Source organism: Salvelinus fontinalis, chromosome 3, assembly GCF_029448725.1.
Source record: "Salvelinus fontinalis isolate EN_2023a chromosome 3, ASM2944872v1, whole genome shotgun sequence".
In the NCBI taxonomy this organism is placed as follows: domain Eukaryota; kingdom Metazoa; phylum Chordata; class Actinopteri; order Salmoniformes; family Salmonidae; genus Salvelinus; species Salvelinus fontinalis.
The window spans coordinates 39606519-39678607 of NC_074667.1; the positions used below are offsets into that span (position 1 = coordinate 39606519).

A 72089-nucleotide genomic window follows, 5' to 3' on the forward strand; every position below is an offset into this window, starting at 1 on the left:
GAGACAACCAAAGGTGTTGTGCTGGAGATTGTAAGACAGGAGCACTGTGCTGTATCTGAACAGGTGCTTATATTACTTTTGAATGGGTCCAATGGGCCCTGGATATCAGCTGAGATCTGGCCGGCTACAATCACTGCGTGAATGGGGGTGTTCTTTACAGCTCAAAAACACTGTCCTCTGCGCCTATTTCCCCTGGTCCACTTCAATATAGGGCACTTTTGTCTTATGACTTTGCCTTTTTGATACAGTCATAGATTTAGAAGGGAATAGCTGACCTGACAGGCGTTATATATTTTAAAAATGTTGATACAAAAAAAAACATGTATCATCACATACACCTGACCATCAAAACCCCACCATGATACATATAACAACCAAATAGACCGCTGATTGATTCTAAAACAGTGTAGTGTGAAGGTTAGTAAGATGAGCCTCCAATTATTGATAGACAATAACAGAGATCAGGGCTGAATTTACATTTTATTTTGAGTATATTGATGCATTTGTCATTGTGTTTTGCTACTGAGTTACTTATCAAGTACAATGCTAAAGTAATATTTCACCTGAACGAAGTAACCTGTGGCGGTTGTGAAAATATGCGATGACCCAATTTCTTTCTTCAGATTGCAATATTTACTTGTTTATTTGTTTGTTCATATGACCAAAGGATTTATAGTGAAATATGACAGAGAGAAAGGAGAGAGAGAGAGAGAGACATAGAGAGAGAGAGAGAGAGAGAGAGAGAGAGAGAGAGAGAGCGAGAGAGAGAGAGAGAGAGAGAGCGACAGAGAGAGAGAGCGAGAGAGAGAGCGACAGAGAGAGACAGAGAGAGAGAGCGACAGAGAGAGAGAGAGACAGAGAGAGACAGAGAGAGAGAGAGAGGGAGAGAGTGTGAATGCACTTGACCCTTCTGGCAGTCGCTGTGGTTGATGCTTGCATAAGACTGAAGGTCAGACATAAGCGCTGACTGCAGTTTTCCCTGTTCTGCAGCACTCAGAGTGAAGGGTCAAAGGTTGAAGGGTGATCTGATAGGGATGTACACGATGAGCTTTGTTCTACTGGTAAGGAACACAGTGTCTCATTTAGATAGGTACACAATGATCTCTGTTCTACTGGTACGGAACACAGTATCTCCTTTGGAGAACTGAGGTAGCCCAAAAATAACTTTATCTTCTTCTGGCTGCAAGCCCGAGGCCGGCCACAATATGACAACAGCCACTTCAAGTGCAGGGCGCGATATTCAAAATATATTTTTTAGAAATATTTAACTTTCACACATTAACAAGTCCAATACAGCAAATGAAAGGTACACATCTTGTAAATCCAGCCAACATGTCCGATTTTTTAAATGTTTTACAGCGAAAACAGCACGTATATTTATGTTAGCTCACCACCAAATACAAAAAAGGACAGACATTTTTCACAGCACAGGTAGCATGCACAAAGCCAACCTAACTAACCAAGAACCAACCAAACTAACCAACAAATAACTTTATCAGATGACAGTCTTATAACATGTTATTCAATAAATCTATGTTTTGTTTGAAAAATTTGCATATTTCAGGTATAAATCATAGTTTACATTGCAGCTACAATCAGAAATTGCACCGAAAGCAGACAGAATAATTACAGACACCAACGTCAAATACCTAAATACTCATCATAAAACATTTCTGAAAAATACATAGTGTACAGCAAATGAAAGACAAGCATCTTGTGAATCCAGCCAATATTTCCGATTTCTTAAGTGTTTTACAGCGAAAACACAATATAGCGTTATATTAGCTTACCACAATAGCCAGAAACACAAGCCATTCCCCAGTAGCAAAAGTTAGCGATCGTAACAAACCAGCAAAAGATATATAATTTTTGACTAACCTTGATAAGCTTCATCAGATGACAGTCCTATAACATCAGGTTATACATACACTTATGTTTTGTTCGAAAATGTGCATATTTAGAGCTCAAATCAGTGGTTATACATTGTGCTAACGTAGCATCTTTTTCCCACAACGTCCGGATATTTTTCTGACACTTTTTCTGACACACATATTCTGACCAAATAACTATTCATAAACATAACTAAAAAATACATGTTGTATAGGAAATGATAGATACACTAGTTCTTAATGCAATCGCCGTGTTAGAATTCTAAAAATAACTTCATTACGACATCCAGCTTAGTTATAGCGAGAGAGTACCCAAAATCTGGGCGCAAACGACTAGTACAACATGTTCGACAGATATATGAAAGAGCATCATAAAATGGGTCCTACTTTTGATGATCTTTCATCAGAATGTTGTACAAGGGGTCCTTTGTCGGGAACAATCGTTGTTTGGATTTTGAACGGCCTTTTTCCCTCTCGATTTAGCAAGCACACTTGCCAAGTGGCGCGAATCTCTCCATCGTCAACAAACTCAGAGAACGGAACACGGCAAAACTCCCCCAAAAATTTCAATAATCTGATTAAACTATATTGAAAAAACATACTTTACTATGATATTGTCACATGTATCAAACAAAATCAAAGCCGGAGATATTAGTCGTCCATAACGACAGCTTATCAGAAGGCAAATCCAGGTCCCTTGACGCGCTCTCCAGAAAACAGGAAACTGGTGACATGTCATACAAAGAGCATTTATTCGAGCCCAGATCAAGTTACACACTCCATTTCTTCTCTCACTGCTTGTCGACATCTAGTGGAAGACATATGAAGTGCATCTAAACAACTAAATATCAAGGACTTTAATAGGCAGGCCCTAGAAGAGAGCATCGATTTCAGATTTTCCACTTCCTGTCAGGAAGTTTGCTGCAAAAGGAGTTCTGTTTTACTCACAGATATAATTCAAACGGTTTTAGAAACTAGAGAGTGTTTTCTATCCAATAGTAATAATAATATGCATATTGTACGAGCAAGAATTGAGTACGAGGCCGTTTGAAATGGGCACCTTTTATCCGGCTTCTCAATACTGCCCCTGCAGCCCAAACAGGTTATAACACCTACAGTATAACACAATATATCCAAAGAAAACACACCATCACACTTTATATTATAATATTTTCATTCTTTATCTTTCTCATACACACATACACATTTTACACAATCTAACATTCACATAATTCACAATAAAAAGCCAATACATGTACTGTATTCACTTTGAACCCTTAACATGGCCCATGCCCACCTCTCTGACCTCTGACGGGCCCTTTGTTCACGAGCTCTTTGATTTCTTCCTACTTCCTGAAAGAAAGTGTTCACATTTACCTGGTGCCTTTTGAAAGAAAATGTTCACACACACACCCTTTTATATGGTGACCAATTGTGGTTACCGCTATGTGGAATCAATTAGCAATCATGTATCATACATGTAGTTTAGATGTTTACACTTTACAAACACACATTTAATTTCTGTATTTTTTTTTGTACCTTTATTTAACTAGGCAACTCAGTTAAGAACAAATTCTTATACATAATGAAGGCCTACCAAACGCCTCCACGACAAGAGAGACACCACAACACTTCATAAAGAGAGAACTAAGACAACAACATAGCATGGCAGCAACACATGACAACACAGCATGGTAGCAACACCACATGACAACAACATGGTAGCAACACAACATGGAAGCAGCACAACGTCACGCCTGCTCCCACTTCCTCTCTCTGGCGCTGGAGGGCACTTCATTACGCACACCTGTCGCCATCATTACACTCATCAGCGTTCATTGGACTCACCTGGACTCCTTTACTTTGTTGATTGCCCCTTTATATCTGTCTGCTCCTCAGTTTGTTCCCTGTGTCAACATCGACGTCGTTACGTTTTGCCCTGTCCAGACGCTGTTCTTATTTGTTTCTTGTCTATTATCCATTAAATGTTCATTCCCTGTACTTGCTTCCTTACAGAATGCTGACGCATCAGGGAGTTCTTGTTTTTTGTTTTTGGTGGTGACGTCAGGTCCTGGTGCCACCGCCGATGGAACCAGGGGTGTCTCAGCTGGCTCGTCGGGCTTCCACGCCTTAGCTGGCTCGAGAGGTTTCCTTGCCTCAGTTGGCTCGGCAGGCTCCCATCCCACGTCACGCCTCAGCCGGATTGTCGGGCTCCCACGCCTCAGCCGGCTCGTTGGGCTCCCACGCCTCAGCCGGCTCGTCGGGCTTCTATGCCTCAGCCGGCTAGTCCAACGCCATGCCTCAGCCGGCCCGGCAGGCTCGCCCAGGTGGGATGCAGGGTGGTGCCCCTAGAGGGGGGGGTACTGTCACGCCTGCTCCCGCTTCCCCTCTCTGCCCTTCATTACGCACACCTGTCACCATCATTACATGCATCAGCGCTCATTGGACTCACCTGGACTCCTTTACTTTGTTGATTGCCCCTCTATATCGGTCTGCTCCTCAGTTTGTTCCCCATGTCAGCATTAATGTTGTTACTTTTTCCCCTGTCCAGACACTGTCCCTGTTTGTTTTCTTGTCTATTATCCATTAAATGTTCACTCCCTGTACTTGCTTCTCATCTCCCAGTGTCGGTCCTTACACAACATGGTAGCAGCACAAAACATGGTACAAACATCTTGTGACAGGTATACAGAGATGACCAGTTTACAGAGGAGTATCGAGTGCAGTGACGTGTCCTGTAAGGAGCATTGGTGGCAAATCTGATGGCCGAATGGTAAAGAACATCCAGCCGCTCGAGAGCCCCCTTACCTGCCGATCTATAAATCACATCGCATGGGTAGGATGGTCATATGAATCAGTGTTAGTTTGGCATCTGGGGTGAAAGAGGAGCGATTACAATAGAGGAAACCAATAGATTTAACCTTAGCCTGCAGCTCTGATATGTGCTGAGAGATATAGTATATATAGTAGACAAACCAGTTTAAAATCTATAGTTTTACCAAACGGTTAAGTGATTAACCATTCAGCGCAGTTGGATTAAGTGATGGTCAATTGTATTTAAACAAATGAGAAGAGAATCATAGGAAAAGTTTTGTGAGCGTTGCATTGTGAAAGGCAATTACTTTATATGAAAGATATTTCTAGATGAAACACTGATTAGGTTTGGTGAAAAGTTCCTTTGTGATTAGGTGTGTTGTACTAAGTCAATTGAAAATGTGTTTAAAGTTGTGAAAAAACTGCCTTTTTGATTATCTGTTTTGAGTTTTGTATTAAGAGTTGTGAAATTTTACCAAAAACTTGTGAAAATAGTACCAAAGCGATAAAAAAACCTGTAAAATAACCCTTTCTTTGAAAAAAGGATGAAAAAGGTTATAGGTAGAAGAAGCCTTTGCCTTACAAAGAACCCTCATCTCCCCAAAAAGTTTTTTCAGATAAAAACAGTTATTGGTAGAACCTTATCACTCCGTAAAGAACCCCTTTGGAACCCTTTTTTTCTAAGGGTGTAGAACTGTACCATAACTAGACTCTGCTAGGTAACAACACACACCATGCATTTGAACTAATCACAACTTTCTTATTAAAGCTCCAATCAGCGTAGCTGCCCTTGACTGCCACTTACCCACTGCTTATGGCTTTGATGGATGTGTGTTTAAAGAGGTGGACAACAGAGAAAGGGAGGCAGATGGCAGGGAACTGTTGTGTCTAATGAAGTCCGGGCCATCGTCATTGACCATGTGGTAAACAGAGGCCTTACCATGGTAGAGGCTGCCAGATTAGTTCACCCCAATCTGAAAAGATCAACTGTCAATTCCATCATGAGAACATTTCGGCAAGAAAACCGGTAAGCCTGCATTATGCTTTACCATTATATTTACAGTAAATTACATGTTGTAATGCATGTAAATTCACAAAACATGTTACAGTATTATCTATTGACAGTATACTCAGTTCTACCCTTAGAATTGACAGAAGACCCCTTGGTGGTGGCCATGGCCGTGTGCTGACCGACCAGCAGGAGTGGAAATGGTGAGGGCCAGGAATGACATGCGGCTGTCCGAAATAAAGCACGCCATTGAGGAGAACAATGACACCTTTGTCAATGTGTCATCCATCAGCCTACCAACAATCGCCTGCCTTTTGAAGAGGCACCAGGTATCTCTGAAACACATTTACCTGGTGCCTTTAGAGAGAAACAACGAACGAGTGAAACAACTGCGGGCCGAGTATGTTCAGATACAGCACTGTATACTGTATTACTGTTACTATTTGATACAAATGCTAATTCACAGTATCACATTGGAATTATACTGTAAAAATAACTAACCAAAATATATTTTAGAGGGTGATGGTGCTTGCTGCTGCTGTGAACCATCACAAGTATATCTTTGTTGAAGAAGCGGGATTCAACCTGGCCAAAACTCGGCACTGTGGGTGGAACCTTATCGGCCAACGGGTGACCATCCAAGTGCCTTGACAACTTAGGAAAACATCTCCATGTGCGCAGCTATCTCTGAAGATGGTGTGGTAGGACGTAGGCTATTACTTGGATCCTACAACGTTGCACACCTCATTGTGTTTCTCAATTAAATTGAGCAAGGTGTCAAGGTGAAGAGGTCACCTATGTCATTGTGTGGTACCATTCAGCCAAAAGAGCATTAGTGATGTCAGGCACTGAACCATGAAAAACAGCCCCAGACCATTATTCCTCCTCCACCAAACTTTACAGTTGGCACTATGCATGCAGGCAGGTAGTGTTCTCCTGGCATCCGCCAAACCCAGATTCGTCCATCAGACTGCCAGATGGTGAAGTGTGATTGATCACTCCAGAGAACGCGTTTCCACTGCTCCACGGTCCAATTGCGGCAAGCTTTACACCACTCCAGCCGACACTTGGCATTGTGTATGGTGATCTTAGGCTTGTGTGTGGCTGTTTGGCCATGGAAACCCATTTCATGAAGCTCTCAACAAACAGTTATTGTGTTAACGTAGCTTCCAGAGGCAGTTTGGAACAGAGGCAGTTAGTGTTTAAATCGAGGACAGACGATTTTTACGTGCTATATGCTTCAGCACTCGGTGGTCCTGTTCTGTGAGCTTGTGTGGTCTACCACTTCGCGGCTGAGCCGTTGTTGCTCCCATATGTTTCCACTTCACAATAACAGAACTTACATTTGACCGGAGCAATTCTAGTAGGGCAGAATTTTGACGAATTTGACTTGTTGGAAATGTGGCATCCTATGACAGTGCCACGTTAATTGTCACTGAGCTCTTCAGTAAGGCCATTTTACTGACAATGTTTGTCTATGGAGATTGCATGGCTGTGTGCTCCATTTTATATAACTGTCAGCAATGGGTGTGGCTGAAATAGCCGAATCCACTAATTTGATGAGATTAAAAAGATAGGTGTGAGAATATTTTAAACTGTACCTACATGGCAATATTTGTACATGTATCTGGTATTCCCATAATAATTGTATAAATAGTACTGACATAGTCGATATCTTTGCCATTATGTATTTCTTTCAAATGAGTATTGTCTGTGATTTTATTGAGTAGAGAGTAGGAGAATAGAGTCTGAGTGAACCAGCAGTGTATTGTATGGTACACAACAAATTGGCCAGTGTTACCTAGTGTACATTTTTAAGTATAACATTTCTAGTGTTGACTCAGGTAAATCACTATCTCAGGTATAAATAGTCCAATAAACACTCAGTTGTGTGAAATATCCCAAGTGTTGGTGTTAATAACCAGAATTGAGTGTGATTGTGTAATTTTGACACTGTGTAGAGTAAAACACTCAAAACCATGCCCGTCATTATCGTATTTCCCAGCATGCTCTATTGCAGATTGATTTTCAGAATTGTTTGTTTCAATATCTGTTTTGCCTCTACATTAATTCCTATGCTACACAAAGATGAATAACATACATTTTTTCTAAACTAATCCACTCTGTTAGTAGTCGGATTTATTGCGCCCGTTACTGAAATGGCTGTTCCAGTTTAGATGATTTAGGCATTTTCGATCATCTCTCTTCCCTGCCTGGCAGTCCTTCTGAAAGCAGGTTGCAGGTGATTCAAAATTCAAATATCCTCACTCTGACTGGATTCTGATAGGAATTATACATTATATAGAAATGAATTTATTGATGTCAACAACAACAAAAAATCATGTTTATTCTTTTACAGACTCCTTAACACATACTTTTAAATTATATTATGTGAGCTAAACAGAAAATAAATATATATATACACTGAGTGCATAAAACATTAGGAACACCTTCCTAATATTGAGTTGCACCCCCTTTAGCCCATTCTGACCTATGTTGACTCTGATGCTTCCCACAGTTGTGTCAAGTTGTCTGGATGTCCTTTGGGTAGTGGACCATTCTTGATACAAATGGGAAACTGTTGAGTGTTAAAAACCCAGGAGTTTGCCGTTCTTGACACACTCAAACTGTTGCGCCCAGCACCTACTATCATACCCCGTTCAAAGGTACTTAAATCTTTTATCTTGCCCATTCATCCTCTGAATGGCACACATACACAATCCATGTCTCAATTGTCTCAAGGCTTAAAAATAATTTTTAAGCTGTCTCCTCCCATTCATCTACACTGATTGAAGTGGATTTATCAAGTGACATCAAAAAGGGATCAGAGCGTTCACCTGGTCAGTCTATGCCATGGAAAGAGCAAGTATTCCTAATGTTTTGTACACTCAGCGAATATAAATACATTTTACTCAAAGTATAATTTTTTTAAATGTTACTGTCCCCACTACAATTGTATATATTTTTAAAACATGTAAATTTGGTGGTTTCAAAACCTCTCATTGGCCAATACATAGGATCAGCAATCCAGGGTTTATATTCATCATTGGTCCAGACCCAACGCTCTCGTGTGTTTCAGAGGCCTCATTTGACCTGCACCTCTGAATGGACCGTTCTATTCCACAATCTAACAATAGTATTGCATGCACACCAAATACATGAACACAGCTCAAGTTGTAGTGTTTCAATGTTGCATTCTTTCCTCTTTGCTGAATGTTGTTTCATAACCTTATTCAATGCCAAAAGTATGAATTGTCTTGATACAGAGTGAAGGATAGACTGATCAAAAGAAGGACAGGACAGGGCTCAAAAGAAAGACAGGACAGGGCTCAAAAGAAGGATAGGACAGGGCTCAAAAGAAGGATAGGACAGGGCTCAGAAGAAGGATAGGACAGGGCTCAAAAGAAGGATAGGACAGGGCTCAGAAGAAGGATAGGACAGGGCTCAAAAGAAGGACAGGACAGGGCTCAAAAGAAGGACAGGACAGGGCTCAAAAGAAGGACAGGACAGGGCTCAAAAGAAGGATAGGACAGGGCTCAAAAGAAGGACAGGACAGGGCTCAAAAGAAGGATAGGACAGGGCTCAAAAGAAGGACAGGACAGGGTTCAAAAGAAGGATATGACAGGGCTCAAAAGAAGGATAGGACAGGGCTCAAAAGAAGGATAGGACAGGGCTCAAAAGAAGGACAGGACAGGGCTCAAAATAAGGATAGGACAGGGCTCAAAAGAAGGATAGGACAGGGCTCAAAAGAAGGATAGGACAGGGCTCAAGGATAGGACAGGGCTCAAAAGAAGGATAGGACAGGGCTCAAAAGAAGGATAGGACAGGGCTCAAAAGAAGGATAGGACAGGGCTCAAAATAAGGATAGGACAGGGCTCAAGGATAGGACAGGGCTCAAAAGAAGGACAGGACAGGGCTCAAAATAAGGATAGGACAGGGCTCAAAAGAAGGACAGGACAGGGCTCAAAAGAAGGATAGGACAGGGCTCAAAAGAAGGATAGGACAGGGCTCAAAAGAAGGACAGGACAGGGCTCAAAAGAAGGATAGGACAGGGCTCAAAAGAAGGATAGGACAGGGCTCAAGGATAGGACAGGGCTCAAAAGAAGGATAGGACAGGGCTCAAAAGAAGGATAGGACAGGGCTCAAAATAAGGATAGGACAGGGCTCAAAAGATGGACAGGACAGGGCTCAAAAGAAGGACAGGACAGTGCTCAAAAGAAGGACAGGACAGGGCTCAAAGAAGGACAGGACAGGGCTCAAAAGAAGGACAGGACAGGGCTCAAAAGAAGGACAGGACAGGGCTCAAAATCCTCAGATGAATATAATACAACAAATGTTTTGTTTGAATCAGTGATGTTACACATGCACTACTCTTTATTGCAGCAGCCCTGTATGAGTATCTGTGGCTTTATATAAATAACACAGACAGAACTGGAGGGGTTGGGGGAGCTGTCTTTCTCTAGTTTTGTGTGCGTAATCTGGAATAATCTGGATTAAGACTGTGGACGGGACAGCAGTACTGAGGCACTGTGTTTAATGCAGCTGGGTTATGCTGTTGCTTCATCTACAGTATAACACCACAGACAGTAAATGGTATAGAGATACTGCTGACGTTCCCAGGTTAAGTGGGTGTGATACTCATTAGATTTAACCTGAGCCACAATAGTACAGGTCAGAACACAGGCCCTGAGCCTTTCTGAGGAATGAAGAATAAATGTCTCTACAGTAATTGTGTGACGATGTGGTGTTATGGGCTACTGTTCTGGACAATTGAGCAAAGTTTATAGAGTTTTGCATAGCTATATATGCTGTGTATAGATTTGGTATAATGTGTTCAGAGAATAATGAACCATTTCATGTTTGTGAGTGAGTGGATGAGTGGATGCAAAGAGCGGATATTGGAGGTAGTAGAGTGAGTTATCCATTGCTGTACTGCATACAGTAACCGCATGGTGGAGAGAGGGACTTTCTGCTCTGTGAGTGAGTCATATTGTGGTTCTCTACTCTGCCTGACTGGACAATATGTCTTTAAATGGCACACCCACAGTATCTCCAGTCAGTGATTAAGTGAACCTCTTGTCTGCGTCATGGCCCACTACAGGTCAGAGAACAGCTTCCTTTCCCACACCTTAGCAGCTCAGCTACGTGTGTGTAAGTAAGAGAGTGTTTGAGAGGTGGGTGGTGTAGGTATTTAAATGTAGTTTCCTGCAAATTACACAACGGCTGAGGTTGTAAGTGGCAACGAACACTATGGTGATGTCATTATTGATTTGTGAGAGTAATTGTCAATGAGACACACAATGACAAAATCCCACTGAGTGATGTCATTTACACCCAGTAAAATGTGCAGCAATTTTCTGTTATGTTTTGTCAAATTGTGTTCTGGTTTTCTGTTTTCTGTCAGGTGCGCTGTGTTGTAAGACATCTTTTAAATGTTTTGTTGTGTTAGACCTCGTCTTTTGTTGTGATAACTGCTATTATCAGATAGCCATGTTTACTACACTGTTAGCCATTTTTGTAATTTTATCAGTAACTTACTGTATTAATCAACAGTATGATACTGTTTACAGTAGATACAGACAGCAGGGGTCCAAATGCTACAGGCAGGCTACAGGTAGGGCCAACCAATCATAGAGCAGCAAACCTTGTGAAGATGTCAGTACACACAATAAACTACAGCGGCCTATCAGCCGTCATAACCGCTCAGGAATGGGACGTGTTCTGTCCCAGAACGTGTTCTGTCCCAGAACAACAGCAAAGGACCTTGTGAAGATGCTGGAGGAAACAGGTACAAAAGTATCTACCGGTATATACGAGTAAAACGAGTCCTATATCGCCAAAATCTCAAAGGCCGCTCAGCAAGGAAGAAGCCACTGCTCCAAAACCGCAATAAAAAAAGCCAGACTACGGTTTGCAACTGCACATGGACAAGATTGTATTTTTTGGAGAAATGCCCTCTGGTCTGATGAAACAAAAATGGAACTGTTTGGCCATAATGACCATAGTTATGTTTGGTGGAAAAAGGGGGATGCTTGCAAGCCGAAGAACACTATCCCAACCGTGAAGCACAGGGGTGGTTGCATCATGTTGTGGGGGTTCTTTGCTGCAGGAGGGACTGGTGCACTTATTAGATGGCATCATGAGGTAGGAAAATTATGTGGATATATTGAAGCAACATCTCAAGACATCAGTCAGGAAGTTAAAGCTTGGTCGCAAATGGGTCTTCCAAATGGACAATGACCCCAAGCATGCTTCCAAAGTTGTGGCAAAATGGCTTAAGGACAACAAAGTCAAGGTATTGGAGTGGCCATCAAAAAGCTCTGACCTCGATCCTATAAAAAATTTGTGGGCAGAACTGAAAAAGCATGTGAGAGCAAGGAGGCCTACAAACCTGACTAGGTTACACCAGCTCTGTCAGGAGGAATGGGCCAAAATTCACCCAATTTATTGTGGGAAGCTTGTGGAAGGCTACCCGAAATGTTTGACCCAAGTTAAACAATTTAATGGCAATGCTACCAAATACTAATTGAGTGTATGTAAACTTCTGACCCGCTGGGAATGTGATGAAAGAAATCAAAGCTGAAATAAATTATTCTCTCTACTATTATTCTGACTTTTTACATTCTTAAAATAAGTGGTGATCCTAACTGACCTAAGACAGGGAATTGTTACTAGGATTAAATGTCAGGAATTGTGAAAAACTGAGTATAAATGTATTTGGCTAAGGTGTATGTAAACTTCCGACTTCAACTGTATATAGAACAAACACATCACGACAAGAGAGACACCACAACACTACATAAAGAGAGAACTTAGACAGCATCATATCATGGCAGCAACACATGAAAACACAGCATGGTAGCAACATAACATGGCAGCAGCAGAACATCGTAGCAGCACAAGACATGGCACAAACATTATTGGGCACAGACAACAGCACAGGGCAAGAAGGCAGAGACAACAATACATCACGCAAAGCAACCATAGCTGTCAGTAAAAGTGTCCATGATTTCATCGGATATGAGTAGACAGATATTGGAATACATAAAAGAGAAAGATGTTTGACCCAGCATCAGAGGATATTACATCACAGGGAGAGAAAGAGAGAGAGAAAAATAGAACAGAGAGAAAGATGGAGAATAGAGTCAGAGACACCATCAGAGAGAGAGAGAGAGAGAGAGGGAGGGAGGGAAAGAGAGAAAAGGAAAATATAGAAAGACGGGTAGAAGAAAGAGAGAGATATCTGAGTAGTCATGTCCTGGGCTGTTTGATTGTTCCTGGTGTGTTCCAGCGAGCCAGCAGACAGACAGGAAACAAGAGGAAGAGGATAAGACAGCAGAGTAGAGAAGAGAGGAGTGACTCACTCTGCTCAGTCCTGTGGTTGTGGCGGTCTTGTGATTACTGCTCCCATTGCTCTCTCTCTCTCTCTCACTCACACACACACACTCACACACATTGTTACTGTCTGTTTTTATAGATTCTTTCTTCTGGTGAAGACACAGCATGGTGTGGTGCGCATGCATGCGTGCGTGCGTGCCTGCATGCGTACCTGCCTGCCTGCATGCGTACATACGTGTGAGCGAGCATGCGTGTGTCACACCCTGATCTGTTTCAACTGTCTTTGTGCTTGTCTCCACCCCCCTATAGGTGTCACCCATTTCCCCCATTATTCCCAATGTATTTATACCTGTGCTCTCTGTTTGTCTGTTGCCAGTTTGTTTTGTTCGTCAAACCTACCAGCGGTTTCCCCCTTGCTCCTGTCTGTTTCTAGTTCCTGTTTTCTAGCTTTCCCGGTTTTGACCATTCTACCTGCGCTGAGCCTGCCTGCCATTCTGCACCTTGTCACACCACCCTGGATTATTGACCTCTGCCTGCCCTGCCCAGCCAGGAGCCTGCCGTTCTGTACCTTACGGACTCTGATCTGGATAACTTACCTCTGCCTTCCCTTGACTTGTCGTTTTGCCTGCCCCCTGTTCTAGTAATAAACTTTTGTTACTTCGACACAGTCTGCATCTGGGACTTCTCCTGAAATGTGATAGCATGTGTGCTTTCATACGAGCATATCTGCGTGACTGTGTTTGTATCTGTGTATGAAGTGAAGTACCCCATGCTCACACTATCTAACCTTCACTGCACCTGTCCCTACCACAACCCCTCAACGCCTTGCCTTCACTTCCTCTCTCAGTTTCTCTGACAACTGTATCATATTAACCCCCACTTTCACTTCCTGGTTTAAGCAGTGGCTGTCTTACAACAAACAAGAACAGGCCAAAGAAACCAGTCCTGCCAGGAAGACATGAAGGTAGATTAAAAAAACATCAGTACAGATAAAATGTATATGTAAAAAAAATCATATTTATTGTAGTCCAATGTTTTATTCTGGTTTTGAAAATATTATTTAATCACCACTATCAGGAAGAGTGATATTATTATTTTTAACCTTTATATAACTAGGCAAGTCAGTTAAGAACAAATTCTTATTTACAATGACGGTCTAAATTGGCCAAACCCGGACGATGCTGGGCCAATTGTGCGCCACCCTATGGGACTCTCAATAATGGCCGGTTGTGATACAGCCTGGATTCAAACCAGGGTGTCTGTAGTGACACCTCTAACACTGAGATGCAGTGCTTTAGACCGCTTCGCCGCTCGGGAGAACAATGCCATATGTTCAGATAACAGATGATTTATTGATCGATTAAATCATTCCTTCAGGCATCAGTCTCACTTCAGAATCCAAATCGGATGTAATATATTTCTTGTCACTGGTTGGTTTTGTGACGCTAGTCTGATTTCCAATAGGGAACACTGTAAACAGAAAGAGGTGCACATTTCTTCACCCAGCACCGTTACTGAGCTGGCAAGCTAAAGTTAGCTAGTGAGTCACAGAAATGTACGTTCAGTCTGTTAATTATGTCAGTCCGATTGGACTTATCCTACTCAAATCAACATGGCTCAAAATAGTTTTTTTCGTTTTTGACATCGACATTCTTGCTGGATAGATACTTTGATAGCTAACATGCTAGCTAATCTAACATTCATAATCACAGTGGTTATAGAGGGTGAACTAGTTCAGCACCTCAGGAGTAAATGCCAGTTGGCTCTTCATAACTGAGCGTTTAGAGGTTGAGGCAGCAGGTCCGGTAGAGAGAGACTGGATCAAACCGCAGGTCTGGGACAAGGTAGCACTTCCGGTGAGTCCTGAGCAGGTCAGGGTTCCATAGCTGCAGACAGAAACAGACTGGATCAGCAGCACGACCAGGTGAACTAGGGACAGGGATAGCCAGGAGTCATCAGGCCAGTAAGTCCTGGTCCTAGGCCTCAGGTCCTGCACCCTTTATTTAATTGTTGTAGACTAAGCCCTAGAGGTTTTGTAACGTCACATGATTTAGCGTACTTGTCAATCCAGATCTGAATATTTGATATCCGTTTTACTGTACACTGTTTTTTTTCTCCTAAGCTAATCACTGAATGTCCTACCACAAGGACGTGGCCAGGTTGACACACTTATGAGCCACAATAACACAGATCACACACACCACAGATTGCGAGGGCAAGTACAATGATCAGTTGGGAAATTTAAGTCTGCTGCATGGTTGCCCCACATACACACACACTTAATTTAGGTTAGTGTGTAGTCAAGGCTTTATCGTTAAAATAATATAGTATCTATCTTTCAGATCTGTCAACCAGGCTCGGTGGGTGACAGGTAACCGTGTTTCCACAAAGCTGTTCCAGGCCTGGAGTGGCACGCTGGAACTTCCAGAGGCTTGTAGACCTGAAGCAGTGTGATGTTGTCCCGGTAATTATCACACACACGTATACACACTCACTCTGTTTTGTTGTATAATTATTGTCAGTTAAGAAAATGATGCCTCTCTTTTAGATCTGCCACCCCCAGCAGTCCAGCAGTCCTCTGCTGTGGTATTTAATTTACTGGCTGCACCGGTTCCTACTACACTGGCCGTGAAGGAAGAATCTTTTGAGGATTCCCAGATGGATACAGGTCATTTAGAATTATATTACATACACATATGCTCACTCACACCAACAGATGTGCACACAAACATGTTGCTGAACTGTATACTTACTGTCACGTTGTGCATCTCTCTTTCAGATCTGCCATGCACTCCACCACTGCCCCAGACAGCCTCACCCAGAAGTGCATGCACCGGGCCTATCACAACTGACAAAGCAGAGATGGGTGGCTGACAAGGAAAAATAAAGCACAACATGCACACACACTCTCTCTCTGTCACACACACACACACATTATCCCCAATGTAAATACATTTTAATTATTTTATTTTAGGATTGGAGTTATCTACGCCTACATATCCATTATCAATAGCTACGTAATTACTCTATCCAATCAAAGTGTGATTGATAATATTGTAAGAGTATTGCTTAATTTGTAGTTTGAGGAAATTCTGTGTGCTTTTTTCTGAGTTGAAAAACATGCCTCCCTCTCACTTTCACACACACACACACACACACACACACACACACACACACACACACACACACACACACACACACACACACACACACACACACACACACACACACACACACACACACACACACACACACACACAATGTAAATACATTGTTTATTTTATGTATGCTCCATTTTATTTGATGATTGTGTGCAATAAAGTACATTCACAGTTAAAGCAACAGTTTGGTTGATTGGATATTTCTCTGATTAAAATAAATAAATGACCAAAAGGAAGTTGGCAGACCTGCAACCAACCCTCTGGGAGTGTGTGCAGGTTTTGTCATCTGGAGCTGACACGGCCCCAACAGCCCTCACATATGTATAGGGTTCCCATGAGTGGCAGGCAAATATGTTTGTTTGCTAAATAATTTTTTATGTACCAAGGCCATTCCCTGGCTACCCACCCACATCGCTCAGGCTAAACTGACTTTTGTTCTCCACAATGAATGTATGTCAAATTCAGGATGAGTCATCAGGCAACCAAGGCCAAGGAATGGCGAAAGAGATGACCTGGAGGGAGTTCCAGACCTCAGCTTTTTATGAAGCAGAAAACCACAGATGGTTGGCTAACAACAACAAAAAATGACACACACACACACACACACACACACACACACACACACACACACACACACACACACACACACACACACACACACACACACACACATTGTAATTACTTGTTTATTTTATATGTATGCTCCATTTTATTTTTTGCGTTGGAGATATTTAGGCCTACAGATTGTGTTATCCATTTCCCACAACAGACATATGCAGTTGTGCTTACTCAGTTGGTGGAGAGGTCATGGTTAGGAGAAATGGTGGCTGACTTCTCCCTCACTCTAGCCCCCCCCCCCCCCCCCCATACCCATAAAAGTATGTGAATATGTAAATACATTGTAATAACTTGTTTATTTTATGTATGTTCCATTTTATTTGAGGAAAATGTCTGCAATAAAGTACAATCACATAAAGCGATGTCTTTGGTTTATTGGATATTTCTCCAAATAAAATGTGTGACCAAAAGGAAGTCGGCAGCCCTGCAACCCTCTGGGATTGTGCAGGTTTTGTCATCTGGAGCTGAAACATGGGGAGATGGGGAGAGAGAGGAAGAGTGCAGTTTAAAGGTTTATCATTAATAACTGACACAATTCTATAATGAATTCATATTAAAATAATAATACATAATAGAGTGACCAATAGTTACTGTATTGTGATTGTTTAGTGTTTTAATTATTCAACAAGTAGCGCCCCAAGATGGGATCCAACTGTGTCTCAAAAGCAGTATAAAAGGTCAAATAAGGTCACTAAAATTTCTGTTACAAGTCTGGCTCCCGCGGGTCAGGAGCAGGTGCTTACGCCAATCCGCCATCCCTATCCATAATGCCCTAGCAAAACCGAAACATACTAGAATGTAACAGCTCTCTCTGTTGCCCCTAGTGGCCGTTTTCCACGTCATCTCCCGACGTCCTCAAACATGGATGCACGTCTAACCTGGCTGATTATGTCACCACTCTGAACAAACAATGCTTTTGTTTAAGGTAGACACAAATACATGTGGCATGTATTTGTGCATATTTTTGCATTTACGTTCAAATGCCTGCAGAAGTTAAAGTGTTGCCCCTTTCGTATCTTGTGAGGCATGTCCCAACATATACCTGGTAATACAATGGTCAATAAATATGCGTGTCAATACAATGTTCAGTTCAATTAGCCGTAGCATGATATCAATATATTGCACAATACTACATACTCACCCAGATCCATCTTGATATTGGGAAACTACAAGCCGTTAAAATAAATGGGTCATTCTCTGACTAAAATATCCTGTCACATTTGAACATAACAAGTAATTCAAAGAAATCATCACACAACTGTTTGTATCATTTGGTGTTTGTACCTACTCCACATTTCACAACTACATACGCATTTCCACATTTCACATATTCCTATTTCGCAACTGTTTGATCCACAATATTACATTACAGACCCAGTCTGCCTCCTGCTGGATATATTTAGTACTATTTGACAGCATAATCCCTTTGCATTGTAGAGTGATGGGGACACCTGCTGGTGACAGAAAACATGTGGCCTGCTGTACTTGATTGATTTGATTCCTATAAAGGCGTCCTTTTGCCTACCACCTGAAAAAGTTCTTGCATATACTATTTTCTACATTGCAGAATAATAGTGAAGACATCAAAACTATGAGATAACACAAATGGAATCATGTAGTAACCAAAAAAGTGTTAAACAAATCAAAATATATTTTATATTTGAGATTCTTTAAAGTAGCCACCCTTTGCCTTGATGACAGCTTTGCACACTCTTGGAATTCTCTCAACCAGCTTCATGAGGTAGTCACCTGGAATGCATTTCAATTAACAGGTGTACCTTCTTAAAAGTTAATTTGTGGAATTTCATTCCTTTTAAATGCGAAATGCATTTAAAAGGAATGAAATTCCACAAATTAACTTTTAATTTTAATTTCAGCCAATCAGGTGTGTTGTTACAAGGTGGGGGGTTATACAGAAGCCCTATTTGGCAAAAGACCAAGTCCATATTATGGCAAGAACAGCTCAAAAAAGCAAAGAGAAACAACAGTCCATCATTACTTTAAGACATGAAGGTGAGTCAATATGGAATATTTCAAGAACTTTGAAAGTTGCTTCAAGTGCAGTCGCAAAAACCATCAAGCGCTATGATGAAACTGACTCTCATGAAGACCGCCACAGGAATTGAAGACCCAGAGTTACCTCTGCTGCAGAGGATAAGTTCATTAGAGTTACCAGCCTTAGATTGCAGCCCAGATAAATGCTTCACAGAGTTCAAGTAACAGACACATCTCAACATCAACTGTTCAGAGGAGACTGTGTGAATCAGGCCTTCATGGTTGAATTGCTGCAAAGAAACCACTACTAAAGGACACCAATAAGAAGAGACTTGCTTGGGCCAAAAAACACAGACAAGGACCCACCCCTTCAATGAGTAGGCGTTCTAAAACTTTTGACCGGTAGTGTATTATGACGACATATTTTGACGTTGTAGCTCGTTTTGGTCTTCGGCAAAGGTTTCTTTGGATGTGCTCCCTCAGAACAACAGATCTATACATGCTTTATTTCAATGGGATATTGTGTCTATTCCTTATGTCACAACTTACTGGAATACATTTGTCAATAATATCTGCTGGAAAAAAGTCTGGTTATTCAAAACACAAATACCTGCTTGTTAACAAGGTCAAAGATGTCTCTTTCAGAATGATCCATAAGTATTACCCTGCGAATCATTACCTGAAGAAACTCAAAAAAGATATTAACATTAACTGTACTTTTTGTGTTGAGCATCCAGAAACAGTTTTGCATTTATTTTGGCATTGTCTACATGTAAAGAAATTATGGCAAGATATTCATAGTTTTATAATTGTTAATATTCTTGATGACTTTTGATTTTTATGGGAGAATGTGCTGCTCAGTTTCCTTAAATATAATAAGGATAAAGAAAAACAATTTAACCTCATCAATCTAATTGTGCTAATGGCAAAATGTAATATTCATAAATGTAAATTCACAAATGAATAAAAAAACACTCCTCCGTGTTTTCTATAAGGAATTCGAACAGTACGTTAAGAACATTCTACATTCTTCTATTAAGAAAGCTTTTAAAACAATTTATATGTGTGTATCTTTTAGGGACTTTGTATAATCTGTAGTTTGTTGTACCCCCTAGCATATGTTATCATTGTCTGTTTGTATACTTCTTGTATGTATACTGTTTTTTCTGTATATTTTATTTTAAAAATAATACGATTTATTCGAATGTTCCTGCACACATTTTTCCTGAGGCAAGCCGAAGTTCGGTAGCCGAAGTCTACACCCCTTCGTTGGTGATTGGTCAAAAGTTGGAATTCTTCAATTAAGTGTTTGTTGCACTGAGCTCACTAGCTTGTGGTCACAGATAGAACAAGAACATTGAGCTAACTAACAATGGATTAGTCACAGATAGAACAATGAGACAGATATTTCACCAGATGTATAACACCAGATGTATAAATGTGAAGCATCCTCTTAGCGTTTCCACTCACTACCAGATATGGAAGAGAGAGGAAGCCCACTGGCCGGCAGTGGGAGAAGATAGAACAAGATGGATTTTGGCCGACATTCTGCACATTTTCTCAATAGTTTTTTGTTCCAAAACAAGAATCTGTTATGAACAGAGTGGACTAAGTTTTGTAGACATTACACTTTGCAAAAATTCACATTGTTTAAAAGGAGTGTCAAGGCAAAATGAGTTATTGCACACATGCATTTTAAAGAGGAGGCGTTCTCTAACAGAAATATGCAGATGTATGCTAGAACGCGCCAAAAGGATCTCGCTAGCTCATGCTTGGCCCTGCCCACCTTCTTGCTGGTGGGCTATGACTCATTTGTTCCCATTGTTCTTGTTATTCTTTACATTTGTGATGGCGGATCGCAACCAACTGAAAGGTGCACACAGCGCCACCTACTGTACTGGAAAGTGAGGCTCGTTATTCATCTATATATCTTATCTAGCCCTGTGTTTCCACCAACTGTTCTGGAGTGTGAATTCATTACACTTTGAGACACAAAAAAGGAAGGGGAAAAGGGAAGAAAAATTGCCCTACCAACTAACCCTACACCCATTAAAACCTCACCAGTATTCCACTACATGGCCCTGATCTTAGACCAGACCGGCAGCCTGGGAGGACAGGACTCTATCGTTCTAACAAACTACAAATACCTAGGTGTCTGGTTAGACTGTAAACTCTCCTTCCAGACTCACATTAAGCATCTCCAATCCAAAATTAAATCTAGAATCGGCTTCCTATTTCGCAACAAAGCCTCCTTCACTCATGCTCCCAAACATACCCTCGTAGAACTGACTATCCTACCGATCCTTGACTTCGCCGATGTCATTTACAAGATAGCCTCTAACACGCTACTCAGCAAATTGGATGTAGTCTATCACAGTGCCATCCGTTTTGTCACCAAAGCTCCATATACTACCCACCACTGCGACCTGTATGCTCTCGTTGGCTGACCCTCACTACATATTCGTCGCCAAACCCACTGGCTCCAGGTCATCTATAAGTCTATGCTAGGTAAAACCCCGCCTTATCTCGGCTCACTGGTCACCATAGCAACACCCACCCGTAGCACGCGCTCCAGCAGGTATATTTCACTGGTCACTCTCAAAGCCAACACTTTCTTTGGCTGCCTTTCCTTCCAGTTCTCTGCTGCCAATGACTGGAGCGGATTGCAAAAATCACTGAAGCTGAAGTCTTATGACTCCCTCACTAACTTTAAGCATCAGCTGTCAGAGCAGCTTACCGATTACTGTACCTGTACACAGTCAATCTGTAAATAGCACACCCAACTACCTCATCCCCATATTGTTACTTATCCTCTTGCTATTTTTGCACCCTAGTATCTCTACTTGCACATCATCATCTGCACATCTATCACTCCAGTGTTAATGCTAAATTGTAATGATTTCGCCTCCATGGCCTATTTATTGCCTTACCTCCTTACTCATCTACATTTTACAGATTTTTCTATTGTGTTATTGACTGTAAGTTTGTTTATCCCATGGTTAACTCTGTGTTGTTGTTTTTGTAGCACTGCTTTGCTTTATCTTGGCCAGGTCACAGTTGTAAATGAGAACATGTTCTCAACTGGCCTACCTGGTTAAATAAAGGTGGGGGGGAAAATTGAAAAAAATATGTACTGCTGTAATAATGAGGATGGAAGAGTGGTTCTGTTGCCTGTTGGTGACTTTGATGACTACTCTGAGGCTCTCAGAAAAGCAACCCCCCAGCTGATTGTTGCCAGACAAAACAAATTTGCTGAAGTACACTCGAATGAACAGACCCGTTTAATTCCCCATAACTGAGTGCTTCATTGAAATACAGTGGGCTTGTTCGGCATTGCAGCCGATAGTGCAGGCAAATGCCGAGTGACTGATCTTGCAGCATAAATAACTATTCATTATTATTTGTAGATCAGTCAGTCAGTCACAATTTACCCATGATACATTATGTTTTTGATCCTCTCGAACACGGCTAGTGATTGGGCTTCTTCGACATTGCAGAGGACAGTGCAGGAGACTGCCGATTGACTGACTGATCTACAAATAACTTTGCATCATAAATAACTACTCATTATGATTTGTAGATCAGTCAGTCAGTCAGTCAGAATTTACCCATGATACATTAAGGTTTTGATACTCTTGCACCAGGCCATTGGGCTCGTTTGACTGGTAAGGCAAAAGCAACCGACTGTAGATGAAAGTCGAGGAGTGAAGCCGGGGGAGATGCATCTGCGACAGCCGAAAGTCAGACACTGATGTGGTTTTCCAACAGTTAGGCTCGGTGCAACATCAAATCAACTTTGACTTGTCACATGCGCTGAATACAACAGGTGTAGACCTTACTGTGAAATGCTTACTTACAAGCCCTTAACCAACAATGCAGTTTCAAGAAAAATAAGAGTTAAGAAAATATGTACGCAATAAACTAAAGTAAAAAAATTAACACAATAAAATAACAATAACGAGGCTATATACAGAGGGTACTGATACCGAATCAATGTGCGGGGGTAGAAGATAGTAGTGGTAATTGAGGTTATATGTATATGTTGGTAGGTGTAAAGTGACTATGAATAGATAATAAACAGCAAGTAGCAGCAGTGTAAAAAAAAGCGCGGGTCAATGCAAATAGTCTGGGTAGCCATTTGATGAACTGTTCAGCAGTCTTATGGCTTGGGGGTTAAAAGCTGTTAAGGGAGCCTTATGGACCTAGATTTGGCGCTCCGGTACTGCTTGCCATGCGGTATTAAAGAGAACAGTCTATGACTAGGGTGGCTGAAGTCTGACAATTTTTAGGTCCTTCCTCTGACACCGCCTGGTAAAGAGGTCCTGGATGGTAGGAAGCTTGGCCCCAGTGATGTACTGGGCTGTACGCACTACCCCCTGTAGCGCCTTGAGGTCGGTTGCCGAGCAGTTGCCATGCCAGCCGGTGATGCAACCAGTCAGGATGCTGTCGATGGTGCAGCTGTAGAACTTTTTAGGGATCTGAGGCAGTGTTCCCATTGTTTATACAAGTTTTTCTTTATTATGTCAAAATAAACATGTCGCCAACCCCCATATAACACAATCATAAACTGAAAATATACATGTGTAAATTGTACAATCAATTGGTGAGAAAGACTGTATACATACATGAAATAACCTGCCCAGGGACTGCGGTTGAAAATTAGCCGGCTGGCTAAAACCAGCACTTTTACTGAAACGTTGATTAATGTGCACTGTCCCTGTAAAAATAAACTCAAACTCAAACTCAAACTCAACTCAAAGGCAAAGTTGGTTCCACGGTTCACACTCTAATGATCGGTTGACAATAGAACCTCCCACAATGCAGGTAATGGCTGCAGGATGAAGTTAGTGAAGATCAACTGCAGAAACTGGCAGTCGACTGCAGTCAAAACTTGATGACCTTTGATCACATTATTTTTGTAAAGCTCGTGCAGTGGACATGTAGTTGCAAGTCGAAAAAAATGTAGCCCCATAATGCAGCACGGTTTGAATGGGTTATGTGCCCATTCGCTTACATTTGTTTGCAGGAAGTAATCTCTTTATTGTTTAATGCCAACAGCGTGTCAATGTTTGTATTTTATGTCTCTTCGTCATAATAAGAATCTATCAAAGTCATCACATTTTTCATGGAGACAGTGGGGTTATGAAAAAGCTGACCGACACACATCTAGCCATATGCATTGAGGGCCAGTACAGTGCTACAATGACCTGGGCAGACAGAAGAAAAATATTGACCCTACCGCATAGTTTTCAGTTTACTTTTAACTCTAGAAACTAAAGATACACCCACTTTCTGTTGAACTGACGTGTTGAAGCGCCTGTGTAGTGGTGACGTGTCTCTAAAGTGCTTTCTTTCCAAGCGCAGAGCTTTTCGCCCGTAGTCAGAACGAAAACTGGAGAGACCCACTGTCTGATCCACAGGGACCATACACTAAGAACGTAACGCTTGGGACATCAACATGGGCAGTGAGTATCCCCTAGAATGAAGTAGCTAGTTAGCTAAAGGACGATTTCACATAAACAGGAAACATTTGAATCAGATACAAGCAATGAGATTTTTCTATGATTGGATCTATTTATGGAGGCCATTTTCATTGTAACGTTAGCTAGCAAGCATTTAGCTAGCTAACATTTAGTTTGACGACGAGTACTCCGTGTGTAAAACATATTTTGAACTCCTGTCTTCAACAACAATGACTGCAATGAAATGGTTAGCTTTGTTATTTGTCAATAAACGAACGTTTATACTAACGTTAACTAGCTAAATAAGGTTAACTAATTTAGCTCGCTAACGTTAGCTGTCAGTGTCAGTTGATAACTAGTTAACTAGCTACTTGCTAACATTACATTAGCTAGCTAGCTAACAGCTGTACATATTTGTTAGTTACTTCGTATTATTAAATGCACAGTCAGCTACATTGATAACTATTTGATATCTACCATTGTTACATGATTATTGATATCTCAGAGCTCGGTAACTTTGCAGGTTTATCTTGCAGGGGTTATGCTAACATAGCTAGCTAAACTTGAAGCAGACAACCAGACTAGTGATGACGACGCACAGCTAACAGTCAGTGTTTGCCACATAAGTAACTCCATATCATAAGCAGCAAATGCTAACTGAAACCCTTTAGCTGGTATGCAAAATGTTTAATTTAACTATTTTGTGTAATACGATCTGTTTTTATAGTGAATTCGCTCATATCCAAAGATTCAAACCTCTAGTTATGCATGTATCGCTATGCCACGTCCCCCTATAAATAGGTTCACTGCCCTTGATTTATGTTTATTATGGGGAACCAATAACATCCCTCCCTTTGTCTGTTTTTTAGTCAAATTCCTGGAGGTAATAAAGCCCTTCTGCGCTGTATTACCTGAAATCCAGAAACCCGAAAGAAAGGTACAGTATTTACTACATGATGACAAGAATCGTTTTACTTTCAACTTTATAAACCTCTGTATGTGTTATGTTGTTAATGCTGTCATTTTGCTTTCATGTATCGCTGTAATTGTTGTGTTCAACAGATCCAGTTCAGAGAGAAGGTACTATGGACAGCCATCACTCTCTTCATTTTCCTTGTGTGCTGCCAGGTAAATATCTGCATTTTTGTTCACACAATATTTTCTAGCATGTTAAACGAGTAGAATTAAATAAATAAAAACCCTCACACCTGAATGTCTGTCACATCTATCCTCCAGATTCCCCTGTTTGGCATCATGTCGTCAGACTCTGCAGATCCCTTCTACTGGATGAGAGTGATTCTGGCCTCCAACAGAGGTAGGTTGTTGTCACTATTGCAATGTAGAGACATCAAATTAGAGTAACAGGTAAATAAATGAATGGCTCTGTGAATTGATAAGTCAATCAAGGGACATATAAACGAATTAGTAACTGAGTGTGGGAATTGATAGTGTTGAGTTGATCAATTGGAGTGATAACTTTATCTCCGACTTGAATGTGTGAATGGTGTTATTTTTGAATGAATGGCTGAACATCTCTATGGCTCTGCTCTCCTGTTAACGTCCCCTGGGTCTCTCCATCAAGGTACACTGATGGAGCTGGGTATCTCTCCGATCGTCACCTCAGGCCTCATCATGCAGCTCCTGGCTGGGGCTAAGATTATCGAGGTGGGAGACACCCCCAAAGACAGGGCCCTCTTCAATGGAGCACAGAAATGTAAGACCACAAGCCCCACTTCCTGTTCCTAGTTTGAGTATCTTTGACTTGATTCTGTCAAGCACGAGCATTACTGTGAATGAAGCCATAGATTCTTTAACCCCTTGCCATCTCCTACAGTGTTTGGTATGATCATCACCATTGGTCAGGCCATCGTGTATGTGATGACTGGCATGTATGGAGACCCCTCCGATATGGGCGCTGGGATCTGTCTTCTCATCATCATCCAGGTGGGCCCTCCTCACCACCCCTCCGAGTCATATTATTATCCCTTATCCTAAAATAGAGCAAGGTTCACATCATATTCTTGAATCAATCCAACTCTCTCAGATTACTTCATGGAATGTAGGAAGAATAGGTATATTTAAAGGAAGTCAAATAGGGCTCCAGTGTGAGTGGTTTGTCTCTGTCTTTCTAACCCATCTGTCTCCCCCTCTAGCTGTTTGTGGCCGGTCTGATCGTGCTGCTGCTGGATGAGCTGCTGCAGAAGGGTTATGGTCTGGGTTCTGGTATCTCTTTGTTCATCGCCACCAACATCTGTGAGACCATCGTCTGGAAGGCCTTTAGCCCCACCACCGTCAACACTGGCAGAGGTATGGAGCATTGAAACTGATGTGCCATGTCTGGGTGTACATTTAGGACAGACTTACTCATTTCCAAGTAGTAATTTCACATAAGACCAACTAGGACTCCTATAGATCCAGACTTGGCCTTGAAACCTCCCAGGAGTATGGCCAGGTGGTCTCTAGATGTGAGGCTGATGTTTGAGTATCTTGTCTTGTGTTTAGGCACAGAGTTTGAGGGGGCTATCATTGCTCTCTTCCACCTGCTGGCCACGCGGACAGACAAGGTGCGCGCCCTGAGAGAGGCCTTCTACCGCCAGAACCTGCCCAACCTCATGAACCTCCTCGCCACTGTCTTCGTCTTTGGTGTAGTCATATACTTCCAGGTCAGTAACGCTCTTTCTTCATTGTCTGTCCTAAAAACCAGTTAAAAGAGTTGAACACATTTGTTATTGTCAGATAATTGGTCACTCAAAAAACAACACAATGTGGTAGTTTTTTTCTTCACCTTTTTAGTCATGTCCATTTAGACTTTATAAATGTATACTGTATCTCACCATGTCCGTCTCTTCCTCCCATCTCTCCACAGGGCTTCAGGGTGGATCTGCCCATCAAGTCTGCCCGTTACCGTGGCCAGTACAACACTTATCCCATCAAGCTCTTCTACACCTCCAACATTCCAATCATCCTCCAGTCTGCCCTCGTGTCCAACCTGTACGTGATCTCTCAGATGCTCTCCACACGATTCAGTGGTAACTTCCTGGTTAACCTGCTGGGCACCTGGTCAGTAAGTACACACCATTTTTTTATTTTATCCCTGATCTACCATGTCTGAACTCTAAACTCAATTTAACTACATTTGTCATGTTTGACACATATCCAGCAGCACAGACTATATGAAATGACCAGACGTGTGTGTTTGTAGGACACGTCGTCAGGTGGTCCAGCCCGTGCCTACCCAGTGGGTGGGCTCTGTTACTACTTCTCTCCCCCGGAGTCGTTTGGCTCGGTCCTAGATGACCCCATCCATGCTGCCATCTACATCTGCTTCATGCTGGGCTCCTGTGCCTTTTTCTCCAAGACCTGGATCGAGGTGTCCGGCTCATCTGCCAAAGATGTAAGTCCTGCTACCACATGTGCTGTACATTTGTTAGACTATGTATTCATCAACTAATTTGATTTAATTCAAATTACTCAAGGGCTTTTGTGGGCAGCGTGTGTCAGAGGACCTGTACATGTTATGTAAACATAGTGTGTTTTGTCACCCAGGTGGCTAAGCAGCTAAAGGAGCAACAGATGGTTATGAGGGGACACAGAGAGACCTCCATGGTCCATGAACTCAACAGGTGAACAATCTCAGCCATCTCTCTAACATTTAGCCATAACAATCCACATCATCATAGCTTTACCAGGGTTTAATATTACACTATTCCAAACTTTCTTCAGGTAATGATTGGTGCACTACTACTCTGTGTGTTCCAGGTACATCCCCACAGCAGCTGCCTTTGGTGGTCTCTGTATCGGCGGCCTTTCTGTCATGGCGGACTTCCTGGGTGCTATTGGCTCGGGAACGGGTATCCTGCTGGCCGTCACCATCATCTACCAGTACTTTGAGATCTTTGTCAAGGAGCAGAGTGAAATGGGCAGCATGGGAGCCCTGCTCTTCTAGACAGACACCTGGCTGCCAACACCTGTGACGAAACGACCCTCTTAATGCACATGGACAGATCAGACCAAGTCCCACCAAATCTCCATCTATTATTATTATTCCCATAATTTATGTCCATTTAGATTTTTTAAAATCTGCATAATTAATCTGTGTCATTTCCCGAGGGCTTTCTGGCATCTCCCCCTGACATGGCCTATAGAAGGTTCAGCTCGAACAGAATGGTTTGTGTAGCAAAGTGGTGGGACTGACTACATCCTGACATTCACAACCCTTGGCCTGCTCCCCCTTTTAGTCATAACACATAGATCAATCGCTCAACTCAGTTTGCCTGATGCCTGGGACTGGTTAGCGTCCTCAGTCATCATCTGAAGAGTTTCATATCTGTATAAAATGGTCTGATCCACGGGGGGGGGGGTTCCTTTTCAGACTGAGAGAAGAGCCCCGTGGCTCATGTACGCAGTCATGTGTACTACACTGGGATGAGGGCTGTCCCTCTATTACTGGACTTCTTTCATACAACCCAACACAGTATACATAGGAACACTTTGTTTTTCTGCTTAATTTCCATCATCTCTATTACCTGGAGGATATAGATGAGTATGAGTGTACAGTATACCTTCATAGCTGGGCTCCATGGTACAATCTTTATCTGGGGTGTTGACCTGATGGCCACTCATTTCACTGAGTAGCAAAGGAAGTTTTGGACCAGGCTCAGAACTATTCAGAACATAGCCATGTTTGTCTGCCAGGCGTGACTGTTTTAAAGCAGGTATCCAATATAGGATCAGGTAGAGTGTAGGGCTCTGTGTGGTCCAGCTTTGTCAAAAACAAATGTGTTTAATGTGAAAGTGTGCAGCAGTGGAAGAGTTTATCAAGTGAACCACTCAGCAGAAGGTCCTTAATGTTGAAACTGGGCGTGCGTTTAGGGAGAGGTAATCGTATATATGCCACGTTCATACCTGTTGCCCACTTTGTTGGGTAAGATTGGGTGAGGAAAGATTTTTTTGGTGTTTTTGTCTGCTTTGAGCATGACTATTAAAAACACTTTCACATGTCATGGATTTTGGTTTTCTGTATATATGCCATGCATTGAATCCATCAACAGTGTAAAATACGTTTTTTTAATATGTAAAAAAATTAAATAATAGTATGCTGTCAGAACAAATGTATTCCGGGAAAAAAAGATCTTTCTTAATAAAAACTCATTTTAGGGAAAAGTAGTTTTTTCTTTGTAAAGATTACACTAACAACTTGAATTATTGTCTGGATAAATCCATCACAACACACTTAGAGCAAAGTAGCTTTGTGTCACATGATGAAAATAACTTTCCAATATCTAGAAGTGTAAACTCATGGTCTACGGTGTAAACCAACTTGCTTTAATGTATCTAGCTACTGTCCCTTAAAGCCGATTTATGCTTGGTGTTGAGGCTCTGCATGGAGGTGTAACCGATGTGAAATTGGCTAGCTTGTTAGCGGGGTGCGCGCTAATAGCGTTTCAATCGGTTGACGTCACTCGCTCTGAGATCTTCCTTGCTCTGCAAGGGCCGCGCCTTTTGTGGACGGATGGGTAACGATGCGTCTAGGGTGGCTGTTGTCTGTGTGCAGAGGGTCCCTGTTTCGATCCCAGGTAGGGGCGAGGAGAGGAACGGGAGCAAAACTGTTACAGAGGGTGTGATGCAATTGCTGAGCTTGCGGAGGCCAAATCGAGCGTACACCTCCCAAATATTTTAAAGAGGGCTCTATAGCTCCGCATTGACATGATTGGTTGACGTTAGGTGGAGGCGGAAGGCCTGTATAAACACAAACCCACTTCCTTAACAACAGCTCTGCTCCACGAAACGCATGAAGTATGAATGCCCTGACTTCTGCAGAGGCCGTATGACAGCATTTCAAGTCACACCTGTACATTAAAGCCGATTTATGCTTGATATGGCCATGTGGCCCGAAGACTGTATGGAGAGTTGTGTACCGAATCGCCGTGCGCCTCCCAAATGTTTTAACAATGCGGATGGCTCCGTATAGCTCTGCATTGACAAGATTGGTTGACAATTTATGGTCATTAAAAGCCAATGTATGGTCATTCAAGCATCGAATTGGCCATACAGTATTTACTGCAATGTGGCCTCTACATAAGTCAGGGCATTCATACTTCTTGCACTTCGAGAAGCAGAGTTTAAGGAAGTGTGTTTGTGTTTATACATGACGCACTGCCCCCACCTACCTTCAACCAATCATGTCAGTGCGGAGCTATATGGAGCCCTACACATTGTTACAACATTTGGGAGGCGCACCGTGATGTGGTAGAGCTTGATTTGGCCTCCGTTAACTGGACCAGATTACATCAAGCATAAATCGGCCTTAGTCAAACGCGTATGTTAACTCCGTATTAACGTTGAGGTTTACAGTTTTAGCGGACTTTTCTTAGCGGATTTACAATCATCGCGAATTGAATTATGGGGCGTTTCAGGCCCGACGTGAACATAATTGTACACTCGCAAACTCCATTAGAAACGAGGGCTCAGGGGCTTAAATTGCAAACTTTCCTTGCTTGGCTAATCATTTGGACCGACGACAAATATGGCTGCGGCGATTCCCCAAGGGCATATGACGAGGGTGTGTCTTTTAAGTGTTTGGACTGCAACCTAAGTATTTGACAGTTCCATAAGAATTTATGTCAGGAACTAAGAGGGGCAGCTAAAATGGGTCCTTCGTTCTTACGTCCTCAGATGCACTGACACAAAAAACGTGGGTTATGTGAACGATGAAGTAGTTGTGAAACAGCTAGCTAGCTAGCTATACAATACCAAATTATTATCTTTTTGTAATTGATAAAGTAGTATAACATCAGTCGGGAAACTCGGCACCGTAGGGACACCTTGAAGGGCACAACACGTCAGTAGACACCACACACCGAAGAAATGTCCTCAGTCAAGGAGGAAGGTAACGTTACATGCTGTGTGAATGAATGACCGCTTCTCTTCAAACTGGTTAGATGCAGTAGCTAGCTAGCTAACGTTGCTCGATCATTGTATTTTATAATTATGATTCTACGTAGAACGAGGCATTGTTTGTCTCCAATGCTTGTAGAACCAGGTTCAGCCAGAGATAGATTTGGAAAATCTATGTCGCTGATTTCAGGCATGGTGTGTTTCAGTACAAGTAGACGGACTGCTGTCGGTGTGATAACTTATGAATGGGTGATAATGCAACTACGGGCACTTCTATGTCCTCGGGTCAATTTTGGGGATTTTATAAAAAATAAAACAAATATTTGTATGTTACGTTCACACTGTAATCACCCCATACCCTTTTAAACGCCTCTCTATCAAGTCTTTTAGCTACTTTTCAGATGCATTTTATACCTCAATTTAACTATTTTGCCCTTGTCCCTGACCCAGGCTTTTAAACTAATATGTTTTTCTATGAGAACATTAATAATTACACATTTATATAATGTTATGTAATACAGAGTCAATTAAATAAAATCTATATCAATATTTGTGAGAATGCCCTTTATATTGTTTTTTTGACACCTTTTACACCTTTGGAAGTGGTGTCATTTCCACCATTAAGGACAAAATACCTCTTAATAAAGTTTTCAATAGAATGTTAATTTAGTTACCATGGAAACATATTGTGACACTGAAGCACATGGCTGCAGTGGACAGTTGTTCCAGATGTGATGTCCAGAAGTTTAAGAAAAATCGAGGTAAATATTGCTTGTGTAGAGAATATTTTAATTGTCAGTCATTTCCAAACAGGCTATAATTTCTTTAATTTGTGGTAGAACTTTTGAAAAAAAAGTATATTTTTATGTATTTAGTATAAACTATATGCTAGCTGTAATACTAACCAAAGCATGCTGAGCAGTCTGTCAAATTTTTTCAGAAACTGTAGAAGTGTAATTTCCATCAGTCATTTCCATCACAAACTTAAGTGTGGTGGAAATGACACATCAGTTATCTTGTTTTTACATTACTTGTTTTTTTCTTTAGGCTTATTTAATCATGTTTTAAATTAATTGAATCTAGAAAATGCTCCAAGGTGTGCACAATTTGAAAACTAAGTAGTGTTTGTCTTTATTCTTAAAAGATGCCACATAAAACAGCACAGAGGTCACAGACCATATAGAAACAAAATAAATAAAAATCCTATACGATACCAGGAAAATCTACCAAAAGTCAGGGAGAGATACTGGAAGAAAAGGGAGAAGTGAAATCTATCTCTGAGCTTACAAAGCAAGAACAAAGAAACAAGAGAAGGCAATGGAAATGCAACCAACAGAATAGAAGACAGACTTTAAAGAGAACAGTTGCAATGGAGACCTACTTATCAGGCAACATACCACCTCAGTCACCAGATGACTTGCAGCCAGAACATGAGGCTAACATACCTGCCCCTAACTTGCCTGCCGCTGATGCAGACCCTGATACCCCTTCCTCGTCGTCTTGTAACAGGAATGAGAAGTCGAATACTTGCTGGAAGGAAAAAGGTTGGAAGAGGTCGATCAAAAGCATACAGAGACCTTAGTATGACAAACATCAAACTTGATAATGCTTTACGGAAAGCTGAGAAACCTTTTTTTGTATATGATCGACTGATGAACCAAATGGAGAGACAAGATTCCCCAAAGACAAAACAGCAAATGAAGGGACCGCTGAAGAACTTGAGAAGGATTTTATTGTTTCAAAATGCCATCATTGCAGAGTTAAAACAAAAGTATTAAAAAATGTCAGGTGCCAAGGACAAACAAGTTGCTTCAAAAACGCTAAAGCAATGAGGGCAAATGAAAACAGACCATCAAGTCTTCATTACTCCAGGAAAAATCAGTGTAACAGAATTAGCACTGCCACAGAAGAGAAAATGACTAGATTCTGTGAACGTGGTGACAACAGCAGAGCAACAACAGGGAAAAAGGACCCACTAACGAGGAACAAGAAGAAAAAGCAGAAGCGCTTCTTGAATGGCACAATTCAGAACCTTTATCAGAAGTTTGAGGGAATATTCAGAAATTCAAATTTCCTACTGTGAAATCTGGAAAAGATGTCCTTTTTGGGTTGTCAAGCCAGCAGTCCAGGATAGGGACACATGTCTCTGAAAAACCCACGCCAACATCCAGTTCATGGCGGACAAACTACAGGATCACAAAGTGATCAGCTGCAGCAACATTGAGAAAGTTATTGAGTCTTTGTGCTGAGAGAACCCGAAGAAAGAGTGCATGTATGGAGAGTGCTCCCTTTGTCAAGCAAAAGAGCTTGAAACATCTGATTTTGATGCTGGTGAGCAGACATGGTGGTTTGAGTGGAAAAACAGAGGGACACATGGGAGAAGTTCACGGTACATTTGACAGTAAAATAAAAGGTATGTGGCACACTGTAGATTCTATTGGAGGACTTCTCCAAAGGATTGAAAGAGAAGTTGGGGAAACACGTGTACAACATTCCACACCAATACTCCAAACGGAGAGAATTAAGAGAATCTGGGGAAAGAGGAGATCATTGTGCATATTGACTTTGCAGAGAACTACCTGTGAAAATGGCCAATGAGAGATGACATCATATGGTACAGACCACAGCATGTGCATGGACTTGTCCCTGAGCCCCATCCAGGGTCCAAAAGGCACATGGAGCTGGATGCCTTGGTCTGGGAGGAACTTAGCTCTCTTTCTAAGCCTTAGATACACTTGGAAACTCCCTATACATTACATACAAAGCAGGGAATAAAATCATACATTAAATAAAACATGTGTAGCTCTCAATGAACTCTTCCCTCTATATGTGCTAGAATTTATATTTGTAGCATCTAAGTGTAGTCAAGGACAACACATTGTTCTCATGTTGAAAAGGTGCTAATTCCAATGTTTTGAATCTTACTTTGTCTTATATTAATGAAACGTGTAACAATGGTTGTTCAAATTATTTGCAGTAAAATATTGTTTTCATACATTGTAAAAAAAAAAATATATATATATATATATATTTTTTTTTTAATGTCATTTCCACCACACCTTGTCATTTCCATCACAACCCATATTTTTGAGGTAAATTAGTATATTATGTATAATTTACATACATTTTATTTGTTTTAGATATGGAAATCATATGGTTATCATAATCCCACACAAAGGTTGGGTGGAAATATCTTATTTTTCATGATAATTTTCAGCTGTCACCAAGGCAAGTTTATACATTCAGGCGTCATGTTGAATTATTCATATTAGGAAAACCTTAATCACTTAAAATAATATTCAATACAAGTTCATGTACAAATGTATTAGAAATCCGTTAAAGATCAATTATATGATTTCATTTTCAACTAAAATGTATGTTTAATGAAGGGATGGAAATTACATTTGTCTGGGGGAAAATTACAAAAATATATGCATTCCTGAATAGTATGATCGCAGCCATTATCAGATATAGTTTCTAGACAAATCAAAGACAAGTACAATACTGGTAATATGGTGTTTGAATAAGTTTTAATTTCTGAAAGTTTGCACAGCCAAAGTGCCCGAAGTTGCAGAATAACCTGAAATATAAATTGGCTGGCCATTAATTTACATCACATTTGACTATGTATAAGTAAATAGTATTTGATTGGACATATTAGGGTTGACTAACTCCAGTCCATAATCCTCTTCATGCCACTTGAGTCAGCGGAGACTATTCTCACTGATATCGGCCTGTCCTCTCCACACCAGGTAAGGACCGTGTCATCTTTGTGACTAAGGAGGACCATGAAACACCGAGCAACGCTGAGCTGGTGGAGGAGGATCCTGATGACCCCTATGAAGAACGAGGTGAGTAGAGAGGAGTAGTGCTTCTCAATTAGATTCCATTGAGCCCAGATTAGCTCAATTGCTAACTAGATTGACATGAGGACATGCCCCATGCCTTACATGTTTTCATGGGTTTGTTGTGACATTGGCCAGACTTGCTGCCCTCTGTGATAACCAGTAACCTAATAGAGTTGCACTCCTTTCTGGTATAATTAGTATCTGTTTCCCTTTTTCTTTGTCTCCTCCCAAGGTCTGATCCTGCCCAATGGGGAGATCAACTGGAACTGCCCCTGTCTGGGAGGGATGGCCAGCGGTCCCTGTGGAGCATCGTTTAAGGAGGCCTTCTCCTGTTTCCACTACAGCAAGGAGGAGGTGAAGGGCTCAGAGTGCCTGGAGCAATTCAGGGGCATGCAGGAGTGTATGCAGAGATACCCAGAACTCTACCCCCAGGAGGACGACAAGGAGACCCAGGGAGGGCCATCTGAAATAGATCCCTCCAAACAAGACTCTGCCCCTGAACCAACCGCTACCCCTACACTTGCAGCCCCTGTACAAGACTCTAGCACTTCCACTGCCCCTGCTGACACCCCACCACCCTCAAACAGCTCAGACTGAGCACGATTCACAACAAGCCCTTTCTATGGATGTGTTAAGGTGATCCTTTTTGTATCAATTATTTAAACTGATAAATGAACGTGTTGACTATTCCCCCCCCCCCACTCTAACCCAGATCAGGTTTTGCTCATAGAATAAAAGAGACTTGTAGAGGGAGAAGGGTAAGAAAAAAGATGGGATAACTTGACTCTAGGTGTGTGTATATTTATCTCTTTTTGCTCCTTCAGGAAAAAAATAAGACCATGTGCTGTGCTATCCTTTGCCATTACTCATGTTCTGTTTTTGTATTGATTGTTCTCTTTACTATAAAGTCCATTAGTAATTGCTTTTTGTATTTTAAAAATGTAATTTCTACTTTTTCTTTATTTTTCCATTTGTCTTATATATTTAATTCACACCTGGTTTTTCATTTTTATTTTCCAATTTTTTCAGATTCTGTGGGTGCCTTGCAAAAGTATTCAGACCCCTTGGACTTCCTCACATTTTGTTGTCTTACAAAGTGAGATTAAAATTGATTTAATTCTCTTTTTTTTTGTCAACAAATCTACAAAAAAGACTGTCAGTGAAAGAAAAAAGTTGAATAGAAATGAAATAACTAAAATATAGTCGTTGCATAAGTATTCATCTCCATGAGTCAATACATGTTAGAAACACCTTTGGCAGTGATAACAGCTGTGAGTCTTCTTGGGTAAGTCTATAAGAGCTTTACACACCTGGAATGTGCAATATTTGCCCATTTTACTATTTTAAAATTCTTCAAGCTCTGTCAAGATGTTGGGGATCATGGCTAGATTTTCGAGCAGAAATAAAAAGTCTTGCCATAGATTTAAGCAGATTTAAGTCAAAACTAACTTGGCCACTCAGGAACATTCACTGTCGTCTTGGTAGAGTTGGCCTTGTGTTGTAGGTTATTTTCCTGCTGAAAGGTGAAGACCTCTCCTAGTCTCTGGTGTAAAGCAGACTGAAGCAGGTTTTCCTCTAGTTTGTTGCCTGTGCTTAGCTCCATGCCCTTAATTTTTATCCAGAAAAACACATTCCATGATGCAGCCACCACAATGCTTGAAAAGAAAGGCAGTTACTCATGTGTTATGTTGGGGTCAAATCCAACACAAGGCTTTGCATTTGGGCCATGAAGTGTATTCCTTTGCTGTTTTTTTAGTCATTCAAAGATCATGTAACTTATTATGTGATTTGTTAAACTAAATGTTACTCCTGAACTAATTTAGGCTTGAATGTATTAATCCACTTTATATTTCAGATTATTTTGTTTTAATTGTTGACAAAAAATGACAAATCCATTTTAATCCCTCTTTGTAAGACAAAATGTGAAAAAATCCAATGAGTCAGAATACTTTTGTAAGGTACTCTATGTATTGTTTATGGATAGCTGAAAGCTTAAAAATATATATGAAATGGGAACGCAATAGAAGCTACAGTGCCTTCAGAAAGTATTCAAACCCCTTCACCTTTTCCACATTTTGTTGTGTTACAGCCTGAATTTAAAATGGATACAATTTCAATTTTGTGTCACTGGCCTCCACACAATACTCCATATTGGTAAAGTGGAATTATGTTTTTCAATATTTTTACAAATTAATGGATAATGAAAATCTGAAATATCTTGAGTCAATAAGTATGCAACCCCTTTGTTATGGCAAGCTTAAATAAGTTCAGGAGTACACATTTGTTTAACAAGTCACGAGTTGCATGGACTCACTCTATGTGCAATAATAATGTTTAACATGATTTTTGAATGACTACCTCTGTACCCCACACATACAATGAATTATCTGTTAATTATATGTGTGGGGTTGAGCAGTGAATTTCAAACACATTCAACCAAAAAGACCAGGGAGGTTTTACAATGCCTCGTGAAGAAAGGCACCTCTTGCTAGATAGGTTAAAAAAAAACAGACATTGAATTTCCCTTTGAGCATGGTGAAGTTAATTATTTTATTTTTATTTTATTTCACCTTTATTTAACCAGGTAGGCAAATTGAGAACACGTTCTCATTTACAATTGCGACCTGGCCAAGATAAAGCAAAGCAGTTCGACACATACAACAACACATAGTTACACATGGAGTAAAACAAACATACAGTCAATAATACAGTGAAAATAAGTCTATATACAATATGAGCAAGTGAGGTGAGATAAGGGAGGTGAAGGCAAACAAAATATATATATAAATAAATAAATATAAAAAGGCCATGGTGGCGAAGTAAATACAATATAGCAAGTTAAAAAAATAACACTGGAATGGTTGGTTTGCAGTGGAAGAAGGTGCAAAGTAGAGATAGAAATAATGGGGTGCAAAGGAGCAAAATAAATAAATACAGTAGGTAAAGAGGTAGTTGTTTGGGCTAAATTATAGATGGGCTATGTACAGGTGCAGTAATCTATGAGCTGCTCTGACAGCTGGTGCTTAAAGCTAGTGAGGGAGATAAGTGTTTCCAGTTTCAGAGATTTTTGTAGTTCGTTCCAGTCATTGGCAGCAGAGAACTGGAAGGAGAGGCGGCCAAAGGAAGAATTGGTTTTGGGGGTGACCAGAGAGATATACCTGCTGGAGCGCGTGCTACGGGTGGGCGTTGCTATGGTGACCAGCGAGCTGAGATAAGGGGGGACTTTACCTAGCAGGGTCTTGTAGATGACCTGGAGCCAGTGGGTTTGGCGACGAGTGTGAAGCGAGGGCCAGCCAACGAGAGCGTACAGGTCGCAGTGGTGGGTAGTATATGGGGCTTTGGTGACAAAACGGATGGCACTGTGATAGACTGCATCCAATTTATTGAGTAGGATTTTGGAGGCTATTTTGTAAATGACATCACCGAAGTCGAGGATTGGTAGGATGGTCAGTTTTACAAGGGTATGTTTGGCAGCATGAGTGAAGAATGCTTTGTTGCGGAATAGGAAGCCGATTCTAGATTTAACTTTGGATTGGAGATGCTTGATGTGAGTCTGGAAGGAGAGTTTACAGTCTAACCAGACACCTAGGTATTTGTAGTTGTCCACATATTCTAAGTCAGAGCCGTCCAGAGTAGTGATGCTGGACAGGCGGGCAGGTGCAGGCAGCGATCGGTTGAAGAGCATGCATTTAGTTTTACTTGTATTTAAGAGCAATTGGAGGCCACGGAAGGAGAGTTGTATGGCATTGAAGCTCGCCTGGAGGGTTGTTAACACAGTGTCAAGAGAAGGGCCAGAAGTATACAGAATAGTGTCGTCTGCGTAGAGGTGGATCAGAGACTCACCAGCAGCAAGAGCGACATCATTGATGTATACAGAGAAGAGAGTCGGTCCAAGAATTGAACCCTGTGGCACCCCCATAGAGACTGCCAGAGGTCCGGACAACAGACCCTCCGATTTGACACACTGAACTCGATCAGAGAAGTAGTTGGTGAACCAGGCGAGGCAATCATTAGAGAAACCAAGGCTGTCGAGTCTGCCGATGAGGATGTGGTGATTGACAGAGTCAAAAGCCTTGGCCAGGTCAATGAATATGGCTGCACAGTACTGTTTCCTATCGATAGCGGTTAAGATATCGTTTATGACCTTGAGCGTGGCTGAGGTGCACCCATGACCAGCTCTGAAACCAGATTGCATAGCGGAGAAGGTATGGTGGGATTCGAGATGGTCGGTAATCTGTTTGTTGACTTGGCTTTCGAAGACCTTAGAAAGGCAGGGTAGGATAGATATAGGTCTGTAGCAGTTTGGGTCTAGAGTGTCTCCCCCTTTGAAGAGGGGGATAACCGCAGCTGCTTTCCAATCTTTGGGAATCTCAGACGACACGAAAGAGAGGTTGAAAAGGCTGGTAATAGGGGTGGCAACAATTTCAGCAGATAGTTTTAGAAAGAAAGGGTCCAGATTATCTAGCACGGCTGATTTGTAAGGGTCCAGATTTTGCAGCTCTTTCAGAACATCAGCTGACTGTATTTGGGAGAAAGAGAAATGGGGAAGGCTTGGGCGAGTAGCAGAGGGGAGGGCAGTGCTGTTGACCGGGGTAGGGGTAGCCAGGTGGAAAGCATGGCCAGCCGTAGAAAAATGCTTATTGAAATTCTCAATTATAATGGATTTGTCGGTGGTGACAGTATTTCCTATCTTCAGTGCAGTTGGAAGCTGGGAGGAGGTGTTCTTATTCTCCATGGACTTTACAGTGTCCCAGAACCTTTTTGAGTTTGTGTTGCAGGAAGCAAATTTCTGCTTGAAAAAGCTAGCCTTGGCTTTTCTAACTGCCTGTGTATACTGGTTTCTAGCTTCCCTGAAAAGTTGCATATCACGGGGGCTGTTCGATGCTAATGCAGAACGCCATAGGATGTTTTTCTGTTGGTTAAGGGCAGTCAGGTCAGGAGAGAACCAAGGGCTATATCTGTTCCTGGTTCTAAATTTCTTGAATGGGGCATGCTTATTCAAGATGGTGAGGAAGGCATTTAAAAAAAATATCCAGGCATCCTCTACTGACGGGATGAGATCAATATCCTTCCAGGATACCTCGGCCAGGTCGATTAGAAAGGCCTGCTCGCTGAAGTGTTTCAGGGAGCGTTTGAGTGACTCAGTGATGAGTGGAGGTCGTTTGATCGCTGACCCATTACGGATACAGGCAATGAGGCAGTGATCGCTGAGATCTTGGTTGAAAACAGCAGAGGTGTATTTGGAGGGCAAGTTGGTTAGGATGATGTCTATGAGAGTACCCGTGTTTACGGAATTGGGGTGATACCTGGTAGGTTCATTGATAATTTGTGTGAGATTGAGGGCATCAAGCTTAGATTGTAGGATGGCTGGGGTGTTAAGCATGTTCCAATTTAGGTCGCCTAGCAGCACAAGCTCTGAAGATAGATGGGGGGCAATCAGTTCACATATGGTGTCCAGAGCACAGCTGGGGGCAGAGGGTGGTCAATAGCAGGCGGCAACAGTGAGAGACTTGTTTTTAGAGAGATGGATTTTTAAAAGTAGGAGTTCAAATTGTTTCGGAACAGACCTGGATAGTAAAACAGAACTCTGCAGGCAATCCTTGCAGTAGATTGCAACACCGCCCCCTTTGGCCGTTCTATCTTGTCTGAAAATCTTGTAGTTAGGGATGAAAATGTCAGAATTTTTGGTGGTCTTCCTAAGCCAGGATTCAGACACGGCTAAAACATCTGGGTTGGCAGAGTGTGCTAAAGCAGTGAACAAAACAAACTTAGGGAGGAGGCTTCTAATGTTAACATGCATGAAACCAAGGCTATTACGGTTACAGAAGTCATCAAAAGAGAGCGCCTGGGGAATAGGAGTGGAGCTAGGTACTGCAGGGCCTGGATTCACCTCTACATCACCAGAGGAACAGAGGAGGAGTAGGATAAGGGTACGGCTAAAAGCTATGAGAATTGGTCGTTTGGAACGTCTAGAACAGAGAGTAAAAGGAAGTTTCTGGGGGCGATAAAATAGCTTCAAGGAATAATGTACAGACAAACGTATGGTAGGATGTGAATACAGTGGAGGTAAACCTAGGTAATGGGTGATGATGAGAGAGATATAGTCTCTAGAAACATCATTGAAACCAGGTGATGTCATCGCATATGTGGGTGGTGGAACTGAGAGGTTGGATATATAGTGAGCAGGGCTAGAGGCTCTACAGTGAAATAAGCCAATAAACACTAACCAGAACAGCAATGGACAAGGCATATTTACATTAAGGAGAGGCATGCTTAATCGAGTGATCATAAGGGTCCAGTGCGTAGAGGTTGGTTGGGGGCACGGCGATCCAGACAGCTGGCCGGGTAGCTGGCTATCGGTAGCAAGATAACATAGGATGGAGGTCTGTTTTTATTTTTTTTTTTTTTGTCACCTCGTTCGTTTCCGTCGGTAGATTAGTGGGGTTCCGTGTGGTAGAGGGGATCGATTCAATTGGCAAAATAGATATAGTGCCCCAGGAAAAAAGAAAAAAAAATTGTCCGGTATATTTATTTAGATAGCAGCCGATAAGACAGCTAATAATTAGCAGATGGGTATTCAGAAACGTCGCAATGGAAAAGCCTGTTGAAACCACCTCGGACAATTACGTCGGCAGACCAGTCGTGATGGATCGGCGGGGCTCCGTGTCGGCAATAAAGGGTCCAGTCCAATTGGCAAAAGAGGTATTGTAGCCCAATAATTCGCTGGTAGGCCTCTTCGGCTAGCCGGCAGATGGGCCTAGCTCGAGGCTAGCTCAAGGCTAACTGGTGCTTGTTTCGGGACAGAGGTATTAGCCAGTAGTAGCCACCTGGTTGTAGCTAGCTAGCGACGATGATCCGGTGTAATTGTCCAGAGCTTGCGTCAGGAATCCGGTGATGTGGTAGAGAAAAAGCAGTCCTATATTCTCTGGGTTGATATCGCGCCTGCAGACTGGCAGGTATTTGCCCGAGCTGAAGCTGGCTGGTGTCCGATGGTGTACTTTGGATGGTGTATCAATACAGCCAGTCACAACAAATATACAGGCGTCCTTCCTAACTTAGTTGCCGGAGAGGAAGGAAACTGCTCGGAGGAAACTGAGGACATATCAACAACATTGTAGTTACTCTACAACACTAACTTAATGGACAGTGAAAAGAAGGAAGTCTGTAAAGAATACAACATTTCTAAAACATGCAACAAGACATGAAAATAATACTGCAAAAAACTGCCAAAGCAATTAAGTTGGTCCTGAATACAAAGTGTTATGTTTGGGGAAATCCAATATAACAAATTACTGAGTACCACTCTCCAATTGTTTGAGCAATAATGGTGGTTGCATAATGTTTTAGGCATGCTTGTAATCATTAAGGACTGGAGAGTTTTTCAGGATAAAAAAGAAACAGGATGGAGCTAAGCACAGGGAAAATCTGGTTCAGTCTGCTTTCCACCAGAGACTGGGAGATGTATTCACCTTTCAGCAGGACAATATCCTAAAACACAAGGCGACATCTTCGCTGGAGTTGCTTACCAAGAAGATAGTGAAGGTTCCTGAGTGGGCTAGTTACTTTTTTGACTTAAATCTACACTGAACAAAAATATAAACACAACATGTAAAGTGTTGGTCCCATGTTTCATGAGCTGAAATAAAATATCCCAGAAATTGTCCATACGTACAAAAAGCTTATTTCTCTCAAATTGTCTGCACAAATCAGTTTACGTCCCTGTTAGTGAGCATTTATCTTTTGCCAAAATAATCCATCCACTTGACAGGTGTGGCATATCAAGAAGCTGATTAAACAGCATGATCATTACACAGGTGCGCCTTGTGCTGGGGACAATAAAATACCACTTTAAAATGTCAATTTTGTCACAACACAATGCCTCAGCTGTCCCATGTTTTGAGTGAGCATGCAATTGGCATGCTGACTGCAGGAATGTCCACCAGAGCTGTTGCCAGAGAATTGAATGTTAATTTCTCTACCATAAGCCTCCTTATGGCAGTACGTCCAACCGGCCTCACAGACCACGTGTATGGTGTGTGGGCGAGCAGTTTGCTGATGTCAACGTTGTGTACAGAGTGCCGCAAGGTGACGGTGGGGTAAGCATAAGCTGCAGGCAACAAACACATTTGCATTTTATCAATGTCAATTTGAATGCACAGAGATACCACTGTGAAATCCTGAAGCCCATTGTCATGCCATTAATCTGCCACAATCACCTCATGTTTCAGCATGATAATGCATGCCCCCATGTCACAAAGATCTTTACACAATTGCTGGAAGCTGAACATTTTCCAGTTCTTCCATGGCCTGCCTACTCACCAGACATGTCACCCATTGAGCATGTTTGGGATGCTCTGGATTGACGTCTATGACAGCTTGTTCGAGTTCCCGCCAATATCCAGTAACTTTGCAGGAGTGGGACAACATTCCACAGGTCACAATCAACAGCCTGATAAACTCAATGCGAAGGATATGTGTCGCGCTGCATGAGGCTTATGGTGGTCACATCAGATACTGACTGGTTTCTGATCCACACCCCTACCTTTTTTTAAGGTATATGTGACCAACAGATGCACATCTGTATTCCCAGTCATGTGAACTCCATAGATTAGGGCCTAATTAATGTACACTGCTCAACAAAAATAAAGGGAACACTAAAATAACACATCCTAGATCTGAATGAATGAAATATTCTTATTAAATACTTTTTTCTTTACATAGTTGAATGTGCTGACAACAAAATCACAGAAAAATTATCAATGGAAATCAAATTTATCAACCCATGGAGGTCTGGATTTGGAGTCACACTCAAAATTAAAGTGGAAAACCACACTGCAGGCTGATCCAACTTTGATGTAATGTCCTTAAAACAAGTCAAAATGAGGCTCAGTAGTGTGTGTGGCCTCCACGTGCCTGTATGACCTCCCTACAACGCCTGGGCATACTCCTGATGAGGTGGCGGATGGTCTCCTGAGGGATCTCCTCCCGGACCTGGACTAAAGCATCCGCCAACTCCTGGACAGTCTGTGGTGCAACGTGGCGTTGGTGGATGGAGTGAGACATGATGTCCCAGATGTGCTCAATTGGATTCAGGTCTGGGGAACGGGCGGGCCAGTCCATAGCATCAATGCCTTCCTCTTGCAGGAACTGCTGACACACTCCAGCCACATGAGGTCTAGCATTGTCTTGCATTACGAGGAACCCAGGGCCAACCGCACCAGCATATGGTCTCACAAGGGGTCTGAGGATCTCATCTCGGTACCTAATGGCAGTCAGGCTACCTCTGGCGAGCACATGGAGGGCTGTGCGGCCCCCCAAAGAAATGCCACCCCACACCATGACTGACCCACCGCCAAACCGGTCATGCTGGAGGATGTTGCAGGTAGCAGAACGTTCTCCACGGCGTCTCCAGACTCTGTCACATGTGCTCAGTGTGAACCTGCTTTCATCTGTGAAGAGCACAGGGCGCCAGTGGCGAATTTGCCAATCTTGGTGTTCTCTGGCAAATGCCAAACGTCCTGCACGGTGTTGGGCTGTAAGCACAACCCCCACCTGTGGACGTCGGGCCCTCATACCACCCTCATGGAGTCTGTTTCTGACCGTTTGAGCAGACACATGCACATTTGTGGCCTGCTGGAGGTCATTTTGCAGGGCTCTGGCAGTGCTCCTCCTGCTCCTCCTTGCACAAAGGCGGAGGTAGCGGTCCTGCTGCTGGGTTGTTGCCCTCCTACGGCCTCCTCCACGTCTCCTGATGTACTGGCCTGTCTCCTGGTAGCGCCTCCATGCTCTGGACACTACGCTGACAGACACAGCAAACCTTCTTGCCACAGCTCGCATTGATGTGCCATCCTGGATGAGCTGCACTACCTGAGCCACTTGTGTGGGTTGTAGACTCCGTCTCATGCTACCACTAGAGTGAAAGCACCGCCAGCATTCAAAAGTGACCAAAACATCAGCCAGGAAGCATAGGAACTGAGAAGTGGTCTGGGGTCACCACCTGCAGAACCATTCCTTTATTGGGGGTGTCTTGCTAATTGCCTATAATTTCCACCTGTTGTCTATTCCATTTGCACAACAGCATGTGAAATTTATTGTCAATCAGTGTTGCTTCCTAGGTGGACAGTTTGATTTCACAGAAGTGTGATTGACTTGGAGTTACATTGTGTTGTTTAAGTGTTCCCTTTATTTTTTTGAGCAGTGTATTTCAAATGACTGACTTCCTTATATTGCGTTTATATTTTTGTTCAGTATACTTGAAGATCTACGGCAAGACCTGAAAATGGTTGTCTAGCAATGATCAACAACCAATTTGACAGAGCTTGAAGAATTTTAAAATAACAAATTGACAAATGTTGCACAATCCAGGTGTGGAAAGCTCTTAGAGGCTTACCCAGAAAGACTCAAAACTGTAATCACTGCCAATGGTGCTTCTACAAAGTATTACATTGGGGTTGAATGCTTACGTAAATTACATTTTTTTATTTTATTTTCAATAGATGTGCAAACATTTCTAAAAACATTTTCACTTTGTCATTATTTTGAAATCAGGCTGTAACACAACAAAATGTGGAATAAGCCAAGAGGTATGAATACTTTCTGAAGGCACTGTCAAATACAGGACAGTCTAAGTGGCCTATTGGTAACTTCTGCTATTGAACCCCAGAGATGTAAGACTTTTGTTTGATTCAGTTCATATCACATTTACATCAGTGGAGGCTCTTCAGAGGAGGAAGGGGAGGACCATCCTGAATTTCATTTTTTTTAAATTGTGAAACATTAAAAAAGTAGTACTTTTTAGAAAAAAACTATATTAAATATAATCACATCACCAGATAATTAATTAAAACACACTGTTTTGCAATGAAGGTCTACAGTAGCCTTAACAGCACTCTGTAGGGTAGCACCGTGGTGTAACCAGAGGACAGCTATCCCCCCCCACCTCTGGGTACATTGACTTCAACAAAACGGCTTGTGGTTCTCACCCCCTTTCCATAGACGTACACAGTAATTATAGTAACTAACACAGATGTCCTCCAACCTATCAGAGCTCTTGTAGCATGAACTGACATGTTGTCCACCCAGAGGGTTGGGGCTAATAAACAACACTTTGGAGTAGGATTTTGTAACGGGGAAGTGAAGTCTTTCTACAGTCGTGAAGAACGAGGGTGGGAAAAGAGGGCGGTGGAGAGGACGAAGGGACGTTGTGTGAACAGTTAGAAATAGCGGACAAACAAACAATCAAACTTTACTCGATGTGGCGGCGGTTCGGCTGTCACGTTCCTGACCTATTTCTGTTAGTTTGTTGTATGTGTTAGTTGGTCAGGACGTGAGTTTGGGTGGGCATTCTATGTTTTCTGTTTCTATGTTGGTTTATGGGTTGCCTGGTATGGCTCTTAATTAGAGGCAGGTGTTTGGCGTTCCTCTAATTGAGAGTCATATTTAGGTAGGTTGTTTCACAGTGTTCGTTGTGGGTGGTTGTCTCCTGTGTCAGTGTTTGTCGCACCATACGGGACTGTTCGGTTTGTTTTGTACATCATCATTTTGTGTAGTCTATTTTTCCCTGTTCGTGTGTTCTTCGTGTTTATGTGAGTTCGTCGTCCAGGTCTGTCTACACCGTTTGTTGTTTTGTTAGTTTATAGTCGAGTTCGTGTTTTCTTTAAATAAATTATGTGTTCACAACCCGCTGCGCCTTGGTTCCATCACTACTCCTCCTTTTCGGTTGAAGAGGAGGAGGACCACCGTTACAGAACCACCCACCAATCCGGAATCAAGCAGCGAGGAAATCGGAGGAAGGGACAGCGCAAGAAGGAGGAATGGACTTGGGAGGATGTTTTGGACGGGAAAGGTTGCTACACATGGGAGGAGATCCTGGCTGGAAGGGATCGCCTCCCATGGGAACAGCTGGAGGCACTGAGGAGAGCAGAGGCAACCGGAGAAGGGAACCGGAGTTATGAGGGGACACTTCTAGCACGGAAGCCCGAAAAGCCCGTGAGTACCACCCAAAAATGTCTTGGGGGGGGGGTGGCTAAGAGGTAGTGGGCCAAGGGCAGGTAGGAGACCTGCGCCCACTTCCCAGGCTAACCGTGGAGAGCGGGAGTACGGTTAGACGCTGTGTTACGCAGTAGAGCGCACGGTGTCTCCTGTACGGGTGCATAGCCCAGTGCGGGTTATTCCACCTCCCCGCACTGGTAGGGCTAGATTGAGCATTGAGCCATGTGCCATGAAGCCGGCTCTACATATCTGGCCACCAGTACGTCTCCTTGGGCCGGCTTACATGGCACCAGCCTTATGCATGGTGTCCCCGGTTCGCCTACATAGCCCGGTGCGGGTTATTCCACCTGCATTCAACCAGGTAAGGTTGGGCAGGCTCAGTGCTCAAGGGAGCCAATACGCCTGCACGGTCCGGTATTTCCGGCGCTACCTCCCCCCCCCAGCCCAGTACCACCAGTGCCTACACCACGCACCAGGCTTCCAGTGCGTTTTCAGAGCCCTGTTCCTCCTCCACGCACTCTCTCTATGGTGCGTGTCTCCAGTCCGGTGCCTCCAGTTCCGGCACCACGCACTAAGCCACCTGTGCGTCTCCGGAGCCCTGTTCACACTGTTCCTTCTCCCCGTACTCGTCCTGAGGTGCGTGCACTCAGCCCGGTGCCACCAGTGCCGGTACCACGCACCAGGCATATAGTACGTTTTGAGAGTCCAGTGTGCCCTGTCCCTGCTCCCCGCACTAGGCTTGAAGTGCGTGTCTCCAGTCCGGTGCCTCCAGTTCCGGCACCACGCACCAGGCCTACAGTGCGTCTCAGCCGGCCAGAGTCTGCCGTCTGCCCAACGGCGCCTGAATTGTCCGTCTCCCCAGCGCCGTCTGAGCCATCCGTCTCCCCAGCGCCGTCTGAGCCATCCGTCTCCCCAGCGCCGTCTGAGCCATCCGTCTCCCCAGCGCCGTCTGAGCCATCCGTCTCCCCAGCGCCGTCTGAGCCATCCGTCTCTCCAGCGCCGTCTGAGCCATCCGTCTGTCCCGAGCCATTAGAGCCGCCCGTCTGTCCCGAGCCGTTAGTCAGTCAGGAGCCGCTAGAGCCATTCGTCAGTCAGGATCTGCCAGAGCCGCCAACCAGACAGGATCTGCCAGAGCCGCCAACCAGACAGGATCTGCCAGAGCCGCCAACCAGACAGGATCTGCCAGAGCCGCCAACCAGACAGGATCTGCCAGAGCCGCCAACCAGACAGGATCTGCCAGAGCCGCCAACCAGACAGGATCTGCCAGAGCCGTCAGTGAGCCATGAGCGTCCAGAGCCGTCAGCCAGCCATGAGCGTCCAGAGCCGTCAGCCAGCCATGAGCGTCCAGAGCCGTCAGCCAGTCATGAGCTGTCCCTCAGCCCAGAGCGGCTATTTATCCAGAGCTGTCTCTCTGTCCGGAGCTGTCTCTCTGTCCGGAGCTGCCTTTCAGTCCGGAGTTGCCCCTCTATCCTGAGCTACCTCTCTATCCTGAGCTACCTCTCTATCCTGAGCTATCCCTCTGTCCTGAGCTATCCCTCTGTCCTGAGCTATCCCTCTGTCCTGAGCTATCCCTCTATCCCGGTGCTGCCCCTTGTGTCGATGTTACCCAAAAGATTAAGTGGGGGTAATATGAGGGTGGTCATTTGTAGGGGGAGAGGTAAGCTGGGATTGACTATGGTGGGGTGGGGACTCGCCCTGAGCCTGAGCCACCACCGTGGTCAGATGCCCACCCAGACCCTCCCCTAGACTTTGTGCTGGTGCGCCCGGAGTTCGCACCTTATGGGGGGGGGTTATGTCACGTTCCTGACCTATTTCTGTTAGTTTGTTGTATGTGTTAATTGGTCAGGATGTGAGTTTGGGTGGGCATTCTATGTTTTCTGTTTCTATGTTGGTTTATGGGTTGCCTGGTATGGCTCTTAATTAGAGGCAGGTGTTTGGCGTTCCTCTAATTGAGAGTCATATTTAGGTAGGTTGTTTCACAGTGTTCGTTGTGGGTGGTTGTCTCCTGTGTCAGTGTTTGTCGCACCATACGGGACTGTTCGGTTTGTTTTGTACATCATCATTTTGTGTAGTCTATTTTTCCCTGTTCGTGCGTTCTTCGTGTTTATGTGAGTTCGTCGTCCAGGTCTGTCTACACCGTTTGTTGTTTTGTTAGTTTATAGTTGAGTTCGTGTTTTCTTTAAATAAATTATGTGTTCACAACCCGCTGCGCCTTGGTTCCATCACTACTCCTCCTTTTCGGTTGAAGAGGAGGAGGACCACCGTTACATCGGCACAGCTGTGCTGTGACTGGGTTAGAGATGGTAGGAGATCGTGATGGAGAAGAAAGTGAAGCAAGTATGGAGCATAGTGGTACAAATAAAAGAGGCAGTAGGAAAAAGAAAGCGGGAGAGAAAGGGAATAGAGGTTTGAAGGGGAGCGAGAGGTCTATGGAGGCAGAGAGGAGGCAGAAAAGCACGTTTGAGGAGAGCAACATAGTTTCTAATGCTAGCGGCAGTTCGGGGGTAGAAGGTTCTGGGGAAGAGCAAGGGAAGCATGGAGGTGAGGAGGAGCATAAAGTGATTCTGAAGTTTAGGGAGGAAGGGATAGTAGGGGGCGATGAGTCTGATAAGGTTGACGGCTGATAAGAGTTGATTGGGGAAGTTGTCAATGCTAAAGTGTTAAGAGATGGGAGTTTGTTGGTGTTCTTTAAGGACATGGCGCAGAGGGAAAAAGCTCTCAGAGTGAAGCAAAAAGGGAAGTGTAAGGTGGTGTCGAACAGCTGGAATGATCAAATGCCAGAGGTTTGGGCATGTGGCAAGAGCTTGTAAAGAGAAAAAGAGATGTGCCAGGTGTGGAGGGGAGGATGAGTATGGGAAATGTGGGGATGGTGTAAAACAAAGTGCTGCAGCTGTGGGGGTGCTCATAGTGTGGCATATAGTGGGTGTGAGGAAATTAAGCAGGCAGTGGAGGTGCAACAAGTGAGAATGGAGAGAACGGTGTCATATGCGGAAGCAGTGAGGGTGGTCCAGGTCCAGAGAGATACAGGTTCAAGAGAGAGATGGGTAGGAGCATCTAGATCGGGGATTACGGTGCAGGCGGGTGGCGATATGGTATACATAGATAAGAGAAAGCTGGTGACGTTCATAGCAGGAGTTATCAACAGCACTGCTGAAGTAAAGTCTAAAACAGAGAAGATTAAGCTCATAGTGGAAGCTGCTGGGAGACATCTGAGTATGACAGGGTTGACATGGGAAGAGGTTCAAGATGACCTCAATCAGCTGAGGGTGGAGCCATGTATTACTGGATCTCAGTTATGGTGGTAGTACTACCATGGAATGCTCGAACCTGTTGGCTAATGGGCAGGAGTTCAAGCAATTAATTGTGGATATGCCAACTAAGCCTGATGTGATTTGTGTGGAAGAAACATGGCTCAAACCAAATGTGGAGTTTATAATACTGGGATATGTAGAGGTTGGTAGGGTCAGAGGTGTAGGGGGAGGGGGGATGTGCCACCTTCATAAAGCAAGGACTTCTCTACACAATGCTAGGCAAAGGTACAGGAATATGTGGTGGTGGAGGTGTGGTTGAGAGGAGAGATGATAGTGGTAGTACACTACTATAATCTGTGTCAGAGGGGGGTGGATGGAAATGGCCAAGTGATGGTAAATCTGATAGAAATGAAAGATCTGCTGTGCCTTGAATGATGGCCGAGGGACCAGGATTGATGTAGTTACAGGTTAAGAGTCTGCATTAGACCTCACTCTGGTATCTAGTGCGATGGCAGGAATCTGTGAGTTGGAGGTATGGTAGGAGTCGACAGTAGGGAGTGATCATTACCCCATAGTATGCACAGTAGGCCGGAGGGAGGAGAAGGTGTCAGTGAAGGGAGTAGGCAGGTGGGTGTTTGAAAGGGCAAAGTGCGATCAGTTTCAGCAGTTAAGTGAGTAGGTGATGGCTCAGGTGGATATGAGAGGGGAAGTGGATACTATGAAAAACTGGGTGAGAACAGCGTTAGTGGGGGCAGCTACTGAGGCAATACCTAAGAGTTCAGGGAGGACGAGGAGGAAAGCAGTCCCGTGGTGGACAGAGGAGTGTGGGGCATTGGTGAGGAGTAGGAACAGGGCATTTAGAGTACTGAAAAGGACACATAACTTCCAACATCTGATTCAGTATAAGCAGGCCCAGGCTCTGGTCCGTCAGGCAAAGAGGTCATGTTGGCGTTGGTTCTGTGACACCAATGGAAGGGTGACACCAGTGGGAGAAGTGTGGGGGATGATTAAGAGGATGAGTGGGGTCAGAAGGGAGTAGGATTATCCAGTGTTGACGAGTAGGAAGGATGTGGCAGTAACAGATGAGAAGAAGGCAGAGATGATGGCCAAAGCATTTGTCCAAGTGCATAGCTCGGCAAATTTGTCAGAAGGGCAGAGGAGAGAGAGAGAACGAAAGAGGAGCATCCTGGAGTGCTAGATAGGAGGGAGGATGTAAATGATGCGTTGAATGCACCATTTATCATGGCAGAGGTGAAAAGGGCAATAGGTAAGGTTGGGTTAACTTCACCTGGGAAAGATGAGGTGATGAGGCACTGGATAAGGTATTGGGGTTGTACAACAGAGTGTGGGAGGAGGGCAAACTACCAGGCAGTTGGAAGGAGGCAGTAGGGGTACCAATTCGGAAGCCAGGGAAGGACCCGACGAGGCCAACAAGCTATTGGCCAATAGCCTTAACATCACATGTATGTAAGATTATGGAGCGTATGATAACGGAGAGGCTAACTTACTTCCTGGAGAGCAGGGGGTTAGTATTGCCAGATCAGATTGGATTCAGGAAGGGTAGGGGGACAATGTGCCCAGTGCTTTGCATAGAAGCAGGGGTCAGGTAGGCTCAGGTGAACAAGGAGACTGTTGTAGCTGTATTTTTTGATGTGGAGAAGGCGTATGAAATGATGTGGAAGGAGGGGTTGTTAATCAAGCTTGATATTATGAGGGTAGGAGGAAGAACATACAACTGGATAAAGGATTTCCTGTTTGGAAGGTCTATCCAGGTGAGGGTGGGGAAGTCTCTCTCAGGCAGCTACATGGTGGATAATGGTACAGCACAGGGGAGTGTGATTAGTCCTCTGTTGTTCTCAATCATGATCAATGACGTTTACTCTCAGGTACAGCTGGATTTTGGAAGGTCGTTATTTGCAGATGATGGGGCCTTATGGAAGAGAGGAAGAAATGTTCCATACAGTCAGAAAGGTACAGGAAGCAATTGATGAGGTAGAGTGGTTGGCATTAATGTGGGGATTCAGGTTCTCTGTAGAGAAAACTCAGACAGTGTTCTTTACCAGGAGGAAGGTGTGAGATGAGGAATGCTTGAGGTTATGTGGGAGAAACTTGGAGAGCGTGGGGGCCTTCAGGTTCCTTGAGGTGTACTGTGATACTAGAATGACCTGGGCAGAACACATTGAGAGAGTGGTGGGAAAGAGTAAGAAGGTGCTAAATGTGATGCGCTGTCTGACAGGGAAGGAGTGGGGGGCTGGGCGCGCCTCATTGAGGACCATATATGTTGCATTGATCCAATCTGTAATAGACTATGGAAGTATAGCGTATGGTTCGGCAGCCCGGACATCATTGGAAAGGCTAGATGTCATACAGGGACAAGGAATCTTGTAGTGGGGCATTTCGGACGTCTCCAGTGGCTGCAGTACAGGTGAAGATAGGGGAAATGCCATTAGGAGACAGCAACTGGCAATTAATTATCAGGTCAACCTACAGGGACATAAGGTATCTCATCCTGCAAAAGGGATTTTAGAGGCATGCTGGGAACATGAGCAAAGACAGAACACGAGCTTTGGGTGGGTGGGTAATACCCAGGTGAAGGAGATGGGACTGTATGGAAGGGAGTTTAGTCCAACGGTAGCTATTCCTGTGAATCCACCATGGCTCCTCCCACCTCCAGTAGTAGTTCTAGAAGTGTTGGAGAGACTAGGGAAAGATAGGGAGGGTGTTGATCCATCTGATTGGTTTAAGAGACGTCTGGATACTGTGTATCAGGATTTTGCCATATACACAGATGGTTCAAAAGATCCAAGGACAGGACGTACAAGGTCAGCATTTGTAGTGCAGGAATGTGGGGTGAAAGTCAGGACACGTATTACATATCATCTAGCTGTATATACGGCGGAGATGATGGCCATACTGTTGGCCTTGCTGTGGGTGGAGGAAGTTAAGCCAGAAAGAGTAGTCATTTGCTCTGATTCATGTGCAGTGCTAAGGAGTCTCCAGTCCTTTATATCATGTAGCAGACGACCTGCTTTATGAGGTGCTACAAACCCATGGCAGGAGTAAACAAATGGGTATACAGATCATATTTACATGGGTCCCAGCTCATGTGGGAGTGGAGGGGAACGAGGCAGTTGATGTACTGGCTCAACAAGCACTAAGTAGTGGGGATGTTGATGTGGTAGTTTCAACGAGTAAGGCAGAGGCAAAAAGCATGATATGGACAGTGATGCTGGAGAAATGGCAGGAGCAGTGAAATAGAAATACTAAGGGCAGGCATTTATTTCAAGTACAGAGGAAAGTTGGGGAGGTGAGAACGGCAGGAAGGGACAGAAGAGAGGAGGCTATATTTACAAGATTAATGGTGGGACACTGCCAGTTGAATAAGACCTTACATGTGATAGGAAAGCATCCAACAGGGAAATGTGAGTATTGCCAGGAAACAGACAGTGGACAGTATTGTTTGTTCACTTTCACTTACTTAGCTAGAATACAGCTAGCCAGTTCAGCCTACTCAAACACCTGTCTCAAACAGCTGGCTATGGCTATCCAACACTGGAACTCTTCCAAGTCAAGGTAAACTTTTGGTTTTATTAATTTATTGCCACCGGGGCCTACCGGTGTAACTTCTAAACTGCTTGCTTCTGACTGTACACTGTAGTGAATGATTGTTTACTAAAGCGTTAGTTGTAGTAGCTACAGTATGTTGACTATGACGTTAATATGGTGACAACGATGTAGGCTGTGTGCAGCGTTTAGCGGTAATGATATGAAGGTTTGGCTTGGAACGGTTTTCAAATCAAATCAAATTTTATCACATACACATGGTTAGCAGATGTTAATGCGAGTGTAGAAAAATTGTTGTGCATTTCTCTTGACTTTTTTAGCCTGGTCACAGACAGCTGATGTGTTGTGCACTGAAGTCCACAAGCGAAGAGAAAAGGTGAGAGGAGGAGAGCGAGTAGATGCGAGAAGGATTTATACAACGATCAATGCTATCATGCTGTTTGTATGTGGCTGCTATGAAAGTGAACTGTGTTTGCGTGTGATCAGAGGTGTATTCATTCCGCCGATTCTGTTGAAAAACGTTTCTTAAACGGAAGCAAACGGAACTAAACGGGGATAAACATACCTGAATTTGTCTAATAGAAACTCTTGTTCGCAACTGTTGGACTAATGATTACAACCTAGATCAGCTAGTTGCAGGCAAGAGTGTGCAAGGAGATATTGAATGTGTCAATGTCTGTCACCTTGATTACTCAAATTTCCCTCAACCTGTGCACCTACATTGTAAACTTTAATTCATAGGCTAGAATTTCATGATGGGTATAGAGAAAATTCGAGTATCATGTAGTAGCCTAAACCTATCGATGTTATATTGAGCTGGGTGAATGGAATATGAATGAGAGTCATCCACTATGCTGTAATAGAAATAAGGCCATGCTCATAAAGAAAATGATTGTCTTCCCTCATCTTAAACGGCACCGACCGCCACTGATTGACATAGTTGAGCTGTGAGTTGTTGTGGATTCTGACTGAGGTGTGTTTCCAGTGCTTTTGAAATAAATGTGACTGAATCAGCTTGATCTGAAGTGAATAATGATATTTTAATAAATTATGTTATTTTTAAATTGTTATGAGACATTTTAAATGAACCCTTGTATCTATTGTGAACAGCAGTATGTGGTTGTTGTTAGAATTAAGGTGAGTTGGCGCTCTTAGACAGTTACAAGATACTTTGTTGAAGTTTGATTTTCCCAATCCTACTCTAAAATAATATGGAAACCATACAGAAAAGAGACGTCACAGTTCGAAAATGTAATGTAACAAAACCTGCATCTGAGTGCATAGTTCTGAGATCCATAGTTGTTACTTAAACCAATCTCACAATAACTTCATTGTGTAGGGAACACTACTTCAGAACCAGGTCACAGCATTACATGACAACGAACCTAGAATAGCAAAAATGTACATAGGCACGAGTCACAGTCATCTAAACACAATCTATATTTGAACCATGAGTTCTGTATCAGCAGTGTGTGACTGAACTGTCTACTTTTACAGAAAGAAACCTGTCAGTTCTGAGCATATGTACATGAAAACATTTGACCATTACATTTTTGGGGGGGTGGTTGAATTAATAATTTTTAATTCAGACATAATTGCCTCCTACCCTTATGAATTCTCAAACAACCTATTTCTGCTTAATACATAGTCATTATTAGAGATGCTTCCATTGTATTTTCCTGATTAAGAGGGGTGGCAGGTAGCATAGTGGTTAGAGTGTTGGGCCAGTAACCGAATGGTTGCTGGATCGAATCCCAAAACTGACAAGGTAAAAATCTGTTGTTCTACCCCTGAACAAGGCAGTTAACCCACTGTTGCCCAGTAGGCCGGCATTGTAAATAAGAACTTGTTCTTAACTGACTTGCCTAGTTAAGGTCCAAAAACATTCTGTAGAGTACATGGGCCTGTTCTGAGATGCGTACAGTATGTGTGTTTTTCTGAGTTACATGTTTTAGCGGAGAGGTCAGAGGTCAGTGCCAGTTTGCGTCCCAAATGGAACCCTGTTCCCTAAGTAGTGCAGACCCAGTAATTGTCAACTGAAGGTGTGTGCCACATCATATTCACTAGAAGATCAATTATTACCCTTCTCTGGTTCTGCCCTGCTATTGGTGCGGTGAGGAGGGCGAAAAGGCCAGATAGCCAATGAGAGTGCCTAGAGGAGGGTGACCCTCAACACAGGTAGCTGTCCGACAATCTATGTCACCTTTACTCTGATAAAGAGTGGACAGCAGTGAGCTAGAGAGCTGCATGCCCATTTTCACTGTGATCCTGACATTGTGTCTCTCTATGGGTTTGTTTCTCCTCTGATACTGCTTAAGTCCCCCACAGTAGACAGGATGTTGAACCTGAAGGAGCTGTGTAGGGGCCTGCCCCTGGACCCAATGACACCCAACCAGGGCTGGAACTCCAATGAGCCACGCGCACCTGTCAGGACGCCCAACCTCACCCCAGAGGAGGAGAGGGTGAGTACACAGACATACTGTCACGTCTATGGAATGCAGACCCATGTCAACGAGCATAGACATCCCACTTGGGGATTTACCTGTAGATTTTTCCCAGACTCCTCGGTTTATCTTTGAGTGGAACCATAATGCTTTTAATGTGGTATTTTAGGAGTAACTAAACTAGAGGCATATCCCATTTATAGCCAAGGAATTATCTTATTGAGGCCAGTGTCATAAACTTCATAAGCTTTTTTTATCTCATCCAGAGAATTGTCAGTTTAGGTGTCAAATCATGCCCAGCCTTGTATTCCTCAGTGAGAGTGAATCTTTAAATTGAAAAAGGATGAGTGAAGATTACAGACGCACCACAGCTTGTGGGTTGTATCCAAATACTGTTGGAGAAAATTGGGGACACTGAACATAATAGCAATGTGATTCATTTGATCCAATCTATTGGGAGTCAATGATGTGTTGACGCACGGTTCACATTATGCAATGCTCAGCACAATGCCATTTTTTTGGCTTTAGGGTAGGAGACAGTGTTGGTTCACCCCCTCAGAACCTTCTATCAGCTTCACTACCGTTTGCCAGAACTGGGAGAAAAGGACACTGATTAAGAGAGATACGAGTGAGTGCTTTCATGGCTAGAAAGGGCGCGCAAAACACAAAGGACCAGAAAGTTAGCAAAAGAGAGGATGCAAAAGAAAAAGAGGGTCAATGTCCTTGAGTTATTTCAAAACAATTACACCCCATTCTGACCTCCTGTCTCACCCCCTCCTCTCGTGCTCCTCTCTAGCTGGCCCTGCGGAATGACCTGCGTTACCCCCCTTCCTCCCACAACAACATCCTGACTTCTGAGTTTGCCCGGGAGCTCAGGCAGTATGGACACATCTACATGTACCGCTTCTGCCCCCTAATACACATTAGGTACTTATAAACATCTAAAACACCACTCCCCATCTGTAGTAACCTCTCTCTCGATTCCATGATACGGTCCTACCCCCTGATCTGTTTGTGTGTGTGTGTGTGTGTGTGTTTGTGTGTGTGTGTGTGTGTCCTCAGGGCCTACCCTATTGATCAGTATCCCTGTCGTACACGCCAAGCTTCCTCCATCATGCTCATCATCATGAATAACCTGGACCCTGCAGTTGCCCAGGTAACCACCACTCTCACATACTGTACATGGCACACAACAGTTCACTTCTCATTTCTGATTTAACTAAAACAATGTATTAATCCACCTAAATCACTCTGTCTATTGTTGCTTTATCATCTTCCCCTGCTCTGCTCTCTGCTCTCCAGTTTCCCCAGGAGCTGGTTACCTATGTGGGGAATGGACAGGTTTTCAGTAACTGGGCCCAGGTAAGGACAGAGCATGTGAGTATGATGGTATTACAGTATGTAGATATCTGTGTGTAATAATGTGTGTGTAATTTTATTTGTACCGTGTGGAAACACATTCATTGCTATATACAGTATCTTTGTGTGTATGTGTGTGTGGGTAGTTCCGTCTGGTGATGCACTACCTGAGTGAGATGACAGAGGAACAGACTCTTGTCATGTACAGTGGTCATCCATCAGGGCTGTTCCCCAGCCTGCCCCCCCATGCCATCGTCACCAATGGCATGGTAACCACACATCCCTCCCTCCGCCTATCCTCCCTACTCTACAGCATTTCAAGTAGATGCTGTTTTTCCGTTACCATTTAGGTTTTCCCATTTTGATTTGGAATAGTCCATGGCACCATGATTAGTCCCAACAGTCAACAGTAGAGGGCACTAGCCCCTTTGTAAACTCACATTGAAATTGTCTTAAAGGGAGACTGGGATTTTGGCAATGGAGCCCTTTATCTACTTCCTCAGAGGTAGATGAACTCGTGGATATTATATTTTTGTCTCTGCGTGCAGTTTGAAGGAAGTTGCTAACTTGCGTTAGCGCAATTGATAACTAGCATTAGTGGAATGATTGTAAGTCTATGGTAATTGCTAGCATGCTAGTAGACACCATGGACTTCCAGCCATTGTGCTAATGCTAATCAGCATTGGCTCGCAAAACTACATCTAACTTCCTTGCAGAGACATAAAAATGGTATCCATGAGTTAATCTGACTCTGGAGAAGTAGTTTAATGGGCTTCATTGCCAAAATCCTGAATTAAACAATTGACCTGTTTCTCTTTCTTCTCCTTCCCCTGTCTCTCTCTCTCTCCCTACCTCTGTAGCTGACAGTGCTGAATGCAGGTCTGATGAACTGAGGAGCCGGGTTTTGGTGACGTCAGAGCTGGGGGGGCATGAGCGGGGCACAGGCCAAGACTGCTGTCATCGCTGGCTGTGTGGGGGTCATTGTTGGGAAGGGGCCGTAAGTAATCATGTCACTGTTAGTCTACATAATTATTTTTTCGAAGTATGTGACAAATAATATTTGAATTGATTTAATGTCACACTCCTAATGGAAATACAATTACACCAGAGTTTACATTTACATAAAACACTGGCGACACACTGGTGTGGGGCTAAGTCTACATGGAAATGAGGAACAAAAAAGACCATGATTGAATTGGAGACCCCTTGTCTGGTTACGGTTAAGGTTGAGGGGGTTTCTCTCTAAACGTTGGTCTCCCCCTCCTCTCCACCAGCCTTCGTAGGCAGGTAGCTACCATCAATAAGCTGTCTGAGGCAGGGATGTTCTTCTGGGACTATGGCGACACTTTCCTCCTGGAGACCCAGAGAGAAGGTGAGTCCTACAGTTCAACCATCACCACCAAACTGAGTAGATAGAAGTCACTGACACAGGGTCAGATATTATTTCACCCTCCTAATGGTTAAGGTTAGGATTGAGGTAGGGTAATCTAAGATCTGGGGTAGGGTAATGCCAAGGAGCAATTTCTAGATCCACATACACATGCTGAAGAGTAGGCTGATCCCAGCATGTCTAGTGATATCAGCAGAGTCCTCTCCAGTTTGATAACCTCTAGGTTTGTGTTCCTCTCCCTTTCTTCAGGAGCGTCCTACGTCCAAAACATCATGGGGTAAGTGATAGGGTGAGGGGATAGCTCAAGACAGATATAGCTCCTGATGACTAGGGCCCAGTTTTTTTATTCTGATCAGGTCACATGGTCAGATTAAAGTTGAGGCCATAACCCTTGACCCATCCCTTCTCGAACCGTTGCACTGGGTCTGCACCTCCGATGACCCCTGTGACTGATGACGTCGCCACCACTGTCCTGGAGGAGATCAGTGCCAACGTGACTGAATGTGTGCGACAGCAGTAGAACGAAACCATCAGCTGGATCCGCCAGGCAGGGAAACACAGTGGTGTAAAGTATTTAAGTAAAAATACTTTAAAGTACTACTTAAGTCGTTTTTTGGGGTATCTGTACTTTACTTTACTATTTATATTTTTGACAACTTTTACTATTCCTTCACTACATTCCTAAAGAAAATAATATACTTTTTACGCCATACATTTTACCTGACACCCAAAAGTACACATTACATTTTGAATGCTTAGCAGGACATAGAAAATGGTCCAATTCACGCACTTATCAAGGCAACACACGGTCATCTCTTCTGCCTCTGATCTGGCGGACTCACTAAACACATGGTCAGCTCTTCTGCCTCTGATCTGGTGGACTCACTAAACACATAGTCATCTCTTCTGCCTCTGATCTGGCGGACTCACTAAACACATGGTCATCTCTTCTGCCTCTGATCTGGCGGACTCACTAAACACAAATGTGTCTTTTGTAAACGATGTCTGAGGGTTGGAGTGTGCCCCTGGCTATCTATACATTTTAAAAACAAGAAAATGGTGCCATCTGCTTTGCTTAATAGAAGGAATTTGAAATGATTTATACTTTTACTTTAGCAATTACATTTACTTTTGATACTTAAGCATATTTAGAACCAAATACTTTTAGACTTTTACTCAAGTAGTATTTTACTGGGTGACTTTTACTTTTACTTGGGTAACTTTCTATTAAGATATCTATACTTTCACTCAAGTATGACAATTGGGTACTTTTTCCACCACTGGGAAAAAACAGCATGGTACTAATTAATATGGCACATATAGGACACAATGTTAGTCATTAACATTGCAATACTAGATAAATAAGAAATGTATTATACAAATTAGAATGCCATTTCTGGATGTCTTCTGTGTGTGGGTGGTGGGCTCCCAAGCCAGAATCCTCTACTCAGACCAGAAAGGCCGTGTGTGTATTCCCTTGGCCATCAATCAAGCTATTGCTGATGGGAGAGTTTTGGTAAGAGCCCAATCAGCCTTACCAATATCTCTATATTATGGGTGCTTGTACGAGTTATATTATATGAGGCTATATGCTTCGGTTGGAGTCTCCAGTGGGTAGGTAAACCTGTAGGAATGATGACTTTTTTTCTGTCCAGTCTCCTGTGGTCACCATGACGTCAGTGAAACACAGTCCCTTCAAAGATACCTCCAACGTGTATAACGGCTCAGCCTTCTGTGCAGGTACACTTCAGCACACTTATCACTTGGACAGACATTATTTTGACATTGTCATCATTATATTAGTCACTATGTTAGTCTAGATGGCTAGAAACCATTGACTTTGGGTGAACTCAGGTATGTCAAAGAGTGACTTTGTCACTGTGTGTCTGTCTTGACCCCTGATAGATATGGGGGTCCACGTGAGTGTCCCTGCACAATGGTGGAGGGGTCGGCTGGTAAGACCTGAGTCTGACCCTTCAAACGGGATGGGACAGAGAAATGGAAGAAAGAGGGATAGCACACAAAAGCCTATGAGATAATTATGAGACATTGTGCCTCAGATAACCAATCTTGCTCATGGACAACCTTTGAAATGTGTTTGTTCATATAATGTGAGCACAGAACTATAGATTAGAGTCCCAGTCATGTCCCCTCCTCCACTCAGTCAGACTATGTTTTCTGTCTCAAGTCTCTCTCCAGGAGTGAGGTGATGAACGGAGGGTTTGGTCTACTGGATGGGACAGAGGAGGCAGTGAAGAGAGCCAGTCTGATGCTCAACTGGGATGTCTCTGAAGCGGTGAGAGGGGGGCGATGGTGGAGCGTAGACAGGGAAGCTGTCTTTGAGATTGTTAGATACTGTTCTTAGAAATATTACAACAGGATAAGTTAAAAGGGTGCATGTAATATAAACTCCATCATGTCACAGATCCTATTAATAACCCAGCTAGCACATTTGGTTCCTTGGAAGTTGTGGGAACATACCTAGGTGTCTCGCTAGACTGTAAACTCTCCTTCCAAACTCATATTAAACATCTCCAGTCCAAAAATCAAATCTAGAATCGGCTTTCTATTTCGCAACAAAGCCTCCTTCACTCACACCGCCAAACTTACCCTAGTAAAACTGACTTATCCTACCGATCCTCAACTTCGGCGATGTCATCTACAAAATATCTTCCAATACTCTACTCAGCAAACTGGATGCAGTCTATCACAGTGCCATCCGTTTTGTTACCAAAGCCCCTTATACCACCTGTATGCTCTAGTCGGCTGGCCCTCGCTACATATTCGTCGCCAGACCCACTGGCTCCAGGTCATCTATAAGTCTATGCTAGGTAAAGCTCAGTCTCTCTTTTTCTCGTCCTCCTGGTTTTGACCCTCGCCTGTCCTGACTCTGAGCCCGCCTGCCTGCCCCTGAGCCTGCCTGCCGCCCGGTACCTTTGCCGCTACTCTGGATTATCGACCCCTGCCTGCCTTGACCTGTCGTCTGCCTGCCGCTGTGGTTGCAATAAACATTGTTATTTCAACACAGTCTGCACCTGGGTCTTACCTGAAACCTGATATCTCTCTGTGTGGAGTAAAGGTGGTCTAGGATTTTTTCCCCTCTGGTTGCACATGTGACATGCTGGTAAAAATTTGGTAAAACTGTTTTAAGTTTGCCTGCATTAAAGTCCCTGGCCACTAGGAGCGCCGCTTCCGGGTGAGCATTTTCTTCTTTGATTATGGCCTTATAGAGTTGGTTGAGAGCGGTCTTAGTGCTAGCTTTTTTCTGTGGTGGTAAATAGACGGCTACGAATAATATAGATGAGAACTCTCTTGGTAGATAGTGTGATCTACAGCTTATCATAAGGTACTCTACCTCAGGCGAGCAATACCTTCAGACTTCTTTAATATTAGACATTGCTCACCAGCTGTTATTGACAAACAAACACACACACTCACCCTTCGTCTTACCAAACTTAGCTTCTCTGTACTGCCGGTGCATGGAAAATCCTGCCAGCTCTATATTATCCGTATCATCGTTCAGCCACGTCTCTGTGAAACATAAGATAATTACAGTTTTTAATGTCCCGTTGGTAGGATAATCTTAATCGTAGGTCATCAATTTATTTTCCAATGGTTGCACGTTAGCAAGAAGAACGGATGGCAGTGGGAGTTTACTCGCTCGCCTACGGATTCTCAGAAGGCAGCCCGATCTGCGGCCTCTTTTCCTGCGTCTTTTCTTCAAGCAAATGACAGACATCTGGGCCTGTTCCAGTGAAAGCAGTACAGTATATTCTTCTTGTCGGACTCATTAAAGAAAAACATTTCTTCCAGTCTGCTGTGAGTAATCTCTGTTCTGATGTCCAGAAGGTATTTTCGGTCATAAGACAACATTATGTTCAAAATAAGTTAAAATAAGTAACACAAAATGCAAAAGAAACTAACAAAATAGCACAATTGGTTGGGCGAATGTAAAACGTCAGCCATGTTCTTCAGCACCATCTTTGGCACACATTGAACAAATGTGATCTAACAAAGTAGATATTCGTCAAATCTGTCATTTACGAGCAATGCCTTGTAAATTCACCAAAATTATATTAAAGTATATATTAGGATATCAATGTGTATGGCTAAGCTATTCTTCATTGTGCCAGTTAATTGAAATTAAACATCGCCAAATGCATCAGTTTAATTAGCCCTAAATGTGCAATAAAAAGTATTGTGCCTATAGCTTATTTATTGAACCGCGGGGCACTATGCTGATAAACCTATTCTTTACCATGGTATAGCCCTATTCGGACGGTATTACTAGAGATGTTGGTTTTGTCATTATTATCCAAGCATGTGTGTTATTCCAGAGGACAATTCACAACAATATTTTTTTCAAAATTGCCCCCTGTAATTCTAAACTTTTTAAAATATAATTTACTTTTACGACAGAAGCTTGGAGGGTTTTATTGAAGATATTTAAACGTCATAGGCTATATTGATAACTCGTGCTTGGCTGCCAAATGTATAGATGTTCTCATAATATTTAAATTGATAAAGTGTGATCATAATCATTATTTTAGCGATCCATGGTTGACGACCTTCCTAATAACAATGCACCCCATCCGGCTGATTTGAGCTGCTGAACCATATTTGCACTTGAGATGCATTTATGGATGAGAAAGTGAACTTTGCATTTTCACAAGGTTTAGCGGGGATGCCCTGCTTTGCGATCTATTGCCTAGGACAGAGCTCCCCGACCCTGTTCGTGGAGAACTACCATCCTGTGGGTTCACTCCAACCTTAATCTAGCGCACTTGATTCAATAATTAGCTGGTTAGTTACAACTGGGGTTGGAGTGAAAATGTACAGGAAGGTAGCTCTCCAGGAACAAGGTTGGAGAGCCCTGACCTAGGATATCAACAGCCAGCCACCCACCCCGCATTGTCAAGGCTGCATACAGCAGAAATATCACTGAAATATTCTAGTTCCAACACATCACCTTCTAGTTGATGACCAAATAGGCAGCATAATGCTCATGCCAGTCCTCTTGAACCCACATGTAGTCTAGTAGGACTCGGCAATAATGAGGTGGTGTGTACATGTGTGCGCATCAATTTCAGCTTGTTTTCGGAGTCTTCGACTCCAACCACAGGAGTCGACTCCTTTTGACTCCAACAACAGGAGTCAGAGTCGGGGTCGACTCCAAAAATCCTGGAGTCCGTTACTTTGACCCCCACGCGTTTCCATGACAATTCCATTGTTGGTCGAGTTCGACTGACATCTTTACCGAATCTACAGTATGGAGTGGCCCCTGCAAAAGCAACAAAAGGTTCCATGGTTACCATGCGTAAACACGTACGAGTGGATCGAGAACCAGCGCTACTCCCCAAGAGTAGATGGCCATGACAAGTCGAATGCTGAAAATAGAACTGGTGTCGCTACTTCTCAATTTACAATAGGAATACATTATATACAATATAAATCCAAAACTGTTTCATTTGATTAGGTCTATAGGTCAGCACACAAAAAAATGGATGATTTGGAGATAAAGGAACAACTGGCGCGGATTAAAACGAGAGATTTATCGCAGACATATTTCTACAAAATGGCAAGCAGAGTGTTCGGTCCCGCTAAAACACGGGACAGGGTTTTCATCGCGCCACTGATGCCCAAACGGCCCGTTTGCACGCCGAAGCCTGAAAGCCAAGTGCTGACAAAAAGCCGATATGGGTCAGTGGCGGCCATGGTGTCGAGTACAAGGGACAGAGTCAGTGGTGCTCCAATGACAGTGATGCCTTTGGAAGTTAATGACGCGAAGCACCAAGACTGGGTTAACCAAAGGAGGTCATTTCGTCGACAGTTCGATAGTCTCGGAGACTTGTCGAAGTGGGTTAACGGCAAGCCGACCGTGACCGAGCTGGAGATGTTGGTTGTGGAAAGAGAGAAAAAGAAGCAGAGAACTCCCTCACCTGTCCTGGGTTTTACTTTGACACCTCCGGAGGCTCTTAAGGTAACCCCAGTGAGCAAAATTATGTGGAAAATATGTATTGTAGACATTTTTTCCAGGCGTTGAAATCAGGTTCATTTTTGGTTCTGAATTAAAGTTGAATAGACCTTTAATTAAAATGTAATTTTTTTTTGTTTCTATAGCCAAATTTCAACTATACTTTAATTCACTTATATATAGAAAGCATTATCACATTCATATTTTTTTATTCTAATTGGAGCCAGCTGAAGATTGCATTATGGAATATTTATTATTCCTCCCATTATGTGTTTTTTAAAAAGCATTAGAAGTGGCAAGTTTTCAGACCAACAAAAAACCACAACAGAACACAAACTACAGTAACACTCTTTTACAGTCTTGCTAAGACTGTGATATGTGGTTGTTTATCTGCCTTAATTGAATGCACTGGCGGTAAGTACTTTGACTAAGAGCATCTGCTAAAAGACCAAAATGTAAATGTAAAAAATAAAGACTTGCGAAGCATGCAGGATATTATTATAATGACATCCGCCCCCAAACAAGACCACATTTGGTTTGCTCTGACCGGACCAAATCTGAACCAATCATAGACATCTACGTATTAATGGAGTTTTTAACTTTAATGATGTATAATGGCGCCCGAGGAGATGGCTGCCATTTTACGTGCTCCCAACCAACTGTGCTATTTTGTTAGTTTTTTCGCAATTTTTGTAACTTATTTTATACATAATGTTGCTGCTACCGTCTCTTATGACCGAAAAGAGCTTCTGGATATCAGAACAACGATTACTCACCTTGAACTAGACAAAGAGTTTTTCTTTAATGAGTCCGAAGCAGAGGATGTTTTGGTTCCCCGAGACCAGGCCCAAATCCCTGTCATTCGCGTGAAGAAAAGACGGAAATACAGCGGGCGGAGATCGGGGTGCCTTGTGAGAATTCATCGGTGAGTGTGTAACCCGCCTCTACCATCTGTTCTATTGGCCAACGTGCAATCACTGGAAAATAAACTTGATGATGTCCGTTTGAAATTATCCAACCAACGGGACATTAAAAACTGTAGTATCTTATGTTTCACCGAGTCGTGGCTGAACGACTATATGGATAATATAGAGCTGGCTGGGTTTTCCGTGCATCGGCAGTACAGCAGAACAGAAGCATTTGTGTTCAACCTCTCCCTGACCGAGTCTGTAATACCTAACTAACCTGGTACCCCTTGTATATATTGTTATTTTATTGTGTTACTTTTTATTTTATTTTTGAATTTAGTTTATTTAGTAAATACTTTATTCACTCTATTTCTTGAACTGCATTGTTGGTTAAGGGCTTGTAAGTAAGCATTTCACATTAAGGTTGAACCTGTTGTATTTGGCGCATGTGACAAATAAAATGGGATTTTATTTTATTTACAAGTTTGTACAGCACCATACAGCACAGTACAGTAGAGCATATCAGAGTTTAGTTCAGTACGGTAGAGTTTAGTTCAGTAGAGTAGAATACAGTTCAGTACAATATAGTTCTTTACACTGTACTTTATTGTGCTCTGCTGTACTCTACTGTACATCACTGTAATCTACTATGCTGTATTCTACTGTACTGCACTAAACTATGTGTTCACTGGGAAATCATCAATGAGTGATGCCTCCATGGCTCATAGACCCCATTATGTTACTTGCTCTGTCCCTTCTCCAGGCCAGAACACGTGCCAGCCCAACCCAGCCTTCTCGGCGGGCTATTGTGCCTCGCACACGCGCAGTCCGGTCCCAACTGCGCGAGGTAAAGGAGGTAAGGAGGTACCTCCGCACTCACAAGCTCCGACCCTCTGAACTGGCCAAGAGGCTTGACAAACATGGCACGGGACGCATCAGTCGGAATGACCTCCGAGCTGTGTTTGAGAAGGTAGTGATCCTATGAATAATATAATGACATGGCAATCCGTGTGAGTGTAGGCCTATGTGTGTGTTTATTGATATTGATGCATCTCCATCAGGAGGGCCTCCCTGTGGTGCCAGAGCATTTGGATGACCTGGTGTCCACTCTTAGCGGCATGGAAGGGGACACGATGACAGTGAAGGACCTGGCGGAGGGCATCAATGCCTGGAGCCTAGAGAGGGAGGAGGAGAGTGCCAGCTGGGGCCGCAGGGGCCTGACAGAGAGAGGAGAGCTAGAGCTGGAGAAGGGATGCAACAGGGAAATAGAGAGAGTGAGGGGCAGGGAGCAGCGGTCTCCGAGCATCCCAGGTTAGTAAAGATGGAGACATGATCCTCTCAGCTCATCACCCAATCAGCATTGTGTAGCATTGTTAAGTTGTATGATGTGATTAAATGGATACAAATGCAGTGCTAGAAAGACCTCCCATTGCCTTGTCTCCTCTCCCCTCTCCTCCCTCCTATCCCCTCTTCTCCTCTCAGCACGGAGCCCAGTGTGGAGCCGTGGTCTTAAGCGTGGGTCAGGGAGGCATGGTGCCCAGCTCCTGCCCCTCCCCAGTCCTGAGCTGTGCCTGCAGACTCCCCTGTCTCTAGAGGAGCAGCAGGAGCAGGCCCTTATACAGCAGCACCACCGCAACAGGATCAAGGTGAGGGCAGGACCAACACAATCAAATCCTACAGGCAGGACACCTCCTTTCCAGAGACAACTGTACAGAGCATCAAGGCTATTACGGCCATTCTCTCTATGTTTCTCACTCTCTGACTATAACCTGGTCTATAGGAGGGCATACAGGATGAGGAGGTGCTGGCCATCATGAGGACAGTGTGTACAGGGAACACCACCCAGGACGCCCACTCCCACCCGTCCTCTCTGGGAGGAGACACTGCTCGAGCGTTAGACAAGTTCAGGAGACAGTGTCTGGGGGAGTACCTGGACTCACTGGACCAGTGTCACACACAGGGGGTCACGGTCAACCAGGCCACACTGGAGAGAGGTGAGACCCATAGAAAAACACACATACAGCAAATATGACACACACAATAAACAAACACAGTACACTAGACACCCAAGCACATAGCCACAGGAAGAGGTTTAGTTGGGTGTACTGGACGGGGGTGGACACCTTTATAATAATGCATTGCATGCATCTATAATCGCATTTGCATGGTGGCATACAGTTGAGCAGACACGTTTTTAGGATTTACACACTTGGGTTAACATGTTTTAGCAGGGTCTGGAAAACTAATGGGCCTTTAATAAACGCATTTCATGCAATTCTACGTCATTTGCATGATAGAAGACATTAGCACAAAATGGACAAAATAATACTTTGTTTCATCATTATTATTATTTTATATCATTGTTATTATTGTATCCGTATGTATTTACAGTTGAAGTCGGAAGTTTACATACACCTTATCCAAATACATTGAAACTCAGTTTTTCCCAATTCCTGACATTTAATTATATAAAAAATTCCCTGTCTTAGGTCAGTTAGGATCACCACTTTATTTTAAGAATGTGAAATGTCAGAATAAAAGTAGAGAGAATTATTTATTTCAGTTTTTATTTATTTCATCACATTCCCAGTGGGTCAGAAGTTTACATACACTCAATTAGTATTTGGTAGCATTGCCTTTAAATTGTTTAACTTGGGTCAAATGTTTTGGGTAGCCTTCCACAAGCTTCCCACAATAAGTTGGGTGAACTTTGGCCCATTCCTCGTGACAGAGCTGGTGTAACCGAGTCAGGTTTGTAGGCCTCCTTGCTCGCACACGCTTTTTCAGTTCTGCCCACAAATTTTCTATAGGATTGAGGTCAGGGCTTTGTGATGGCCACTCCAATATCTTGACTTTGTTGTCCTTAAGCCATTTTGCCACAACTTTGGAAGTATGCTTTGGGTCATTGTTCATTTGGAAGACATATTTGCGACCAAGCTTTAAATTCCTGACTGATGTCTTGAGATGTTGCTTTAATATATCCACATAATTTTCCTACCTCATGATGCCATCTATTTTGTGAAGTGCACCAGTCGCTCCTGCAGCAAAGCACCCCCACAACATGATGCTTCCACCCCCGTGCTGCACGGTTGGGATGGTGTTCTTCGGCTTGCAAGCCTCCCCTCTTGTTTGTACAGATTAACGTGGTACCTTCAGGCATTTGGAAATTGCTCCCAAGGATGAACCAGACTTGTGGAGGTCTACCATTTTTTTTCTGGGGTCTTGGCTGATTTCTTTTGATTTTCCCATGATGTCAAGCAACGAGGCACTGAGTTTGAAGGTAGGCCTTGAAATACATCCACAGGTACATCACCAATTGACTCAATCATGTCAATTAGCCTATCAGAAGCTTCTAAAGCCACAACATAATTTTCTGGAATTTTCCAAGCTGTTTAAAGGCACTGTCAACTTAGTGTAGGTAAACGTCTGACCTACTGGAATTGTGATACAGTGAATTATAAATTAAATAATCTGTCTGTGAACAATTGTTGGAAAAATTACTTGTGTCATGCACAAAGTAGATGCCCTAAAGGACTTGCCAAAACTATAGTTTGTTAACAAGAAATTTGTGGAGTGGTCGAAAAATGAGTTTTAATGACTCCAACCTAAGTGTATGTAAACTTCCGACTTCAACTGTATCTAAACCAGTTCTTTAAATATGCAAAACGTGTTTTGTTTCATTCTGTAGAGAAATTTAGGTTGGCTAAATTAAGTTTGATCTGTCTTTTTAATTATGTGCTGTAACGGTATTCCTCCTCCTCTACAACCGAAGAGGAGGAGTAGTGATTCGGCCAAGGCGCAGCGGGTTGTGATGACATAATTTTAATAAAACAAGACGGGAAAAACACGAAACGAAACCACTTGAAATAATTAACAAAATAACAAAACAAAATGTAGACAAACCTGAACTATACGAACTTACATATAACACTAAGAACGCACGAACAGGGAAAATAGACTACACAAAAGGAACGATGTACAAACAAACCGAACAGTCCCGTATGGTGCGACAAACACTGACACAGGAGACAACCACCCACAACGAACACTGTGAAACAACCTACCTAAATATGACTCTCAATTAGAGGAAAACGCAAAACACCTGCCTCTAATTAAGAGCCATACCAGGCAACCCTTAAACCAACATAGAAACAGAAAACATAGAATGCCCACCCAAACTCACGTCCTGACCAACTAACATATACAACAAACTAACAGAAATAGGTCAGGAACGTGACATAACCCCCCCCTCCCTTAAGGTGCGAACTCCGGGCGCACCAGCACAATGTTTAGGGGAGGGTCTGGGTGGGCATCTGACCACGGTGGTGGCTCAGGCTCAGGACGAGGTCCCCACCCCACCATAGTCAATCCCAGCTCGCTAATCCCCCTCAGGATGACCACCCCTCTATTCCACCCACCTAATATATGCAACACAAAATAAAGGGACAGCTCCGGGACAAGGTAGCTCAGGACATAGAGGTAGGTGAGAATAGAGAGGTAGATAGAGAGGTAGCTCAGGATAGAGGGGCAACTCCGGACTGAGAGACAGCTCTGGACAGAGGGGCAGTTCTGGATTAATGGCCGCTCTGGGCTGAGGGGCAGCTCATGACTGGAGGGCAGCTCATGACTGGAGGGCAGCTCATGACTGGAGGGCAGCTCATGACTGGAGGGCAGCTCATGACTGTCTGACGGCTCTGGCAGATCCTGTCTGGTTGGCGGCTCTGGCAGATCCTGTCTGGTTGGCGGCTCTGGCAGATCCTGTCTGGTTGGCGGCTCTGGCAGATCCTGTCTGGTTGGCGGCTCTGGCAGATCCTGTCTGGTAGGCGGCTCTGGCAGATCCTGTCTGGTAGGCGGCTCTGGCAGATCCTGTCTGGTCGGCGGCTCTGGCAGATCCTGTCTGGTCGGCGGCTCTGGCAGATCCTGTCTGGTCGGCGGCTCTGGCAGATCCTGTCTGGTCGGCGGCTCTGACAGATCCTGTCTGGTCGGCGGCTCTGACAGATCCTGTCTGGTCGGCGGCTCTGGCAGATCCTGACTGACGACTGGCTCTAGCGGCTCCTGACTGACTATCGGCTCTGACGGCTCGGGACAGACGGGCGGCTCTAATGGCTCGGGACAGACGGATGGCTCAGACGGCGCTGGGCAGACGGATGGCTCAGATGGCGCTGGGGAGACGGATGGCTCAGATGGCGCTGGGGAGACGGATGGCTCAGATGGCGCTGGGGAGACGGATAACTCAGATGGCTTTGCGGAGACGGATGGCTCAGACTGATCCTGTCTAGCGGAAGGCTTTGGCTGCTCCTGTCTGGCGGAAGGCTCTAGCGGCTCCTGTCTGGCGGAAGGCTCTAGCGGCTCCAGTCTGGCGGAAGGCTCTAGCGGCTCCAGTCTGGCGGAAGGCTCTAGCGGCTCCAGTCTGGCGGAAGGCTCTAGCGGCTCCAGTCTGGCGGAAGGCTCTGTAGGCTCATGGCAGACGGGCGGCTTTGCAGGCTCATGGCAGACGGGCGGCTTTGAAGGCTCAATACAGACGAGCAGTTCATGCGGCGCTTGGCAGACGGACAGTTCAGGCGCCGTTGGGCAGACGGCAGACTCTGGCCGGCTGAGACGCACTGTAGGCCTGGTGCGTGGTGCCGGAACTGGAGGCACCGGACTGGAGACACGCACTTCAAGCCTAGTGCGGGGAGCAGGGACAGGGCACACTGTACTCTCAAAGCGTACCATTTGCCTGGTGCGTGGTACCGGCACTGGTGGCACCGGGCTGAGTGCACGCACATCAGGACGAGTACGGGGAGAAGGAACAGTGTGTACAGGGCTCTGGAGACGCACAGGTGGCTTAGTGCGTGGTGCCGGAACTGGAGGCACTGGGCTGGAGACACGCACCATAGGGAGAGTGCGTGGAGGAGGAACAGGGCTCTGAAAACGCACTGGAAGCCTGGTGCGTGGTGTAGGCACTGGTGGTACTGGGCTGGGGTGGAGAGGTAGTGCCGGAAATACCGGACCGTGCAAGCGTACTGGCTCCCTTGAGCACTGAGCCTGCCCAACCTTCCCTGGTTGAATGCTCCCCATCGCCCACCCAGTGCGGGGAGGTGGAATAACCCGCACCGGGCTATGTAGGCGAACCGGGGACACCATGCTTAAAGCTGGTGCCATGTAAGCCGGCCCAAAGAGACGTACTGGTGGCCA

The 72089-nt window shown here is 43.6% G+C and overlaps 3 protein-coding genes and 1 long non-coding RNA gene across 4 annotated transcripts in view; all 4 read left to right on the forward strand.

The window, feature by feature from the left end:
- Nucleotides 1-12972: 12972 nt before the first annotated feature.
- On the forward strand, nucleotides 12973-16769 carry LOC129834646 (uncharacterized). The gene is made up of 4 exons (XR_008756287.1): nucleotides 12973-14014; nucleotides 15393-15514; nucleotides 15599-15718; nucleotides 15830-16769. It is a non-coding gene; the product is annotated as an uncharacterized LOC129834646 (long non-coding RNA).
- A 7395-nt stretch (nucleotides 16770-24164) lies between these two features.
- On the forward strand, nucleotides 24165-29289 carry LOC129847576 (protein transport protein Sec61 subunit alpha). The gene is made up of 12 exons (XM_055915326.1): nucleotides 24165-24289; nucleotides 25156-25223; nucleotides 25349-25414; nucleotides 25523-25601; nucleotides 25869-26000; nucleotides 26121-26230; nucleotides 26440-26593; nucleotides 26789-26949; nucleotides 27153-27350; nucleotides 27489-27680; nucleotides 27833-27909; nucleotides 28046-29289. The coding sequence occupies exons 1-12, from the start codon at nucleotides 24283-24285 to the stop codon at nucleotides 28230-28232; spliced, it is 1431 nt and encodes a 476-aa protein (XP_055771301.1). The 5' UTR covers nucleotides 24165-24282; the 3' UTR covers nucleotides 28233-29289.
- A 609-nt stretch (nucleotides 29290-29898) lies between these two features.
- Nucleotides 29899-36153, forward strand: LOC129847583 (mitochondrial intermembrane space import and assembly protein 40-A-like). The gene is made up of 3 exons (XM_055915339.1): nucleotides 29899-31175; nucleotides 34936-35034; nucleotides 35264-36153. Exons 1-3 carry the CDS (start codon nucleotides 31154-31156, stop codon nucleotides 35626-35628), a joined length of 486 nt encoding a protein of 161 aa, XP_055771314.1. The 5' UTR covers nucleotides 29899-31153; the 3' UTR covers nucleotides 35629-36153.
- Nucleotides 36154-64289: 28136 nt separating this feature from the next.
- The window catches only part of si:dkey-197j19.5 (EF-hand calcium-binding domain-containing protein 12), a 13430-nt gene continuing 5630 nt past the window's right edge, over nucleotides 64290-72089 (forward strand). The window contains exons 1-5 of the mRNA XM_055915349.1: nucleotides 64290-65010; nucleotides 66676-66882; nucleotides 66974-67223; nucleotides 67395-67558; nucleotides 67693-67906. Coding sequence (XP_055771324.1) covers nucleotides 64531-65010; nucleotides 66676-66882; nucleotides 66974-67223; nucleotides 67395-67558; nucleotides 67693-67906 — 1315 coding nt within the window. The 5' untranslated portion in view covers nucleotides 64290-64530. The remainder of the gene's footprint in view (nucleotides 65011-66675; nucleotides 66883-66973; nucleotides 67224-67394; nucleotides 67559-67692; nucleotides 67907-72089) is intronic.

Coding starts and splice junctions, on each gene's coding strand:
- LOC129847576 (XM_055915326.1), top strand. Junction 25,415..25,522: donor TTTTCCTTGTGTGCTGCCAG/GTAAATATCTGC, acceptor TCTATCCTCCAG/ATTCCCCTGTTTGGCATCAT. Junction 27,681..27,832: donor CCGGCTCATCTGCCAAAGAT/GTAAGTCCTGCT, acceptor TTTGTCACCCAG/GTGGCTAAGCAGCTAAAGGA.
- LOC129847583 (XM_055915339.1), top strand. CDS start 31,154: ATGTCCTCAGTCAAGGAGGAAG. Junction 31,176..34,935: donor GTCCTCAGTCAAGGAGGAAG/GTAACGTTACAT, acceptor TCTCCACACCAG/GTAAGGACCGTGTCATCTTT. Junction 35,035..35,263: donor TGACCCCTATGAAGAACGAG/GTGAGTAGAGAG, acceptor TCTCCTCCCAAG/GTCTGATCCTGCCCAATGGG.